Source organism: Dermacentor andersoni, chromosome 3 (genome assembly GCF_023375885.2).
Source record: "Dermacentor andersoni chromosome 3, qqDerAnde1_hic_scaffold, whole genome shotgun sequence".
Taxonomy (NCBI): Eukaryota; Metazoa; Arthropoda; class Arachnida; order Ixodida; family Ixodidae; genus Dermacentor; species Dermacentor andersoni.
The window spans coordinates 160,006,386-160,078,474 of record NC_092816.1 but is presented as its reverse complement, the minus strand read 5'-3'; the positions used below and the strand labels follow the sequence as shown (position 1 = coordinate 160,078,474).

The following is a 72,089-nucleotide window of genomic DNA, read 5'->3' as shown; positions in this document are numbered from 1 at the left end:
ACATCTGTCTTGCTTCGGTGCCCAGAAAAAAACACGCAGACTTAATGTTTGTGTGCTTCATTATTTCTCTAAGCTACAATTCGTCAATTCAAGCAAAAGATCACACAAATAACAGATGGTGCCTCGAATAATTATCCAAGTCGCATGTCACCAGGAACGACGTCACACTGCGCACTCGAGTACATCTTTATGCGCAGGGACGCGAGTACGTCATGCTCCGGCTTGGAGCGCGGCGGCCGCGAGGAGAAGGAAAACCAGCGTTCGGTTTGAAATTTCAGATCCTTTCCCGGCACGTAGCGGTGTAATACTTTGTAGACACGACCGTTATAACGCAATGCATGATCTGCGCTTGTCAGCTCAAAATACCCAGAACTGGTGAGGCGCCATTTAAAGTGAGCCGTCTTTTTATTTTTTATTTTTAGCGATGCACAAATTTTGCTATAATTGCACGTACGCATGTACGAAAACTTACTACCTTATACTCATACATAATTGCTGGGTTTTATGTGCAAACGCTTGAAAATCATTACAAGGCGCGCCGTCGTCAGCGACTGCGGATTAGCTTTGACCAGCTGGGGGGGGCTCTTTAGTGTCCACGTAAACCCAAGCACACGCTTTTTACTCCAAAGCAATCCTCAGTATGCTGTTGAATTGTACGTCACATTGAGCATAATTGCACCAGGTGGTGCTCACCATGATTAATGTTACTACCAGTAATGTATCAATCATGCGCAAGTACCTGTAGCAGGCGTCGCTGATGGGAAGCAGTGATTTACTGAAAAAAGATTTGTAGTTGTGGTCCTCACTTCCTGATTTGGAGGGACATTCGACGGCAACATGTTTTCCATCGATTGCGCCCACACAGTGGGGCATGTTCCACCGCTCCTCGAAATCACTTGCAATGTGAAGGATGAGAATTAATACATATCAGTTCAGTTCAGTTCAGTTCAGTTCAGTTTTATTTCCTTAAAGACCCCTGTGCTAGGGGTATTACATAAGGGGTGGGTACAGTTGATAATGCAAATATAAACACAGGTATACAGAAAAAATTGTACATGGAAGCTACATTTTCGCAAGTGCATAAAAACAAATAATAACACGTGAAAAAAGCAGGTTATTGATTAGCCAACAAGGACACATTTTCGAGAAACGATGTCGGGCAAGTGATAGCAGCTACGTGGTGGGGAAGGGCGTTCCAATCTGATGCTGTGCGGGAAAAAAAAGACGAGGAAAAAGTAGTTGTGTGGGAGCGTGGGCGTAAGACTTGTAATGGGTGCCTAGTTCGTAGCGATATGCGTGCGGGTGGTGTGATATAAGGCTCGTGAAATAAGGAACTGTAAAAAAACTTATGAAAGAGGCAAAGGCTAGCAGTAGCGCGGCGACGTGCAAGGGGCTGTAGATCAGATTTTGCTCTTAAGGATGATACGCTTACGTCGTATGAGTAGGATGAATGGATGTATCTGACGACGCGGTTTTGAAAGGACTCGAGCTCATTAACTAGATAGACTTGATATGGATTCCAGATGGGTGATGCGTATTCAACTTTCGGTCTGATAAGGGATTTGAAAGCTAGGAGTTTTACGTTCTGCGGGGCGTCACGCAGGTGCCGTCTCATGAAGCCAAAAGTTCGGTTAGCTGATGAAAGTATGTTAGAAATATGCGTACTCCAACTGAGATCACGAGAAAGTGTGACGCCCAAGTACTTAAACGATTCTACTGATTCTAAGGGAACGTTTACTATAGTATAAGAGGACAGGAAAGGGTTACGGCGACGGGTAAAAGATATATGTTTACATTTGTTGGGATTAAGAGTCATCAGCCAATTTTCACTCCAAGACTGCACGTTGTTAAGATTTTGTTGTAAGGTGTTTTCGTCAGTAGCATTAGAAACTGGATGGTAAATCACGCAGTCATCGGCGAAAATTCGTATCTTACAAGATACGTGTTGGGGTAAATCATTAATGTAAATTAAAAAAAGAAGAGGACCGAGAACTGATCCCTGAGGGACTCCAGAAGTTACAGGGAGAAGAGTGGATGATTTGTCATTTACAGAAACGAATTGGTAGCGATCAGTAAGGAATGCTTCGAGCCATTGGAGTACGTCACTGTGTAAGTTCAAAGAAGAAAGCTTTAGTAGTAAGTGGCGGTGAGAAACTTTGTCAAAAGCCTTTTCATAGTCCAGAAAAATAGCGTCAGTTTGTTGGTTAGAGTCAAGGTTTACATGTAAGTCGTGTAGAAACAGAGCTAGTTGCGTTTCGGTAGAGAAACCTTTGCGGAACCCGTGCTGTGCCGAATGAAAAAATTGATTTGCGTCCAAATGATTTATGATCAGGGAGTAGATGACGTGTTCCATGATTTTGCAAGGAAGACTAGTTAGAGAAATGGGTCGATAATTTAGCGGTGTGTTCTTATTACCAGACTTGTAGATGGGAATGACCTTCCCCACCTTCCAGTCGTGAGGCATGGAACCTGTAGAAAGTGACTGCGAGAATATAAGACACAAAAATGATGAAGAAATATATTTTGTATTTTTTAGCAGTTTAGAGTTTATACCATCTATACCTGCTGAGGATGAAAGTTTAAGGTTTTCAATTATGCGCAAAACACCATCAGGATAAAACACCACGCTCGGCATGCTAGAAACTATGTTGCAGGGGACATTAGTCAATGGAACGTTATTATCATTAGAAAATACTGACGAAAATGCGTTGTTAAATATGAGTGCGCACTCAGTTTCAGGCACGATTTCACCCATATCATCAACAAGAGTTACAGTGCGTGTGTTACTTGGGTTGATAACTTTCCAAAATTTCTTGGGGTTGTCTGTTAACATTTTAGGTAAGTCATTATTGAAAAAAGACCATTTGGCATTGAGGACAGCACGTAAGTATTCACTCTCAGCGGCGTAATATTTATCCCATGAAGTTGGGCTTGGTTTCAACTTGGCACTACGAAAAAGTCTTTTTTTCTTATTTTCCAACCTCTTTAAATTGTTATTGAACCAGGGATTCTGATGATTCGCACGGAATGTTAGTTTCGGAATATACTGGTTTGCTAGTTCATTCATTTTATTTCTAAACAGTTCCCAGTTGTCTTCAACAGACCGTTCATTGAATGAGGTTTCAAAGACTGCAAAAAAAGTGCATAATTCTTCATTTATAGCTTCAAAATTTGCTTTTTCATACAGGTTGATAGTTTTGCTGCAAAGAACACGCGGTGCTGGGGCAAAGTCAAATGTGGCATGAATTACACTGTGGTCGCTGATAGGGCGAAGGTAGGCAACCGATGATAATGTCTCTGGATGGTCAGTAAGTATAAGGTCCAAAATGTTTGCGCAGTCGCGCGTTACACGTGTCGGCTCTGAGATAAGCTGTGTTAAGTTGAAATTCAAACAGATGTCGATGAAATCCTTCGCCTCAGTGTTATTTATTGTGGAAGTTAGGTTATTCCAATCAATAATGGGAAAATTGAAATCACCGAACAGAAGGATATGGGCGTTAGGATGGCTTACTGTAATCTGGCATAAAGTACTGTTAAGTTCTGGTGAGAAGTTTGGATTACTGGTAGGTGGCCTGTAGCACACACCTAGAAGGACATATCGAGGGGAAGAGCGAATAAGAAGCCATAGTATTTCTAAGTTCGAAGAAATAATAATGGGTGTACAGGATAATTCACGACTACAAGCAATAAGAACGCCCCCCCCGCGTGCCTCTTGACGGTCGCAGCGATAAACATCGAAGTTTGGCAAGTCTTGGACTACTTCATCGTCCCTAATTTCACTTGTGAGCCACGTTTCTGTTATAACTAGCAAGTTGCTGTTAGATGACGTCACGAGATTTGATATTGCGTCACGTTTGGGAATGAAACTGCGGGCATTAGTGTAAACGATAGATAGGGAAAGGTTTTTCTTAGCGGCGGAAGGGCGGTTATTAACTGCATGAATTTTGTGCAATGACTGCTACTGAATATTTTTAACTGATTTCGTCGAATCGTCATATTCATAGCGCTGGGAACCTATAACGAGCGTTTTGAAACGCATGGAAAAAGGCAGAGATTGACTTTTGGCGTAGGCGATAAGATGTTTTCGGGCGTTCCGAACTGCGGGTGAAAAATCTTCGCTCACGCTATAATTTGTGCCTTTCAGTTTGCGGCCGTTAGACAGGACAGATTCTTTCGTTTTATATGACGCGAATTTGATAATGATGGGACGGTGCCGGTTAGGTGAATAGCGTCCAAGGCGATGAGCACGTTCAATATCTTTGGACTCAAGGTTTACATTCATGATATCCGTGATTTCATCAATGATCAGCTTTTCTGATTCTGCAAAGGTTTCTTTGGGGTTAGTATCAGGAAGGCCATAGAAAATTAGATTATTCCTTCGGGACCGGTTGTCTGCATCGTCTAGGCGATTTACGAGGCCGGATATTACGCTGGCAGTTTGAGCAGCGGCATATTTGACAGCTTCTAATTCATTTTGAAGTGGTATCATGGCCTGGTAATGATGTTCCAGTTCGGTCATTCGTTTGTTCAAGTCCATTAGAATCTTATCAGTATTTAAAATCTGACTTTTTAGGCCTTGAACTTCACTGATTAGTGTATTCTGACTGGCTGAAATCTTCTGCAATTCTTTCAACACAACGTTCGTGTCGGGTCCCGGGTTAGTTTCAACGTCGCCAGAGAGTATTAGTAAGCGGCGAATCCCTTCCACACATTCACCCATAAGAGCAAGGCAGCAATGGGGGCTCGGAAGCTGCACCAGACAATAGTCGCTACACCTCTTAGCAAAAAGGCTGTGCCTTGTACCAACCTGCATGGCGAAAACCAGTGGGTTAGACGACAGTGTCGTGGCGCAGCCACCGAGCCCACAGGGGGGCCGCAGTGGTAGGCTGTCTTTTATAGTAGACGAGCTGGAGAGCGTCGATGTCGATGCAGGAACCCACGATGAATCGAGCATCCATTGCTGCGCTGGCAGTACGTAGGTAACCGGAAAGGCGCAGTCATGTGCGGCGCCTCGCTGATCCAAAAACCGGTCACAAAATGGCGCATGCTCCGAGGGGGTCCGGGAACAAGCAGCCGCCAGTGCGGGCAGCAGCACGTGCGAAAGGGCAGCGGCGATCATCTGCATGGCGAAAACCAGTGGGTTAGACGACAGTGTCGTGGCGCAGCCACCGAGCCCACAGGGGGGCCGCAGTGGTAGGCTGTCTTTTATAGTAGACGAGCTGGAGAGCGTTGATGTCGATGCAGGAACCCACGATGAATCGAGCATCCATTGCTGCGCTGGCAGTACGTAGGTCCCTGTCCCTGTCCTGTGAGCAAAAGCCACATCAAGGAAAGCAACCATTGCAGAGATGACATATCAGTTATGTACGTGCTATTACATTTAAAGTACATGCATTGAAGACCATGCAGTAACACGGGGTTTACCCGTAGCCACTCATCTGCACTTGATGGACAGGCAACGTATAGAGGTCCAAGGACATCCCACAGCACCTGGCACACCGACCACACGGCTGTCGAGTGTTCGTTTAGGGAACTGAAACAAGATGGCCGGAGCGTGTCCCCTGGGGCCAAGGGTCTGAAGAAAAAAATTCAGAGTGTGCACAATTCCAGGTTGGTGCAAGGTTAACTAAATGGGAAAATCTGCATGTTTAAGGGAAGCCACTCAAATCTCTACAAGGACACTCTATTGCGCATTGTCTAGCCTGTTCTGTGGCTACGACAACGGTTGCATGTTTTTCAAAGCCACATAAAGTAAATGAGATGCGGTTTGACTTACGAAAGTAATTTATTGCGATATTTAGGACCACTTTTCAACGTTACAATTAATACTAACCTGGCGAGATAACAATTTATTCTCAGACGCCTGAAGCAGCAAAAGTGGCACATATATGCTGGCGAAACGCTGCTTATGGCAAGCGTGCTTTTAACAATAGCTGCTCAAAATATTCACATACCTAAAAGCCGTTCACTGCACCAAATGAAACACATTTAATTAACGCATTTCCAAACAGACGCTGAGCCAGGTTCACTGAAACCGCTCGAAAAATCGAGACTGCATGCTTTCTGTTTCTCATTTCACAGAGCACCAAAACGTCCTCAACAGTAGCATGTACATGTGTTTTCGACATCTTACCTGACAGTTTGCGCAAGCCGGTGCTCGGGACTGATTGCTTTTCGGAAATTCGTATCTTTCTTCAGAATTTGAGGTCCGACCAGCTGCACGAGCCTGTCGAAAGTATGTGGAGGCGTCCTTAGGTACCTAGGAATACAAAAACATATTGCGCACAGCACTACACGACATCGAAGCATTCAACTGCACGTGATTGAATCTTGTCACGAATAACAATAATCTCGACTTACTCTCTGTAGTACTCCACGTCGCGACCTCGCAGGAGGGGTTGCAGTTTCGTGGCGTGACCAAGCTGTACCCGCTCTTGCAGAGCTGGACGAACCCACCAACTCGGCTGCCGCCGTCTCTTCGGCGAATGCTTCTGCGCGTCATGAATCGCCAGAAAGATACTTGCCAACAGGCCTAGCAGTACTGCCTCTTCTTGTACAGGGTTCATCATTGCATTTCCAAGCAGCGGTGAAGACGCGCAAAATTAACACACGAACTTGGCGCGAGCGGAGATAACTGCGCAATTTAGAGCCGAGCGAACATCCGGGATATCCGCGCTTGTTTGGAGGTTAGCACTTTATGGAGCAGATGGTACTATACCTCGTTCTGGTGGTGCGGTGGCAAGCAGTGTGAGCGACGCGATTTTCGGCGACAGGAGTATTCCATTCGCTGTAGACGCCGCATTCCTCAGTGTGAACGCGCCATAAAGCAGGAAACGCACGTAAGCGCGACCGCAGCAGCGGCGCGCCGGCGGCACCGGTTCGGTGAAGCATCGCGTATTTTTAATGTTACTAGATTTCAACGTCACCGTGACGTTGCGCTGTCCCCGCTCTCATGGGCTGCTGCCGCTCGCCGGGGCGAAGCTTCGAATGCGGCATGCCAGTAATATGTACTCCGCTAGACGCATACGGCGGCCGACGGTCTGCCGTTGCGAACGATCAGGCACCGGCGCGCCGTTGCGAACTTCACAGCGCCCTCCGCCCATGTGTGCCTGCCTTAAGACAAACGCCGAGCTCGCCTAGTCAGTACGAGCTTGGCTATGGATGAGAGCAAGGCCGGGTCGTCTTCTCTGAGGTTGCGAGTGATGGGGAGGCTTTGAGCCGTCGTCACCTAGCGGCGTCTGACCAGCCCGCGGATAATCGCCCATCGAGATGCTTCAGTGGAGAAGGTCCTCAATGCAACAGGCGTCGCACCGTCGATGTCAGTGTAGCGACCGCGCTCGCGCCCTGTCCGTTTGTGCTTCGACGGTGCGCATGTTTGCGGCGTCTTTGTGCATGTCACGCGCTAGCGCTTTCGCTGTGGCGCAACAGGCGTCGCACCGTCGAACGATGCAGGTCTACCCAAGCCTAATCTAGCCACCGACCTAGGTACAGCCGTCATGCCTTGTTTAACGGTGATTGTATACCTAAGTATAATAATTACAGCAAAATCAAAGGTTAACCAAGTGAAACCAAGACCTATCAGGGCTAAACCAAGCTTTCGCTTTACATATGCAAGGCTAGCTGAGCTAAGCCGCAGCCAAATTTCATCCATGCGCATGAGCGTTTCGTGGAAGTCGTGACATCACTCAGACGCACTTACGTCATGCACACCACTTTTCCTGCGGTGCTTCTACACCTACAATAAAAAGTGAAACAGAAGCCCCTCAAAGGAGGCCAATGGCTTCCTTTGTCGGCATGTCATGACGTCGCGCTTAGTCCCGTTGCACCTGCTAATGCGACATCGCAGGTAGTTGATAGCGGCAAAGGGATTAAGCACAAATTAACCGGGTTGGTCGACATCATTTGTCCAAGGGGCACCGTGAGGCATTTGGCAGCGCACACTTCAGTTGCACTCGACTGCAAATGCCCGAGATAAAACAAATACACTCTATACAGGGTGTCCCACATAACTTGAGTCAACAATTCAAAAATGAAAGGCGCGTCGGAAGCGAATTGAACCGAACGCATTCTATTCGCAATAGACTATAGTAACTCAGACATCTTTTTTTTTTCCCATAAATGACTAATTAAGTTTAATTACTAAACTTTCTAATTATTGGCTGAGGACTCCAAGTATGATACGCAGATTTGTAGACCGCCTTCAGAAACTACCGATCGAGTTGTTTCCATTACGATATGTGTCCCGTAGTACTTTCTTTGCGGGTTGCAAACAGAGCCCGCGAAATATGCAAAACGCCACGTGACGGAGCGCTTGCGCAGTGGTATCGTGCTGCTTTCAAGCGTGCGTTCGCTGAGCAATGTCGGCTCCCGTCGGATGACGGCGAAAATGCATGCTGCTGGCCGAGCGCCGCCGATGAAATAAAGAACGCTGTGCCGCTCCCTCGTCGCCAAACCCGATGCAGCCGACCTTGTTTACCGAACGCACGCTTGAGAGAGTTCGTATTTTGCCTTGCGTGCGTACTTTGCTTCATCAAATTTGCTGATAGCCAGCTTTGCAGTTCCGGTTGCCAGAATTCTAAACCACTTAAAAACGCTTTAAAAAAACCAAGCTGTAGTCTGGGCACCCTCTGGCACGGCCTACCTTTGAACTAGAAGGCGTAATGCAGCTGCTGTATCATGGTTAAACAGCGATAACGCCAATGCAACTTTCATTTTTTTTTCATAATGGCCGGGTTCAAGAGAAGGAAACGTAAGGTGAGGCGCAATGTTGAGCTCCAGCTTAGAGTCGAGCTCGAGAAACGTTTTTACATTGCTTAGGTTTACTTCGTTTGATTACAAGCCGAATTTACTGATTACATCCTGAGGCAAAAATATTGACCTGCCTGGAGTAAGATGGATACGAAGCTTTTTTGACAGATGTCCCACGTACGCCATAAAGAAGAGCTGCTGACTGCTATTGCATGAATGGGTACAAGACACTTTGTTGCGGCTGTATAGTCTAAGAATTCCAAATTCTTTCGGAAGCGCTTGATTGCCGCCTCCCATGTGGCAAAGTATTGCATCTACTTTGATTCCAATGCCCTCGCATTTTTTTATAATGTCGATTTATTATAGCTTTCACGTTAGCACTGCAGAAGGAATTTGAAGTTAAATGGTACGCCACTCTTTGTCTTCACTGTGCGCTCCCTCCTGCGAGCATAAAAACCAGACCATGTGTTGCCATTGAATCCTCTGGGAGGGCCCCATCTCATAAGGGAATGGTTGGTTTCCTAATCACTGTTCCATTTCCTTGGTCGTAAGCCAGTCCCGACGCAAGTTGCATTTCGTCCAATATCAGGACTGCATGCCGCTCGTAGCCCTCCATGAAGTTTACCTGGCACATATAACATAACATATAAACTTTGTACGTCACATGGTAAAGAATACTATACTAGCACTAAAACAAAAATGTGCCCAGTAAGAAAAACGCAGTAGCCTATGAGGAAACAGGTACCACTGGATATATTCCCTCATTCCTCGAAACAAGTAACAGTGCTTGAAGTTAGTGTTCACACTGGCTGTGAGCCTTACTGCTGAAGCAAGTTAAATTACTAAGGAAAAAAAGAAGCCCTTCCATACCAAGCATACTCACTTTGACAGAAAGAGACGCTAAGATTCCATGGAGTACACCAGGCAAAAACTTGAAGTTTTCTAGGTGTCTCTGAAGCGTTCAGATGGCAGTGGTGTCCCAATCTCTCGAACGACGTTGTAACCGCTAAGTCCACAGGTGAGCGTGATCTTCAACCGCTTTTCGATAGTAGCAGTTGACCATGGTGTACCAAGCATAGTAGCAGTTACCATGCATTGCAGCAGGTCAGTTCCTAAAAGTGGCGACTCTATCTCTTCAGGAGGTTTTCTTTTGTTGGACTGCAGCATTCTTCTGTCGCTGACAAATAGACAGTCTTCGCTTCTGGCTTTGCAGCTCACCCTCTAGTTCCACGATACTCTTGCGCACAGCAGCCACATTTGTTGTCGAAAGAAGCTCATTTGATGAACTCCGTAGTAGAAACAAAGGTAAAAAACGAATGGTAAGACATGGTATGGTATGGTATGGTATGGTGAAACTTTAAAGAAGTCCTGCAGATCGTGAGTCTTCACGAAGCGGGCCGCTCCAACGTGGGAACCGGAGGTAAGACATGAGCAGTAAGATAATGCGTAATTTTTTAAGCAGTGGAAATCTCTTATGTTCAGTTTTGACAATCTGCTTTGAATTCAAACAAGAAAAGCCCACAGTCAAATTGAGCTGCAGATCCAGGGAGTAGCTTGTGCCTAGCAGATCTAGGAGGACTTTGGATGGGTGGCCATACTGCAGATGTGTCGCTGGGCAAGGAGGCAGCTAGGAATTTTGAGTGAAAAATATGGCAAGACAACACGGTATAGGAGATGACGTGACAAACCAGCTTTACAATAAAGATATGTAGTTGCATGAAGAATGTATCCCCCAATAACCTTCTATGTGTGCCCCCGATTCTTTGACACAAGCTGAAAGCTGCTCTGTAGTTGACCTTGAGGCTTCGTTTGCTGTACTCAGCTGCTTATGCAAACCTAGGTCAGCCTAAGGCAAACAGTGCACGCTCCTCTGACCCAACCCCTCACGCATTGACGCGAGCGGATTCACAGAAAGCGACAGCCATTTACGCAGGCAAGCATATCAAAAGACAACTGACCCATCCACTTTGTGCTAGCGTAATACTAGCTGTAAGTTATAATTGCGAAATTAGTCATATCATAAGAAGCCAACAAACACTGACACCAAGGGCAACATAGGGGAAATTACTTGTGCCTAATAAGTGAAATAAGGAAACGATAAATTCATGGAAATGAAGGTAGACGAAAAAACAACTTGTCGCAGGTGGGGAGCGATCCCACAACCTTCGCATTATGCGTGCGAAGTTCAATTATTCTGCGCGTTGTAAAGTGTACTCCATGTGCCATGCAAGGACTGGTTCTTGTTCTTTCGCAGTCGGCATATCTCTGTTCCGGTAATTGATTTTCCAAAGTTGACCCAGCTGCACCGTTACAAAAATTTGAAGAAATAATTATGTCGTTGACTTACCCGTCACGAGAGAAGCACACATTCATTTAATTTAGATAAGAATCTGAATTTCGTTTCGTTTTGTAGCACGGAAATTATAAGTGATAAGCGAACAAATTTAAACCTCTCGGCGCGGTATTATTAGTACTACCTATGCTTAAATTATTTCCACCGGCCACACAAGCCGGCAGAGCCAGCCATGCGCAAGTAGCGCGAACGTTCATCCTTCAAACACCAGTGTTCACGGCCTTCAGGCTACTCTACGTTCATTAGCGATTGAGGTTAATCCGAGTCAAACATTTATATCCTATTTGGGTTAAGGACAGACAAAATCAATTGCGATTGAAATATTGCCGTGTAGTAGCGCTCGTTCCGAATTTATTTCTGTTTAGATCGATGTAATTCGCGAACTAATTAAAGTGCCCCTTTGACAGCGGTATGAATCGCTTTCACCGATTGGGGCACTCGCCTGCCTTCATTGACGAACGAACCGCAAATTGCACGTTAGCCGCAGCCAGTGATCGTTCTAGCTGTTTCAACTCGTTTTCCGATTTTAAGTAGCTAGGTCAGATGTCATCGTCATGTTATAAGTAGTGCAAGTGCTTTCTAGGGATGAGTGCCTGAAGATCAACAGTATCGCTCATTCTTGACACGCGAGCGTCATTTGCACTAAGTTAATAAACAAAAAGAACGCACATGGAGCAATAAAAACGAGACAGCGTGGGAAGACGCGCCCGGGAAACACTGATCTCAAGCCAAATAAACGAAAAAAAGAAACGCTGCCACGCGCGTGATGTGTGACGTGGTGGCGGCGCAGAAGCCCCTCCCTAGACGAGTGAGTTGTGAAAACAGCTTCTCCCCCTTGCAAAGCAGAACGCTGGGTGTGTTTCACAGGAGTGAGTGCAACTTTCGTTAACCTTCCATATATTGACCATCTCAGCCACTTCTGAACACAAAAGGCTGCTGCAGTAGTAAGTTGATGCATCCATAACTGTTTCAAATCGCATTGATAATGATGATGATAATGATTTATTGGCTGTCCTTTTGAAGCGGAGCAATGACAAATATGCACCTAGCCTGCCTGAATTATACAGGTATGCTGCACATGTCTGTCATTGTAGCATTTTGCAGCCTGGTTATGGCTAGGCTTCCGTGCATTTTTGTTCTGCGTGGGCAAAAAACGTGGGCCGATCCCGGAGGGAGTGCTACAACTGACCGACCCGCGGAGGAGGTGAAGCAAGCTTCAAGCATTCCGCCAAGTTGCAAAAATAAGTTTAATATCTTGGGTCCCAATAGAACCCGTATCAGATATTAGGCAGGTAAGAACAGATACCACAATTTGACACACGTCGGCCATGTCTACGTTCGCACCGTCCTCTATTTGTCGGCGTTCCAAGCGCTTGCGTATCTACTTTCCTTCCGCTCTCGCGTAGTGGCGGTCCCGTCAAAACGTCGCGTGTGTCTAGATTCCTACAGCTACTCTGGATGGTGGTCCCGTCGTCCACGCCGATGCGTACAAAAAATCAGAGTTAATGAGTTCAGACCTTTGTTCAAAATTCTGTGTCACCTCTGTGTCGTGTGCCAAACAGCTTCGCTGGTAATCCACCTTCAAAGAGTTGAATGGCTAACAAGCGGATCCGGTCGTATCAATCTCTTCCCTTTTTTTTTCACCAATAATGCACATGTATCGTACTTATCTCGATTACTGACATGTTGTTACTTCCGTACACTTGAAGTTCAAGCGCTTCGGGAAGGGGTTCATTACCTACGGATATCACTGGGTGAATTCCTTCGGATTGAATTAGGATATGCTGAGTGGTCTCCGGAATTTTTCATGTGTATGCTGCCGCTGCAGCTGGCACATGTCTCATCTTCTTGCCAATATTTGCTACAGTATGTTTTTATCCTTAGGCAACCAGCTCGAGCCTCAAACAGCAAGTCACTGCCTTTGCGTTGTACAGATTTTTCCTTCTCATTTCTTTCTTCCCCATGTAAATCTCCGTTGTCTTATTACAACGAAGCTGCATACCTCTACCTTCCAAGGAAATTTTCGTGTCGTAAGCAAAAAAGCAAAAAATACGTGGGCCGATCCCGAAGATAATGCAATGCTGGCCCGACCAACGGCGGAGGTGAAGCAGGCGTCAAGCACTCCCCATACGTGGGCCAATCCCGAAGATTGTGCAGTACCGGCCTGACCCGTGGCGGAGATGCAGTTCGCCATTAAGGGGCCCGCATACACAGCTTCGCTGGTCACCCTTCTTCACAGAGTGGAAATGCACTGAGATTTTTGTTTCCATAGTGATAGTAGTGCTATCTGCTAGCAGTGATGATGAAGAAAATTATTTGTGGCTGATCCCATTGTAACGGGCGGGCTTCTTTAAGGCGCCCTGGCCGGATAAAATATATGCATGGCGATAAAAAATGGGGAAAATATAAGAGGGGAGGAGTGCCGATCCCCGTTGCTTTGTAAACACAGCCCGACCTGGTGCACAGACATTGACGTTTAGGCACTGAATTTGATCTGTGCCGCTCAGAGTTGGCTATTCTGTGCCGTTGCCAAATCACACGCCACCACTGTGCCAGTCTGGCCTTCGTTACGTGAATTGCGGTAGACACCATCGCACCCGGTTCCCGCACCCCGTTCTCGCTCCCAAATCCAAGGGCTGGCGGAAGTGCGGTGCCGTCGGTGTGTCGTGGGGACAAACCGGCACACTGGAGGGCTAGGTGTTCCAAGTATTCCTCCTCGAGGCCACATGTCCGACATATGAAGTCAGCGGAAAGGACGATATGGGGCTGGTATCACGGTGGAAGAACAGATAAGGTGTCTGAACGAGGCTGCCGTGCCGACGATTTTTTCTGTCGTGTGTTACGTCTCTTTCAGAATATGGCGGAGATCATTGAGGGGTCAAATACCATTTGCGTTGAATGGGAAGGCGTGAGAAGAGAAGAGAAAGTTAATATTACTAAAGGACTGAGACAGGGGTGACCAGTATCCCCGCCGCTGTTCATGGTGTACATGACATTGATAGAAAGGGCGCTAGAAGGAAGTGATATCGGCTTTAATGTCTCACACAAGCAGGCGGGCACCACAGTAGAGCAGCAGCATCCATGTTTGTTTCATGCGGACGATATAGTGTTGCTTGCTAACAAGCAAAATGATATGCAACGTGTAGCTGAAATCTCTGGACAGGAAGGTGAAAATTTAGGATTAACATTTACCGTTTAAAGTCAGGTTTTATGGTATTCAATGAAAACCGTGAACAGACAAGTGTCTGGGGATGGACGTATGCGCCGGCGCCATTGCGCATGCATTCACTTGTTCTGTCATTCCTACTGATTCCTATGCGCCTCCCCATTTCCACTCGCGACGGTTGTCGGCGGTAGCGCCCCACTCCAACGCCACCTAGACAAGAGAAGGCCTGAGCGCTCGACGTGTGACGTCACGGAGAAGAGGCCGGCGGCGTGCACGGGGATACGGGTTGAATGAAGGGATCGCGCCCTTATGGGCAACGTTAACGAGAGCGCAGTTACTATTTTTTAGGCATAGTTGAGAAGATAGTCCCTAGAGAACAGAGGGTGTTCCAAGGTTATATTATTTATGCAAAACTATTTACGCGCTCTATTATTAAAAAGCCCGTCCATAAAGAATAAAATGGTTCAAACGTGGGATTGAGAGCGAATTTCGGGTAAATGATGACAGGTAGCACGGCTTATATTGAAAAGTCACAGTGCTGCCCTCTACTTCAGAGTAGCATCTTTGCCTTGATTTATCGTCGGCGTCAAAGAGTTTGCCGTTCATGTGACCACAATAATTCAACAAAATGTTAGCACTGCGCCATAACACATATCTCTTGACAACTTCACTGGTGTGCCCTTCTCCACATTCGGGACACATGCATTTCTTCCAGTCTAGATAAAGCTTTCAACGACTAATTTCGCTTTCGAGGCATTCTTACATAAGGTACCGCAGTCCACATATTTACAACAGCTCAAATAAGTTTAGCTATGGAGATACAAAACTTTCCTCCAGCTAGTACACAAAGAAACAGCTGCCTTATTCCACTGAATTCCAGCCTTTCTCTTCTTTGCCTTCGCATTGGCACCCAATATTCTGTCATTGATCTTGCGGAAACATGAACGCGTGATATTTCGGCCCCGATTTGCGATTGCTCCAGCAATTGGGTACGCAAAACTTATTAAGCATATCCTGGCATGAACGTAATCCACATTCCGCTGCAATGAAGGCTTGCCTGACACACAACCTAATCGCAGCACAAGTGCAGAGAATACATGCACGGTTCACGTCCAGAAAAAAAAAAAAATTCTCGGAAGCATGTCGCAGCGTGCCAGGACTATTCTAACCCCAAAGCTATCCAAGGAGCAGCAGGGTTCCGGGAACTAATCGAATTGTTATCGCCGTGGTTGCCCACTCGGTCTTCCGCGACTGATTTTCAACACAGCTGCGCCACTTGTAGCTTCGTAGCACGCTGCACGGAACTCCAATGTGGGCCTCTTTTGCGTGACGTAGCTCAAGGGGAGAGGGTACAGCGAGAAGGCCTTAAGTTCTGTAAAAGGTGTTGCCCACTCGCGATGGTTTGCGGTGGGGGCGCTTACGTCTAGGCACAGCCGCACGAGATACTTAGACACTTTCGAATATCTGTGGCAATGCAGCGACAAACCTACGCCTGAAGTTTAGCGCAGAGAAATTGGGAGTCATAACGTGGCGTCAATTCAACAGCAAGTCGTACCCATAGTCAAGCAATATATATAGCTCGGCGTTTCTATTCGGCGGTCCCGCGTTGACTTGATAGGTCAAACCACATCAGGCATAAACCAATGGCGTAAATGGAACAAAAATGTGTTACAGTGGCCAGTGATTGAGCGAATCGGAATTGTTTAACTCTCGAACGAAAGCTCTGCAAAATGCACAAGTGGCGGTCCCTTGCAGGGAGCGCTTTGTTCTATTTTATGTATTGTGAGCAATAGAATAACTAAGCCAAGAGGATAATTAGCACAGAGCACTTCCCGCACCTATTCCTTTCCTTTATGAACGCCTTCACCGCCAAGTCCGCTTCTGCATGGGCAGGTACACAGTCCTCAGGAAGCTTTAGCTATGAAGCAGCAACATGTGCTTCATTACTTAATTTGAGCCATATGAGAAGCCGCGTCATCAACGATATATATTGTACAGTAAAAATGCAGCAGCAGCTAGCGTTTACAAAGCAAAAAAAAGGCGAGGGAGGTTAAAGGAGGCGGCAACGTTGTAAATTCCGAGAAATTACAATCACATCACGTTATAGATATCTTAAGTATGCAAAAAGTGCGTCAGCCTTCCATATCGCGACTTGCAAATAGACAAAGTTACGGTCAGGTGGCACCCATCTCGTCTAAAGTAAATTAATAAGATCTTCACACTGAATTTAGAGTGCAACGAAGCCTTACAACGAATATATCATAGGTATTTACTTTTAAATCCTCAGAGAGAGAGAGAGAGCTCGCGCTTTTTAACGTCAGTCCAGACACAAAATAATACAGTGCGCATGCAGTACATGGCTGGCGACGACATCGCTTTTGATGTTGCGCAAAAAACTATGTGCACAGGCCACATGAAGGTGTGTCGTTCGATGCCACGTGAACGTGGTATCGCAGTCCTTGGGAAGTGCCCGACTCTCACGCAAAGAATTTGCACTTCATCTTGGGGTTCATCTGGGACTCGGACGGGCAATGAAATGCCGTGGCGAAGGCCTCCGAACTGCGCACCGCCTTGTTGCAGTCCACTGTGTGCGGACCCACGGCATCGGGTCGCGTGCAAGTCATGTAGCAGAGTGTCATGAAGAACACTTGGTCTCCCGAAAAGCCCCTCACGATTCCCTGAAGAGCTTCGTCTCCCCTGTCGCTGACTGCGCGGCGGTACGCCGCGTAGGCAACCTCGAGAGCAGGGATCTCGGGAAAGATGCTGGCCCTCGCCCCGGTTATGCTCCGGGTGCTGTCTCCGCCACTGGCGGCGTGGCCTTCAAGCGCCTCTAGGCAGCCGTCTCTGTCCTCGAAGGCTTTGGCGGAAGAGCTGCAGAGGATTGAAGATATTGAAATGATACATCATCGCAGAAAAAAAAAATTATACTTTGGCGTTAACGGCATGTGTTGCAGTGGTTCCATGGCGTTCCGCTGCTGAGGAGGTGGTCACGTGCATGATTATCGCGCACGGCTACGGCATTCTGACGTAGGCGAAATGCAAAAACGCTCTCGCATATTTATACCCGGTGTGCTTTTCTTTAGATTATGCAGAATTCTTGTTTTAATTCACCTGGGGGCGGAAGCATATTTGTAGTCATTGAGCTGGATTACTCCAAGAAGTGGACATTGCTTGCACGAAAAATCGCATTGGACAATCGACTAATTAACAAACTCTCACTGATCGGGCTTCTCACTAAATACTTAGGTTTTACAGTACTTTCTGAAATTTACGAACTGTTGCCGGTACTCAAAAGTCGTATCACCCTGACAATTCAGAGCAAGTTGATACGTCTTTCCATTTAAACTGTAGCCGGTTAAGTGGCAAGACGTACCAACTTGGTCTGAATTTTCAGGGTGCTACGAGTTTTCAGTACTTAATTCCCGAAGTTGGCGACAAAATACATTGGCGTGGCAGTTACGTTTGTGCGTCAATGTATAAAACGTGGTTCTAATGAAAACAGAAGCGGAAGAATACATTTTCTGGCAAGTTTGACGGCCATATTACGGCGCCATCGTCAGCATTTGCTAGCAGTGTGGATATGAGTTGCAACGCCACCGACAACCATTTGTGAACTTCGCTACTTCGCACTACCTCCTAATTTGCAATATGTGTAGTAAATCAAATATTCTAAAAGTTACTTGGTCATGTTCTGTCAATCAAACTATTATGCACTTCAATTACTTGTCCGAGTAAATTGTGCCGCTTGGAGTAATCCAGCTCTAGGACTAAAATTTCTTTATCTTCCACAGGCGAATAAAAGAAATCTGCATGGTGCAATTAACCAGAACACACAAGAACGCCACATATACAAGGTGCTTTTTCTTGTAGCTGCACCGAATTATAAAATGTTGCCTGCAGCAGACGGCACAATTTTAATCATTAGTACCTGCCGTAGTTGCTTAGCAGCTTTAGCCTTACGCTGCTAAGCATCAGGATGAAATTCCAGCCGTGGCTGCCACATATTGGTGGGGGCGAAATACAAGAATACCCCTGTACCCAGCGTTGGGCGCAGTTTAAACAGCCACAGGTGGTCAAAATTATTGCAGAGTCCCACACTATGGCGTGCCTTATATTCAGATGCTGGTTTCGGTATTTAAAACACCCGAAAAGATGACTTTATAATGACACGTGTTCTTCTTTATCTTTATCGGGCGACCACTTCTCGCCGCCTAACAAATGTTATCGGACAGCGCAGGACGCGCCTGCATGTAAAAGAAGTTTCTGGAATGTTATCGATGGTTCCGTCCACTGTCTTTCACCGCAACTTGTGTTATCTGATTGCATGTGTGCGCGACCCGAATAATGTCCAACTTTGTGGAAGGCACGCGGGTCCCAGCGATTGCTCTGGAACATTCGACGACAGATGTATAAAAGCCGACGCGCTTGACCCGCTCATCAGATTTTCGACGACCGCCGATCGTGTTCGCAGCTGCCATCCTTCTTTGAGTGTAGCCTGCTTTTGAGGGCGCGAGTTCGCCCAATAAAACGCTCGTTTCGTAAATCACAGTTTTCCTGCCTTCTCAAACGTCACTACCACGTGACAATAATAACTTTTGACCTAAATCACACGATGAGGCGGTCCATTACTCCTACGAGAAATCAAAAAGATTAATTGAAAAATTACCCTAATTATTGTTGATTAATTTCTTTACGGCTCATATTTAAATCTACGAATTTTAGCTAGTGAGTGCATAAAAGGTGTGCCACGTAACTTGAGCTAAAAATTTAAAGATGGAAGGTGCGTCGGAAGCGGATGTAACCGAAAGCACACTATTCGTAATAGACCATAGTAACTCAGAGAAGCTTTTGTTTTTCCCATAACTCACAAATTGATGAGGTTTAATTAGCCAACTTTTTAGTTATTCGCCGAGGACCCCAAGTATACTAGGCAGATTTGTAGAGCGCCTTCAGAAACCGCCGATCGAGTTGTGTCCTTTACGATACATCTCATGTAGTCCTTTTTTACGGGTTGCAAAGAAAGCCCGTGAAATATAATAAAAGCACGTGACGGAGCGTTTGCTCAGTGATATTGCGCTGCTCTCGAGCCTGCGATCAGTGAACAAGGTCAGCTGCATCGTGACTGACGACGAGGAAGCGGCAGGGCGTTCCTTTCTCTCATCGGCAGCGCTCGGCCAGCAGCATGCATTTTCGCCTTCATCCGCCGGAGCCGACCTTGTTAACGGAACGCACACTCGAGAGCAGCGCGCTCCTACTGCGGAAGCGCTCCGTCACGTAGCTTTTTCCATATTTCGCGGGCTTTCTTTGAAATGCGGGTGAAAGGACTACGGGAGACGTATCGTAAAGGAAACAACTCTATCGGTAGTTTCTTAAGGTGCTCTACAAATTTAGGTATCATACTTGGGGTCCTCCGTCAATAATTAAAAAGTTGGCTGATCAAACTTAATTGGCTAGTGAGTTATGGGGCAAACAAGAAAACTGTCCGAATTACTATAGGCTATTGCGAATAGTATGCGTTCAGTTTAGTTCGGTTCCGACGTGCCTTTCATTTTTCAATTCTTGGCTCAAGTTATGTGGGACACCCTGTATATGCAAAGCATGCTGAGATAAAAGGAATGCTGAGGGTGGCACAAGTTCCGACATATGCACCGTCAAACTTGCGGTAAGAATTCACTGTTGCTGCTCCCTACTTTAAGGCAATGCTGCTTTATGCACTGAAGCACAGAAGTAACTGGAACGCCAATGCATTTCGTTGGACACCTTGAAAATTAATGTGTAGAAACTGGCTAAGTCCTGAGAATTCGTTAAAGTGCACATGCTTTGCGAACTCGGCGGCTACGATATGTTCCGATAACTATAAATAAAAGGTAATTATGCGCTGAGTCGCGTACCTCAGGACCTCTATTAAAGTTTTGCATCCATCCATATCGTAATTATGTTAATTGTTCAATCGGATGTATTGATTTCTTGTAGAAGTAATTAAAGTCTCACTGAGTAGTTCAGATTAAGGGTTACAGCTGTGCTGTTTCCCTATGTAAAATTTAAAGAATGGAGTGCTTTTTAAAAAAAACCCTGTATATATACGCGCCCATTAAAGAACCCCAGGAGCCCAAGATCGATCCGAAGCGCTCCAGAATGGTGTCTGTCATAGTCCTAGTGCTGCCATGGGGCTTTTAACCAAACCAATGACACAACACATCACTCCTTACATATGGAAGGTGTTCTTTAGGCCCAACGCGAATAAAGAAAAAGGAATACCAGAATACCTATTTCCGCATCAATAACGGAAAGCTTACCTGGACAAAAAGAAGTGGCCGAATGTGCCGTTCGGGTGCCACCGCAGTCCCTGTCGGTCTACGGACGCGACCAGATTCAGTGCCATGGAAAAGCCCAGACCCCCGTAGAACATGGCCTCGGTCCCGCCAGGGTAGTACAAGGGCGGACTAATGGCGCCCACGGCCACCTTGACGTCGCCGCTTGAGGCATCATAGAGCACGTACGGCAGTGCGTAGTTGACCGCGAAGCTGAAGACGTCGATGTCAGCGTGCGGGTCATGCACCTTAGCAGCGCAGCGGCTCGTCTTCACCAAGTATTCGGCAAACGAAGGTTCAGTGCTGGGAAAATCGCTGTACATGCGCTCGAGCACGTCGTTTTGGAGGAAACGCTCGGGGGGCCACAGCTTTAGTCGCGTCGAACGCAGCTTCTCGACCGCGAGCTTCCGGCTCTCAACGTCTAGCCATTGCGTTGCGTTGGCCACGTCTGCAGCCGCCAAAACCAAGCTGTCGAAGCCTGCTTTGACGGCGGCGCGCTGTGCTGGCGTGAAGCGCGACACGGAGCTGAGCGCAATCACCAGGAGCCGATATGCGGCCTCGACGAATTGCTCGCAGAAGTACGGCCGATATATGGTGATGCCCTGGTCGTACCGATTCTCAAGCAGCTGGATATCCGCTGCCGGAGCAAACAGCTGCACGCAAGACCAGGGGATCAGGAACAGCAGCTCGGTTTTTCTGTACGATGACATCACGGTCGCCATAGTCCGGAAGAACTCTACGTCGCCAATGAAAACCTGGTCGTTGGGCTTCACTTCAGGCTCAAGCTCGGTCTGCCTGAAGGCACGTAGCCACCGCTTTGAGGCCAGCGGTGGAGTGAGGAGTCCGATTCGAGCGATTCGCCCCAGAGCTGGTTCGGTTACCGGAATACGCCTAGCGTTCAGCAGTTTTCTGAAGACGTCACCTTCCATAACCATAGCCCTGTTGATAAACTTCGTGTCGACCCCATACTTACTGTAGTTTCGGCTAAGGATGTAGAAGAACGTGGCCGAGTATTTCGCGTATCCGCCGGTGCTTTTGACTGTGAGATGCTGCTGGTACAAAATCGGTATGAGGGAACCGGGCTCTAATATGAAACGCCAATTCGGTGGGGACAAGCGCATAGCGCGCACTTGGAAGAATAGCGGGACCTGCCACTTGAAAGCTAGCGTCATCAGTAATTCGAGGGCGCTGGTGTCACTTCGCGCGGATTTCTCTGGCCAGGACAGTCTACATTCGTTGAGGAAGTTCCAGAAGATGTCCAAGTTCGAGCCGTACTGTGATCGGTTGCCCATGCAGGACAAGTACATGGCCATTGGTTTGCGGCCCGCACCAATGGTTTTCGTCCCTTCGCTGAGTACGCTGTAGAATTGCGGAAACCACGACTTCCTTACGTCATCCATGGCCGAGTTAGAGTACTCTAGGTAGTCTTTTGGAGGCGACCAAGCGGAGCAGACGTAGGCGCGAAAGTTGTGACATGGATCGAGATGGCGGTTTAGTCCATTGGAGAGGCGCCACGAGTGGGCGAGGCCGTCCTCAGTCTTGCAGAACGGTGGCGATGGTGGTGATTTGGCGCCTCGTGCGAACAGAAACACAATGACTATTGTCACGGCCGTCACCATCAGCATGAGGACGACCATAAGGGTCACGTGCTGCACTTTGATTGACACACCTGTCGCAGTTAGGACAACCTGAGAGTGGCGTGGAGCCTGCAAGAAAATATAAAAATAAAGGGGCATTTAAGCAGATTTTGACTAAAAAAGTTATTCAAAATACATAGTGATCCGTCTACAGTTGCCGCGTCCACCATGTTCTCTGTGACATAGTTGCGCATCGCCTTTATGTTGTGTGGATCGGCGATCGTCGAGGTGTGGCTATTCAGAACTCTATAATCTATCGTTCACCTTCATCGTCCAGCGAATCGGGCAAAGGGAACTTCAGTGCGGTCCCACCAATTAACGAAGCTACGGCTGCTATTCTTGCAGCCTTAGATATTCGTTCAGACGGCCTTGGGTTGCATGGTGCTTTGCAACCAAAGCTTTAGTCGAGTCTGTTTTCACGGTGACGTGCGCTGTGGACACTGAGCTAATTACTCGGAAGAATTTCCTCTACGCTCCCGAATTTCAGACTAATGCTGTTGTTACAGCCATAGACGGAAAACTTCTATTTATCCAGAAGGGGGGGTGGGGGGTTCGTGAGAGTATTCGAGAAAAAGTTATCTCTCGGCTTTTTTAATTCAGACTACGTGTTTTGTGCCTATTAGGTCGCACAAATACACATCAATGGTAAAAGCCATGTAAAGTCTTCTAAAGGTTTAAATACATATAGATGTAATCAAGAAATATTTTCCTCAAGGAAGTTCATATGAGCAGATAAACCGCAACATTTATAAAACTTACACGATATATGAGAATTTCTGAACAGAATTTATAACTACAATTACTAGCACAAAGAAATTCGACTCCGCAACGCAACACTTTAATTAAAGCATGCCTTCTGCAATTGACTTAATTTATTTCCCGGCAGAGCAATAGTGATTATTGGATAATAGATTATCAGGCACACGAACAAACAATCATATAGCGCATCAATCAGTAAATACTGACACAGCGAGATCCGAAATGTGCGGAAGGACACGAGAGCTAGTCGGAACAGCGTGAAATAGGTTATTGAGCAGCTGATAAAGCATATCTGACGAATAAAAATTAATAACGGAAACGTACAGCATAGAATATCTAGTTTTAAATAGCGCAACGAAACGTTTTTTCGCGCCCAAAACGCCTCACCTTGTTTACGCTGTTATATACCCCATTTATGTTCCTCTTCATAACTTTTTTGCGTTCTTTTATAAGCGAGATGGTTTGCTTGAAACTTGCCTCTGTTCCCTGAAGCTCTCCTCACTGCGTCCTTGCCTCGTATTAGCGCCTGATAACTTTTTCCAACTGAATACCTGATGAATGCCTTGCTGTAGAAGAAGCACATTTAAAACTGGAGCCCTGGTACAGAACGGATCCGGTCTATGCGACAGTGCCCAACTTGTTTCTTTTATGAAGGCTTATCGCCACGTAACATTCATGAAGCCGCATTGCTCCATTAAAACTAGAGCGAACAATTGTCACAATTAGTCGGTTATGCCCAATCAGTCAGTAAGAGCGCGCGTCTTATTTTAGTGTTTAGTGACCGCGTTTGGCTGTCCGTGCGTTTGAGGAGTACTACATACGCGGGTGGCGCGCTTTATTTTCTGCGCCGCGTTGGAGCTTGCGATCCGAGATGGGTGGTCCTTTCGCGTGCGCTGTCTCCCCGCGCGCCTAGTGTGATGCTTCCGTTGGTGTTCATATACGACGGCAAATACGCTCCCTTCTCAATGCCAGACGGGTAATGGTCAAGTACCGACAAGCGACATGGCCACAGTTGGCTCTGTCGTTGGCGCCCACGCGTGTTTGTAGCCGTGCATACTGAGACGTCCGCAGCCGCGGTAGAAGCGAGCTGGACGCGTCTTTTCTATTTCTCGTTTTATTTCTCGACGTCGCTGTACCTTATAAAGTACAAAAAAACCTTTGAATGAGCTACTGTGGGTGCGAGAAGAAGCACTTAACACTGGGCCGAAAAGGATATCGGCTTGATGGGCTTAATCTTACCACGCGCTCAATGTTTTGGTTTGTTGGAGGTCACGTGATCAAACCCGCGCTTGGGAAGGAGAGGCGTAGCTGCGAATGACTATGCGCGGCTAACGCTTACGCGGCCCGCATGCCGTATCTAATTGTCGGTAATCATTGGCGGGTGCAGTGGTTAAGGCCAAGCAGGGATGGCTGCCAACTTCATGCGCTCTCTCTTCCTTGCCGGGCTGTCTTTCTGCGCCCTAGTGTTGCAGATTGCTCTGCGCCCCCGCCCGCGGGGAAACTTCGGCCAGGGCTCGGGCTCCGGAGCCCCACCCCCTCCCCGCAGTTGCACTTATGATAACATTACATTGCATTCCAACTCCCCTGATACATTGCGTCGGCAAGAAAACGCGTCTAGCGTGAAAAATCGAAGCTCCGGCAGTATAGTGCTGTTCTTCGGAGCTTATAAAACTCCATGCACAAAGCTCCATGCATGAACTCTGGATGCTCCGTTTGCGCTAGCGTTCTCGCTTGGAACGTGTGACCCGAAACTGTGCGAGTCAGGTCGCACATGCATGATGCCGTGAAAATGCAGGACAAGTGTGATCAGCAAGTTGAGCGTCGAGAGTTAACCTGTTCCGCGCACTGTTTTTTCTCATGTGTCAGTCCTTCGAGAGAAATGACTTTGCGCGTGTTGTCTTCCACTCGCGCTCCGTTACACTAGTTAGTAAAACTATGCAGAGCAGCGGCTCGGTACGAGAGGCGAAAAAGGAAGAGACGCGCACCAATTAAATGCCAAATTCAAGTACAGAATAGGAACACACATCCGATTCAGCAGCGTGCTCAGTGGTGAAGAAGCGACGGCTTGAGAATAGAGCGCGCGAGCCTTGTCTGTCTACGCCGTCGGTGAGCTGCTGGGAAGATGGGTTAAGCCATGTGCACCGAACGTGATGCCGGCTCTTCCATTTTTGTCTCTAGCGTGACCAAACATGCTTTGATGGACTTTGCTCAGCTGCCCAGATTTTTCCACGGAATAACTGGCTTTAATAAATGACCCACCTGCGCACTTGTGTTAATCTGTGAAAGCGATTTCCTTTTTTCTTTTTTTTTCGGTACGAGTAAAAATTACAAATTTCACAAAAGACGCGCTCTCTCACTTTTGTGTGGAAAATATTCAAAGCATAATGTGCCGCACTATCCCGTGAGGAGTTTTTCAGTTTTTTTAACAATTTTTTTCGAGCAGCCGAATTCTCCAAATACTTTAATATCACTACGTGCGTTGTATGTAGAACAGCACTGTTTGGCATAAAAATTACAAATATAGTTGCACGGAAGGATGCGTTGCCTTTCAGCGTTAATTTAAACGAAGCTGATGGGGTTAAAAGAAAAGGCACAGATTTAAAAAAACTGTTCCAGTGGGGGTCTCTTTTATACATGGCGCATTATACAAATGGGCACGCTGGAACAAAATGGAAAATGCCGTGCGCGTAGGTAACTGATCAGCAAGCGGATTATATTTTATGCGGTCATTTTATTATGGCAATTACCCTCCTCCCGTCAGTAATAACCACACACAAAAAAAAAAAAAACAAGCCTGGTTTGTTCCATGCGTTAGGAAAAGCCGCTTGCTTCGCATGCAACGGCGAACGGCAGGGTGAGGACACCACAGAACAGGGGTAAAAGAAGTAGCTATGCGTGAAATTAGGCTGTCGAACGAGCAGTGTCGTTTTGCCGCGTCTTAGACAAGGTGACGTCTAGCGCGTTGCTGCAAAGATGGCACATCACACTTAACATTTCGAATGCCCTTAATTAAGTTAGCAATAACCAATGAGGAAAAATGTAACTGGTTTGATTAGCATGCCTGTTCTGGTGGACATTTTCTCGCTCTCCAAGAAATTGTTCATGCGAGTCATTCTTGCAACAATGCAACAGCGAGCTTCTAGAGCGCAAGGGAACGACCACTTTGGGAAAGTTTCTTTTTTCATTCAAACTAGCTACGTTTTTAAATATTTCTCTACTGCTCATAAAAACCTTCGGAATATTCTTCTTTGGAAATTTGGTTGCTTTGATGTCGCATTTACTTCGCTACTGATGGGATCATTTGTGGACACCGTATGTGTATTGCTTCCACCATCTACGCGCACAGAGAAAATATCCATTTAATATGACTGTATAAGACGCAGACTGCTTGGATATTGAATATCGGTATTGACGCCACAACCTGAGTACGCAATCCTTAGCTGTTGAAATACTTTTTCGTGACCTTAAAGTGAAGAAATGCATGGGCAGTTCCAAGGTGCGGATACGACCCCACAATGATACGGACGGCATCGGCATCACACAAACGATGGGGAAGCCCAAACGAGATGACGAGCCGTATTTTTACAAATGCGAAGGATGGAGAAACGGTAAGCCCGTACTATTACAAGATCGGCAAGACGACGACTCAGCGTGAACTTCAAAAATAACATTGGCACCGACCAAGGGATGGAAACAACGCGATGGACGAACTCGGTCTGCGAACGTTGGTCACCGACAACAAAACGGAAGTGTTCGAAAAGAGTGACGATCAACCGCGCGGGAAACCACTCGGCATTGATAGAAGTTGGAAGCAGCACAACTGCAAGCGTTCGCGCGGACATACCGAGGCCACCGTTATGGAGACCATATTTACTGCTGAAACAGATACCACGATCCCGAAAGAGCGTTGTCCGCACGAGGCGAGTCCTCCGCCGGGGGCACTACATAACCACTAGAAAGGCACGTAGCTGAAGGACTATCAGAAAGGCCATTAGCACCTGATTCAGCAAACAAACACTCCATTAAATGTTATTCTTCATTCCTGCTTCCTCCCTGCGTCCGTGTCTCTTCTCGGGGCGCACCGCGCGTTGTTTGTTCGCCTGTCGGCGACTATGCCGACCGCATCGTCAATACGAGAAAAATATTTCGCTTATGCACACGCATTTTAACCGGGAAGGCCTATGCAAAACTGTTGTCGTCTCTTTACCACTCCAATATTATTCTCGAAAATGTTGGACACAGAACTGTGAGGAACGGCATGAAGGGGGGTAGGAGAGTGAAAAGGTGACAAGTAGTTTGAAACTCACGTGATCCGAATCATAGTACGAGGTCCTCCGAGCGGCTGACTTGATTCGCTGGGCTTCGAGGTGTTCTTTGCTGATGCTGTTAAGTTCTTGAAGGACAGAGGAGAACGAAGCGTGCTGGTGAGATAAACTCGCTTGGCGACTTGACTGGCTCACTTTGCGTCCATCTTGTGGCTCCGGCTGTCTTTGAGAGGGCGTCGGAGAGCCCGCAGCCCTTTCTTTGATCGAGGTCGCGGACAGAGTCTGGAGTGTATTGGCGCCGCTGGCGGCGCACTCCGGAGACTGAGCTGGCAGTGTGATTTCACATTCTTGTTGGGACGCCTGTTGGTACTGCTAGATTGCTTCCTTCTGCTCTGGGAGCCCGTTGCTCTCTCTGGGCTTCTCCGTCGTCGGAGCAGTGGGAGCAGCAACGTGAGGTTCTACCAGACCAAAGTCGGCGGAAGCGCGTTGCTGCTGAGGTGCGCTGGTGTCCGAGGACTTGCGCTGGACATCGGCGTCGAAAGACTGCCTCCGTTTGAGGGGGCTCTTGTCGCGTGAGGCAATTACTTCGTCCAGTTGAAGGGCGGTGGTCATGGTTACCGGCAAGTTCGATTCCAGCGCGGCAATCGCGGAGCCTTTCGGATGTTTTTCTTGATCGGTATGGCTGGGACGCCTGCGTGTCGCTTCAGATTTGCTCGAGGACGACGAGCTGCGAGACGACACACTTGCACTGGAACTCACGCTACGTTTTCGAGAGCGACGTCGCTTCTTGCTTTTCTTCTCGTCGGGAGCATCATTGTTTGGGACCATATCGCTTGTGTTTGCACGGCGAACCCCAGAGACGTGACGTTTCAATCTTGCAAAACGCAAGAAATAGGGGTGCGCGCCCTGGAACCCTCTTCTTCTTCTAGTGCTACCTCGTGGCGAAAGCAAATGGCGCGAGACCTCGCAGGCCATTTCTCACTGATTTCAGCACTATATAAATTCGAAGCCCTACAGAAAGCAAACTGTTAACAGAGGAAGCTTTATTTTTATTAAAACAATGGTTAATTCCTGTCAAAATGATCTCTATCGGAGATGCATACTTGCCCAAGGTTTTGTTCCATTAGTCGAAGCGAATTTTGAACTCCTAAATTTTCATGGTTTGAGTGGTCCTTTCAAAGATGCATTTGTGCGAAGTGGCAAATCTGCTTCCTTTATCACATTTTATTTCTTGTCGGCAGCAAATTAAAAAAGGAAAGGATGACGAAATTGTCGACGTAAAAGAAGACAACGTCGACGCACGTAGATCGATGCTTATGATTTCTTATGCATTATATTACTAAATTCCCATTTCAATCGAATAAAACGTATAACCTTCTAGTTTGCTTTCCTTTCAAATAGCGCAACTTTACATCAAAAGGAAATGTCCTTAATCTAAGTAGGTCTACTTTAATTCATTGTTTAACTTCAAATGTTGCCTCACATATACTTGACGCTCAAATTTTCTCTCCCCGCCTCACCCGTTTAACCACCGATTCCTTGGCCAATCACCCGTAGTGGTCTTGCGCCATAATATAGGAAGAAAGCAAGCAAGTCATTCGATTTAAATATTCAAACGCCCGCCCCCTGCGCATTTTGGGCACGTTAAACATGCCCCGGTGGTCACAATTAATCCGGCGTCCCCTACTACTGCGTGCCTCAAATGAAATCTTGGTTTGGCACGTAAAACCGCAGAATTTTTTTCATTTAAACGTTCATTATATGCCTATGATCTTTCTCTTTCATTCTCTCTTAAAGCGCTGCGCTTAAGTGCCCGTTCCCGCGGGGAGCATCGGCGTAACCGAGCGAACGAGCACATGGAAGGATGAAAGAATGACCGCAGCGGCGGATGGAAGATGCCGAAAGAAGCAGGGTGCAGCGGAACTTTCGTGCCAAAGGGGAGGAGAAGCGTATGGCCAAGGTGTGAGAAAAAAATCGTAGTAATGTACAAGACGCGCTCTGCGGCGATGATCACTACATGATGGCGCCAGAGTAGCACGCGTCGTCTGGGAGGTCCGTGTGCGGCGGCTGCTGTGAATCGCGCCCACGCGTCACCCGCACGCTGCCTCTGAAGACTTATATACGCCTCGTGCACCGCCTATTGAGGAGCCACTGATAGCCACCTAGCGGGCGCTCCCAACAGTACGCGCGGGAGCAGTAGCAGACGACAACCATTTGCAGCAAGGGTGGCTGCAGTTCGCGGCTGCCATTTGTCCTTTGTTCGGGTGCCACACTACTTCTTCTGCGGTGGGAGCTGTAGGGAAGACGCTGACCTCTGTGGGAGCGGGTATGAACACGATGTTACCGGTGTTTGGGACGACATGGTCCACATACATACCAGGTGCGTCCCGCAGACAAACGCCATGAACCCCATTTACATGAAGTGGAGGTCATGGTGACTAGCCGATAAATTTTCTTGAATAATGCGATGTCGCGATCGTTCTTTTAAATTCTACCCTTGCCGTAATGCTGCTTCTTTACGTCAATAATGAGCATCCGTCGTTAGTGCATGTTTATATCAAACAAATCCGCACGGTGCGATGTCTGCATACGCCGTTGTGATTTTTCTGCCGATGAATACACGTGACATCGCCGAATGAGTGCAGTCGAAGTCGCCTCAAGAAGAGTAATTGTGAATTTATTGATGGAAACGCGTACACTAGTCAAAGAAGTTACCAAACGCACGTGTTAGCGCCGTACCACCGATTGGAATTCTTCATACGCCGGTGAACTGCCCTTCCCTCTGCAGTTCTTGCAATTTTAAATTCCCCAAGGGGACTGCTTGGAAACGTACAAATATAAAGTTTGACTAATTTTTCAGCACCTTTTTTAAGATCTTACTAGAGAGAGGTGCCTCATAAAATATTTAAAGGCAGAGCAGCACCAGTCAAAGTAAATGACCGAGCGCTGGCGGCAAGGCCGGGTTTAGTCCTCTGCGGCGTAAGCATAATAAGAAAGAATTCAGCTGAGTAAAAAATCCACAAGCAAGAAAGACTACGTTGTCAAACGAACAAATCACTCTGTTCAGACAGCATCGAGGAGTCATGACTTCCCAAACGTGACGCCAGCTTATCAGCGAAAAATGGAACAAAAATACCATATACAGCAACTATTAGCAATTCTCGCCCTGAACGACCTATATTCCAAACACCCTTCCCAAAAAACCACAATGTCTAAGATTCACTCAGGCGAAAAGAATAAAGGTGTTAAAGAAGCACTTGCTTGGTATCATTCCCCTAAGACACAGCGTGATTTATACCCTTTAGAAACGAGGCAGGGTGAAAACTTCGCAGCTCAAAAGAATCAGCAAGAGTTATGCGTGAAGAAACTGGCAACAGTTAAACTTGTGCGAATCCATGCATAAGATAGATGTAAAAACATGAAGTGTGCGACGGCTGGTGCGAAGATTTACCGGGCCACATAAAACAAACAATTTCAATTCTTGCACACATCAGTAGCTTTAACATACAACACAATGCGCTAGTGCAGTCGTGCTGCCTAGCTAGCCCAACGCGGTAGAGAAGCGGAAAACAATATAAGCAGCAAACGGGATTCCGAACTTTAGCCAAATACCATTAAACCGCATGCTGCACTGCAGACGAACTTCGTCGCTTACGCGTCTAACTACGATTGAGTGGAAAAACCGAAGAGAGAAAGGAAAGGATGAGAACAAGGTATTTCCCGCCGAAGCGACGATCCATTGCTACCGTTGCTCCCGCTGATGAGGCTTGGCGGGGAGTGATTAGAACCGTATCGCCGGCACGTCTTCGCCGACAAAAGGACCGTGGTTCAAATCCCGGTGCCGGGCAATTTTCCACCGAAAAAAAAAAAGATCCTCGTGTTGATAGAATGGCCTAAACAGGCCTGGATTCGCCATCCTGGTGCAGTGCTTTGCCACAACCTCCTGTATGAATACAACCATCGAATCCCGAACTGAGTACACCAGCAGCTGCGAAGCAACTGACTACGGCGGCGGTCAGACCTGTGACGCAGCAGAGGGTGCTAAGAATCTGTGGATGCGGACAGGTCGCCATTGTAATCTGAACCTGTTAACGTTTAACGCCTGAACGTTATCTAGCGAGGCGAGTCCAGCAGTGCTATTGGAGGAATTAGAGGGTGGTGAAGGGGATATAATAGGGCTCAGTGATGTTAGGAGGATAAATGAAGCATATACAGGGCAAAAAAGTGGGCACGCCTTGTGCTACCGGGGCTTAGCGGAGAGACGAGGACTAGGAGTTGGATTCCTGATTAATAAGGATATATCTGGTAACATACACGAACTCGAAGCATTAACAACAGGGTTGCAGGCCTTGTTGTGAAACTTCAGAAGAGGTACAAATTGAACGTCGTACAGGTCTACGCGCCTACATCCAGTCATGATGAGCAGCTAGTCGAAAGCTTCCATGAAGACGTGGAATCGGCAATGCGGAAAGTCAAAACAAAATACACCACACTGATGGGCGACTTCAATGCCAGGGTAGGCAAGAAGCAGGCTGGAGAGAAGTCAGTGGGGGAATATAGCATAGGCCATAGGAATAGCAGGGAGAGTTATTAGTAGAGTTTGCAGAACGGAATAAATTGCGGATAATGAATACCTTCTTCCGCAAGCGGGATAACCGAAAGTGGACGTGGAGAGCCCGAATGGCGAGACTAGAAATGAAATAGACCTCATTAGCTGCGCTAACCCTCGCTCCAGGCAAGATGTGGACGTGCTCGGCAAGGTGCACTGCAGTGACCATAAGATATCGAATAACCCTAGACTTGAAGAGGGAACTGATGAAACTGGCACATAAAAAGCCAATCAATGAGTTAGCGGTAAGAGGGAAAATATAGGAATTCCGCATGGAGCTACAGAACAGGTATTGGGATTTAACTCTGGAAGAGGACCTTAGTATGAAGCAATGAATAGAAGTCAGGGGTACCTTCGTTAGACACGATACCGGTAAGCTATCGCAGGAGACGAAAGATCTGATTAAGAAACGCCAATGTATGAAAGCCTCTAATCCTACACCTACAATAGAGCTGGCGGAATTTCGAAATTAATCAACAAGCGTAGGATAGCTGACATAAGGAAGTATAACATGGATAGAATTCAGCATGCTCTAGGGAACGGAGGAAGCCTAAAAGCAGTGAAAAAGAAACTAGGAATAGGCAAAAATCAAACGCATGCGTTACGAGACAAAGCCGGCAATATCATCACTAATATGGATGAGATTGTTCAAGTGGCTGAGGAGGTCTATAGATATTTATACAGTACCAGTGGCACCCACGACGATAATGGAAAAGTGAATAGTCTAGAGGAATTTGATATCGCACAAGCAACGCCGGAAGAAGTAAGGAAAGCCTTGGGAGCTATGCACAGAGGGAAGGCAGCTGCGGAGGATCAGGTAACAGCAGATTTGTTGAAGGATGGTGGGCAGATTGTTCTAGAAAAACTGGCCACCCTGTATGAGCAATGCCTCGTTACCTCAAGCCTACCGGAATTTCGGAAGAACGCCAACATAATCTAAATTGATAAGAAAGGGGGCGCCCATGACTTGAAAAATTGTAGACCGATCAGCTTACTGTCCGTCGCCTAGAAAGAATTTACTAAGGTAATCGCAAGTAGAATCAGGAGCAACTTAGACTTCTGTCAACCAACGGACCAGGCAGGATTTCGTATAGGATACTCAACAATAGGCCACATTCACTCTATCAATCTGGTGATAGAGAAATGTGCGGAATATAACACACCCTTATATATAGAGTTCATTGATTACGAGAAAGCGTTTTATTCTGTCGAAACCTGAGCAGTCATGCAGGCATTACGGAATCAGGGCGTAGACGAGCCGTATGTAAAAATACTTAAAGACATCTATAGCGGCTCCACAGCCACCGTAGTCCTCCATAAAGAAAGCAACAAAATCCCAATAGAGATAGGCGTCAGGCAGGGAGATACGATCTCTCCAATGCTATTCAGAGCGTGGGAATAGCATTGGGAAGCTTGGCAAGAATTGGGGATAAGAGGTAATGAGAATACCTTAGTAACTTGCAATTCGCTGATGATACTGCCTTCCTTGGCAACTCAGAGGACCAATCGCAATGCATGCTCACTGCCCTGGACAGGCAAAGCAGAAGGGTAGGTCTAAAGGTTTATCTGCAGGAAACTAAAGTAATGTTCTGCAGGCTCGGAAGAGAACAGCAGTTTATGATAGGTAGCTTGGCACTCGAAGTGGTAAGGGAATTGTATAGTGACCGGGGATCCGGATCACGAGACTGAAATAATCAGAATAACAATGGGCGGGGGTGCTTCTGGCATGCTTTCTCAGGTCATGAACAGCAGGTTGCCATTATCCCTCAACAGAAAAGTGTATAACACCTGTGTCTCACCAGTCCTCTCCTACTAGGCAGAAACCTGGAGGCGTACGAAAAGGGTTCTACCTAAATTGAGGCCGACACAACGAGCTATGGAAAGAAGAATGGTCAGCGTAACGTTAAGGGATAAGAAAAGAGCAGATTGGGTAAGGGAACCAACGCGAGTAAATGACATCTTAGTTGAAATCAAGAAAAAGAAATGGGAATGGGCAGGATACGTTGTGAGGAGGGAAGATAACCGATGGTCATTATGGGTTACGGACTGGATTCCAAGGGAAGGGAAACGCAACAGGGGCGGCAGAAAGTTAGGTGGGTGGATGAGATTTATAAGTTCGCAGGGACAACATGGTCACAATTAGCAGATGACCGGGGTAGTTGGAGAAGTATGGGAGAGGCCTTTGCCCTGCAGTGGGTGTAGTCAGGCTGATGGTGATGACGATGATGCTGATGATGACATTGAGTCCACAGCGCCACATACACTAACCACTACACCACGCCACGCTACGTCCGAGAATGGAAAAGAACGGGGTTATGTAGGCACCGTGGGGAAGCTGGAAGTTCTAGCACATTACTGAGGAATGATTAATTATATTGCACTGCAGCCTTTGCTGATATACCAGCAAGGAGTTACTGCTGGAAGCGTGCTTCGCGCGAATTCGCGCGCCTGGTTAAAAATGCAACGTTGATACATACACTCTGCACGGGCACATCAGCAAAATATCAAGAATATTTACTTTGGCATTCTGAGTGTTTTATAAGTCTGATATTTACTCATCTAATCTACATGTTGCCGGCAATGTTATTGATATATAGAGATTCAAACCTTCGTATGAACGCATCAGACTTCACGTCGCCCGAGAATCTAACGAAAACTACTGCTGACAGAGTGCCAGAATTCTGTACACGCTATCCGTGGGCTATTTGCAGTTCGTGTGCCGCCGTGCGACGATGGTTTTGATAGCGAACGGCAAGATTCGCTAGCCGTATAGGATGGGCTTGGCAGCAATTTTTGCGGGCAGCCTCAGAAGAGGGAGGCCAGTTAACGACGCACATGTGGCCAAGTTCTATGTAGCGACGCTGGTAGCGCTTCACCACCGATAGTCGTCGGGCCGGGCGTGGACATCGTCACTATAACCTTTAGGAATATATCGAAGCAGTAGCCGACAGCGCTGCAGAACTGATTGCTGAAGCTCGCAAGCCACAATATTCTGTTACCGTTGTTGGCATTTGACCCTCTCCTGGAAACAATTTTACAATTAGAAGAAAATACGATCATATTCGTAGTGTTGTCAGCTGCGATCCGAGTACGGCCGAGCAGCTGTGCCGTTTGTCGTGCACTGCAGCTGAACTTCGTTTATGTGGGAACTCTATTTCGTGCATGCTTGGCAGTAGGCGTCGCTTCTCTTGAAATGTGCAGCTCGCGGATTCCATGATGCATTCGTTTGCCTTGAATAGAAAGTGTAGCCGACGTTTGCGTCACCGGTGACAGCTATGCGCTGACGCAGACTGCATGCAATCTTCGCGGTCACCTTGGCAAGCAGGCAGCTTCGCCTTGCGTCACTCTGACGTGGAAACGAGCAGCAGTTTCACTATATGTTTCTTGAATGTACTTGTCCGGCCTAGCACTTTCTCCACAGTCTGAAGAGCAAATCATTTAAAAGAATGTTATGGGTACATTGAAGAGCATGTGACAAATTTTAACCCTTCAATAGGAGGAAACGAAACCTAAAATTCTCAAAATTCTTGTAGCTGTGCTTTCATTCAACAACGCATGATTGACATAATCATCCACTACACACTGCAAACGCAAATACTCGCGAGAAGTTTTCCATGCTTCTTTCTATTTGCAACAGTATCGCATATGGGTACATTGCTCTACTATCCCTTCCATATATGCCGCTGGATATGTGCCCATTCTTGACTGAAACAACAGGATCGGTATCTGTCACTGTTTCATAATTTGTATAGACTCATTACATACATATAGGTATGCATCGTAGTTGTCTGTGTATACACATGTCGCCACCGTTCTTCTCTCGACAAGCATCATACATCGCCTTCGTTCTTGCGCGCTCGTTGCGTCGACGTCTCAGATTGCTCATACCTCTGATTTGGTGTTTACATTCCGGCGTAGGTTGTGAAGGGCGCAGAGCAGATAGATAGACTGTCTATGAGATGGAAGCTGTTACTTATACAGTACATAAACAGGAACACTGCATGTGACTAGAAGTTGCATGGGACTAAAATTTTATACTCGGCTTTATTTAGAGCTGAGATACAGGCTAACGTAAACGATAAGGAGATGGAAACAACTTCATTCATTGTTTCTGAGAGCACGCTCTATAATGTCTCAAACGAAACTGACGTCTTAAAAGGAATATTTAACATTTCGCATAATGAAACCTAACCAATCAACTAAGCGCACTTCAAAAAAATCTGAATTTGTGCAAACAATGTCAAAGAATGTGCCTCGGTCTCGTTTGTCTAAAGTGTACCTTTGGGTATCTTATGCAACATACGATATATATATATATATATATATATATATATATATATATATATATATATATATATATATATATATATATATATATATATATATATATATATATATATGTGTGTGTGTGTGTGTGTGTGTGTGTGTGTGTGTGTGTGTGTGTGTGATCGCGCACAAAGGTATATGAGGGGCCGTTTATTGTTATTCCGCTGATAGATATATTGAGCAGCAACGGTTTTTGATGCTCTTATTCCAAAAGCAGGAGCTAGCGCGCCAGCAATGAAGATGCGAAGCGATGGTGATGGTTCTGTACAACTGAGAAAGATGACGTCCATAATATAAATGATCGCACTAATTGCCCCATTGGACGGAAGCGACTAGCCTGGCCGCAAGATAAGCTCCCGTAGAGCGCCGATGGAATGGCTTGAGGCGGGAAACATGTTCGATAGCGGTCCCGCGGCAGTGTCGGTCAGTAGGTGCGTCAACAGGTGTGTGTGTGTGTGTGTGTGTGTGTGTGTGTGTGTGTGTGTGTGTGTGTGTGTGTGTGTGTGTGTGTGTGTGTGTGTGTGTGTGTGTGTGTGTGCGTACGCGCAGACGAGCGGCAAAGCGTGTTCAAGAGTAAGGGCAGGCACGACGGATACGAGAGACTGTGGCAATGCTTTCCAATGAAAAAAAATCATTATTGGGTGTTACGTGCCAAAACCAGTTTCTCATTATGAGGCACGGCGTAGAGGGGTACTCCGGAAATTTCGACCCCCTGGGGTTATTTAACGTGCACCTAAATCTAAGTACACGGGTGTCTTTCCCATTTCGTGTTTTCCAAAGAAAGCAGTTGTGGTACTAGTTAACGATATACTTCTACAGATCGCTGTTTGAGGTGCTTCATTGGAAAATGAGACGACGTTTTCAGCCTCGCCTAGAAATGCACACAGTTTTACAGAGCGTGAGCGCAAGTTTATAAATAGGATACCTACAGCTCGGCGTTCAACTAGTTTCGAGCAATGCACAAATTTAGAGAGGAACCGCTGCAAGAAACATATTACTCGACTCTTTTTAAGAAACATTGGAAAACTTGTCTCTCTGCTCAATCTGAACTCGCCCTCCTTAATTGACCTTTTCATGCTCCCTTCCTTACCACGTAGTAAGCAAGAAGAAGACGAAGAATGACAAAAACTACGACAGCGCTCGTCTAACGATTACTGTCGACGCTTCTGCGACTAGCATTCCAGCAAAGTCGCGAGAAAATATTCGTCTGGTAACTTTTATTTAATATGTGTCGATGTCATGCTCAGAGTTTCGTTGGTTCGGCTACGCTCGCCATATTCCGGCATCGTCTGACTTTGTTATGGCGCTCGCGCGCCTAGGTCGACCATTAGCATGGTGCCATGACGACAACTCCATTACGCCGTCGCAGTGAAGATGATGAAATGACGACAAAAGACTGACGTCGACGGAACGACAAAAGCGGTATCAAGACAATGGCATGACAACAATGAGCTGTGAATTCCTAAATCATGACGCTTGTAGAACGACGACAGCCTGACGACAACGGTATGACAACACATGCAGGAGGGTCTGTCCGACGATGACGCAATGAAAAAGGTGTCATGGCGATGGCGGCATAATCATGATTGACTGACGGCAGTGTACCGAAGTGAGGCAGCTGCTAACATTAGGACGCATCAGCTCAGCAGGCAGACCACGACGAAAGCGGGGCGAGCTCCAGCAGAGGCAAGTGCAGATCGGCAGGCATGACGACGACGCAAAGTGGTATTCGAAAAACTAGGATTATTAACTCGGTAATAATTTAATGTTATAGTGTATGCATAATATTGCAGAGAAGCAATGTCATACCCGTCGGCGGCGGCCTGCCTTACCGGCGTGGTCTCCCGTGGTAAAGTGGCGCCGTGGCCCGCTATCTCTTTGCTCAACCCGTAAATGCTGAGACCTCTGCTGAAATCGGTTTTTGCAGTGTCCAAGGCAAGCGGACCGTTCGAAGACGCAAGCCTATCCATGAATCGCCTGCTCACACCAATCAGGCTTGAAAACATGGTCCAATAAGGGCCAGAGTTTAGGCGACCAGACATGGCCTCGAAAATATGCAGGGGAAAATGCGCAACCGAAATAAATCGTGACTGATGGGCAGAGCCCAGCGTGAACCGACCGAGAGACGTGCACACACTCGTTCGCATCCGTTTCGGGATCTGCTCAAGGTCTGCTGCATGCGGAAGAGTTGCTTGTATGGAGCGCACAGAAAGTGACTGTCAGTTAACACTGTGTCGGCCGGGCGAGACTACATTCGCGAGCGCTGTGGGCGTCATTGCCACGCAATCACTCCAGTCAGCCCGGGCGCTCGTTTTTGTATTTCCACTTCTCGGACAGCCCTCTTTGCCTGTCTTATCTGCATCCAAGACCCAACAGTCACAAAAACAGAAGAGAGAGCCACGGCCTGCTTTCTTCGTGAACCTCCTCCCCACCTCTCCACATGAGGAAGGGTCCCCCTCATGTTTACAAAGGACTTCGAATGTTAGAACAAGAGAGCACTCATAAAAATGGGTATGTTAGGGCTTCATGTAAGAAAAATAAAGTAGCGGTAAAGAAAAAATTTTAATTGAAATAAAAATATACTAGTAAAAAGCATGTTTAAACAGAACAGAAAAAAGATTTATAGGAATCACGAACCACATTGAAATTAAACAGTAAACTTAATTCACTTGCGCTTTAATACAGATCAGTGTCTCTGTCGTATGCAGCGACGCTACCGAGAAAGTACTCGTTGGGAAATGTCCTCCAGTCGAAGCAAACTTTGGTCTCGTCCGAGCTTTCGGCTTGGCGCACTGAATGACGCGTCTCAAACTCACAGACACGATTACATGTGGCAAGCCTCCCGTCAGAACGCGAACCGCACTTGCGCACATCACGATGACTATCGCGCTCTTTCTTTCTTTTTTTGATATTCGTTAACAGACTCGTCTTGCGTCAAAGTGTGCAATTTTCTTTCGATTTGGTCCACTAGATTGGGATCAGGTTGGAGTCGGTGGGTTACTTTTCTGACGTCTTTGATTCCCGGCTGCGCGCCTAGGCCTTTATTCACATGAAGTATGGGCTCAATCTAGAATGCTACAAAGCGGGCGACACTGGCTAGCTTTCCAGTTGCAAGCTCTCGATTGTGGCAGTCAGAGCAGGAGAGCAAGCGCTTTTTATCATGCGAGAACATCTTTGGCCAAAGACAACGGCGGCGAACTATCCCGCATGTGAGCTTGACGTCGTGGTTGCCGGCCGTAGTGTCGACATGACACTGCTTCAAAAGCTCGGACTTCAAACACTCCCGGACAACGAGTTCCGTGCAACCTTCCGGAAAGCCTTTTGCCCTGCTGTGCAAAACACCGTCGAATAGCCGAAAGCTCCATGGCGTCCTTTTAACTTTTTCTGAAATTTGTAGTTACATATAAAACGAGTTCATACCGTGGTCGGCGGCCTGCCTTACTGGCCTGGTTTCCTACGGTGAGGTGGCACCGATGGCTGCTGTCTCCTTGCTCACCGTGAAAAGACTGGGACCTTCTCCTTAAATTGCTTTGTGCAGCATCAAAAGGACACGCGGACCGCTGGGACAAACAGGCCTCTTCGTTAATCGACTACTCAGAACAATCAGGCAAGCCAACTTGATCCAATAGGCGCCAGAGTTTAAGCGCGCAGACATGGTCTCGAAAAGACGCAGAGAACAAATCAATGAAAACTAAATCAATCAGAACTAGCATGACCGATGGACAGAATCGAGCGTGAACCGATCGCCACAAGCACACACGCTCGTACCCACCAGTTTCCTGATCCCTCAAGTTTGCTGCGGGCAAAAGAATTCCCTGGACGTCGCGCACTCATAGTGACTGTCAGTTAGGACTGCTTCGGCAGGCCGAGAGCACATGCTCGAGGTGCGATCGCGGTCATTCGCACGCAAAGGCTCCAGTCGCCAGCGCCGCTCGTCTGCGTGTTTCCACGTCTCCGACACAGCTCTCGGCCCGGTTCCTTCGCTTCGATAGAACGCCAATAGACACAAAAGAAAAAAAAGCACACCCGGTATACTTTCTTCGGAACAAAACATGATTGCTGCAGAATGACAAGGAAGAAATGACGTCGATGGACCGACGACGGCGATTTGACAACTACGGCATGACCATAGTAAAATGAAGTTACGGAAGCGATGACGATGGTAAAAGGCTGCGTGACGATGACTGTCTGATGACGATGGCTAATAACGACGACAGGACCAAACTGGGATGTCAAAGTTAGAATTACCGTGGTGAAACGATCACGACTGTATAACAACGGCACACTGACGACGATGACAGGAGAAAAATGTGAACACAGTGAGATGACGACGGGCCTATGCGGATGACGGCGCGACAACAAACTGTATGAAACCTGCATGACGACGAAGACGCCACGATGATGACGTGACGACGATATGATAACGGGCGCGGGATAGCGACTGCCTTACGAGGGATGCCTGAGTGACTGTCTGAAGATGACTACGTGGCAATGGCGGCGTAATCGCGATTGATTCACGACAGTATGATTACAATAGAATGACAATGAAATATCGACGTCAGTGGAACGATGGAGGCGTTATGACGAGGACGGCATGATGACAATGGGAGGACGTTACTGAAGCGATTGCGATGGCACAGCGACCGCGTGACGACGACGGCAGGACACTGGCATGACGACGACTACGTGATGACGATGACGTGACGACGACATCATGACGCCTGCATGATGAGAATTAGATGAATAAACTGCAATGACGACAATGGAACGACCTTTACGGCATCAGGGCGGCGCTGTGACAGCGAATACACGCCGACTGTATGACGACGACGGCGTGAAAACGACGGCATGACAGGGGCCGGCTGACAAAGCAGGTCTGACCGCAATGTAACGACCTGGACGGCATCACAACCACGACCACATATTTGGACATAGAAGTTGTGACAACGGCGGCATGACGAGAGTGAGATCACGAATGTGGAATGACGGCGATAGACCGATCACGACGGAGAAAGATAGATATATAGATAGGCTGAAAACGACTGAAGTAAGAAAAGAAAGCTAATCGCGAGTAATATATATAATAAGGTGCGCCAAACGTTGTGCTTTTATATTGGTTTTACTCCCTTTCCACCTTATTTACCATCAACACCATCAGTAAATGGCACGAAGGCATCAAATTATCCTCTGCTTTGAAATTTGGTCTTCACCCGGGCACGAATTCCACTTCAATGTTAAACGGTATAACACGGCGTAGACGGTGTGACGACGACAGTATGAGAACAGTAAGGCCACGAAGCTTGAATTAAGACGATGGACCGACCACGGTGGCATTAACCACCAGCATTTACCTAGCGGTTCAAGCAGGTAGGCACCGTAGGGCACTGGGTCGACAAAAAAGGCTAGCTAGCTGGATAGATAGATAGATAGATAGATAGATAGATAGATAGATAGATAGATAGATAGATAGATAGATAGACAGATAGATAGATAGATAGATAGATAGATAGATAGATAGATAGATAGATAGATAGATAGATAGATAGATAGATAGATAGATAGATAGATAGATAGATAGATAGATAGGCTAACACGACCAAAGTAGGCAAAGAAAGCTAATCACATTATAATATATAACGTGCGGTACACGGTGCGCTTTTCACGTGGTTTTACTCACGTTCCACCTTGCTGACCATCAACACGGTCGGTAACTGGCATGAATGTAAGAAATAATCCTCAGCTTTGAAATTTATTCATCACTCGGGCGCGAACTCTACATCAATGCGCAACGTGCTAACTATCGAACGTTTAATACATTGGATAAGTTGGAACAACAGAACGCTGCGCTTTCTGTAGAGTTTGTTTTCATTCGTCTCGAGAACCGCTAACGAGCGCTGCCAGAACAGCAGTCGAGGTGCCAGAGAATTCGCCAAAAACAAGGTTTTATTCACTGAACTCTGTGCGCGGCAGTTACAAGAGAAATGATAGGAATTATTTGGCTGGGGAAGCAGTTCAAACCTGTCAAATATTAGCTTGTTTCAAGCCTTCCGTAAGTGTGCACCAGGTGCCCTTCAGCCAACTGCAGAATATGCAATGGTGCAGGCCAGACGGGCATAGAAAACACACGCTAGGCAGCCGCGAATTACCAAGAAAATCTTGATGAAATAAAAAAATTTCCTTTTAAGCACAGCCCAGAAATACATTGGTCATTGTCTTCAAAAACTTCATGAATCCGGCTTCGCAAACAAAAATTAAACAAAAGTACAAACAGCCCGCAAACGCGGTACATGACGTCAATGATTTTCGACGTCTGAGACACCCAGATGGGCACATTGTTGCTAAGTAAACGTAAAATGTTTAAGTACAAGAGAAGTCAGAGAGCTGAAGAACTGGCAATAAGAAGAAAGTAAAAACAAAAAAAGCGCCAGAAACGTACAAAAGACGCGTCTTGTATTGCGCGCCCGCCATGAAACGTCCAAACAAAACACGTCAGTATTTTAGAGTGCGTCGTACGCCAGAACAAGGCACGTAGCCGAAGTGCCCGTTGCACTACTGACGCCCTCATGCAAAGAGCGCCATCGCTTTGCAAAAGACGGCGACCACATTTCAAGGCATTGCAAGGTCCAGGCAAGAGGCATGTTGTCTGACGCTGATAAACATATTGTGTACGTTCACACTTGTGGCGTGGTAAACATCGCGCATGATTTGGGTCCTTTCCAGCCCCCACTTATCGGGTGAAGAATGTGCACTTCTTCTTGGGATTCATTTTTGATCCGTACGGGCATTGAAAAGCCTGCGCGAATGCCTCCGAATTGCTCACAGCCTTGTTGCAGTCGACCGTCTGCGGACCCACGGCTCCGGGAAGGCTGCAGGTCATGTAGCACAAACTCATGAAGAACACCTGATCGCCCGAGAGATTCCGGGAAATACCCTGCGGACTGTCGTCGTCGCTTTCGCTGATGGAACGCCTGTACGCTGCGTAGGCCACTTCGAGCGCGGGAATCTCGGGAAAGACGCTGGTCCTGGAGCCGGGTCGGGTCTGGTAGGTGGGGGAGTCGGCGACGGGAGCCTCCTCTGCAGTCACCAGACAGCCGTCCCGGTCTTCGAAGGCTCGGGAAGCGGCGCTGTAAAGAAGAGCACTGTAATCTTTGATAGTTATAACAAAACGGAGGTGCGGCGTTAACAACGCGCTAAGTAAGGCAGGACATTTTAGGTTGCCATTGTGATTATTAAGTAAGCACTTTCGCATCCGTTTAGCGGAAAAAATTCTGGTAGAAATCATCCAGTTCTGAATATTGTGGACGCAGCGATGCGCTTTCAGATAACTTCTACAACGTGAAGTTCGTATAGTGTTTGAGTGGCTTCACTCTGTAAACATATCCTAGCTATTTCAAAATGCAGTCGGGCGTACTTGAGAGCATATCGCGATATGAAAGTTCTTCAGTCATATATCAGTTCAGAAACTAGCTCTTCCAGTTCGATTATCAATATACGCGAACATCCGTCTATTATTACAGGCAAAAGGATCTCCTGACTCATTCTAGAAATTTCTTCGCACAATTACCTACAAAGGCTAGTTTAGTTCAAACAACCGTGTCATGGCCAACGATGGCGCATCACCATAAGCTGTAACTTGGCGAAGTAGCAAAAATAATGGGTTGATTATGTATATCATATTAGGAAAGTAGTCTATCTGTGTTGTTCTGGAATAACCTGCCATGTAAAAGTGAAAATCATTACGTTCACAAAACTAGGCTAAAGAAGCTTACTGGGACAAAAAGGAGTCGCCGAAAGTGCCGTTTGGGTGCCAGCGCAGTCCATGTTTGTCCATGGATGCGACGAGATTCAGCGCCATGGAGAATCCGAGTCCTCCGTAGAACATAGCTTTGGTTCCGTCAGAGTAGTACAGGGGCGGAGTAATTGCACCCACAGCTACCTTCACTGCGCCACTTGCAGCATCGTATAAGAGGTACGGTAGTTCGTAGTTGACCGCGTAGCTCAAGACGTCGATATTGGCACTCGTATGGTACGTATCAGCGGCAGACCGACTCGACTGGATCCAATATTCTGCAAATGGCAATACGGCGCTCGGAAAAGCCGCGTACATGCGGTCGAGTGCCTCGTTCTGCAGAAAATGCTCTGGGGGCCACAGCTGCAGGCGTGTCGAAGCCAGCTTCGCGGCGGCAAGTTGTCGGTTCTCGGCATCCAGCCAGTCTGTTGCGTTGACCAAAGCGCTGGCGGTTGCAACCAGGTGGTCGAAGTTTGCAGAGATGACGGCGCGTTCCTGTCTTGAGAAACCTGACACTGAGGTGAGAGCAACCACCAGGAGTCGGTAGGCGGTCTCTACAAAACGTTCGCAGAAGTATGGCCGGTAAAGTATGACGCCTTGGTCGTACCGGTACTTCAGCAGCTGCAAATCCACTGCCGGTGCCAGGAGCTGCACGCAAGACCACGCAATCAGGGACAGCAGCTGGGTGTCCGTGTACGAGACCATCACGGCCGCCATGGTCTGGAAGAAGTTTTTGTCGGCTATGAGAACGTGGTCGTATGATTGCATCTCAGGCTGAAGCTCTAATTGCTTTAATGCCCGTAGCCACTGCTTCGAGTCCAGAGGCGGAGTGTAGAATCTAATCTTGGCGATTGGCACCAGTAGTTGTTGAACTGCAAGTGGACGCATGGCGAATAGGAGTCTTCTAAAGACGTCGCCTTCCAACACCATGGTTGTCTCTATGAGCGTCTGGTTTATCGTCGCGTCCTTGTCATAGCTTCCCTTGAGGATGTAGAAGAACGCAGCCCAGTACTTGGCGTATCCGCCGGTATTTTTGATCGTGAGATGATGCTGGTACATTAGCGGTATAAGTGGGCCTGGATCTAATGTCAAACGCCAATTCGGTGCGGGTCCCAAGCGCAGTAGTCTCAATTGAAAGAAGAGTGAAACCTGCCACTTGAACGCGAGTGTTATCAGTACATCGAGGGCGCTGGTGTCACTTGACTGTGGCTCTTCCGGCCACGATAGTCTACACTCGTTTAGGAACTTCCAGAAGATATCCACGTTCGAGCCGTATTGTTTACTGTCGCCCATGCACGTTGCGTACATGACTAGCGGCTTTTGGCCACTCCGAATTACCTTGGCGCCTTCTCTAAGAATATTTTGGAACCGTGGGAACCAAGATTTCCGTACGTCATCCATGGGTGAGTTAGAGTGCTCAAGGTACCCCTTTGGTGGGGACCAAGCGGAACAGACGTAAGCCCCGAAGTTTTGGCATGGATCGAGGCTGCTGTTTAGTTTATCGGAAAGTTGCCAGGCGTGATCGAGGCAATCCTTGGTTTTGCAGTAGGGCTTTGTCGAAGCAGTTTCTTGCTCTCGTCTGAACAGGATGACGACGGCGGCTGTCACGGTTGTCACTATGAAAATTAACATGGCCATGAGGAGGATTTCCTGCTTTGTGATAGGTACCCCTGCTACTCTGACCACTATCCGTGAACCACGCTGCCCCTGTAAAATGAAGCACGAAAGAAATATCTGACTCAATCCCGATACCAAAATTTCGTGCTGAGAAAAGGTGAGGGCGCGTTATGTTACCAGAAAGAAGGCACATGCGCTTTTCAATTTATTTTTGCTTTCTTTACGTGAATATTCCGCAGCTGCCTTTGGGGCATGAACGTAATCCGAGAAACATTGATAATGGCGCAGGCCAGTGATTGATCTCACCTGTCATTATGTACATTTTCATGCTTTTTCTGAGGAACCAAAGCATGTGTTATAGTGTAAAATACACTGGCGAGGTTACTAATGAAAACCAGGCATAAGCGTTCACACTACTTGCCATTTTTATCTCGCTATACGGCTCCCCTGTGGCAGAATTGAGTGCGCTATGGTAAAGCGGATAGAGCTTGTCGTGCAAGGATCTATAGGCAGGAATTTCAGTCCTTGCATGCGGCAGCGGTATTTCGCCAGCGATTTCTGGTACGAGCCAGCGAACCGCGGTCTTAGCGCTGAGCCTCTGCTTGTCGTATGCTTACAGCCAGTGTTTGCTCGACTCAGCTGTCGCATCAGTAAACCAGAAGTAGCTGTGCTGTTCGCGGTGACATAATGGAGACTGGGGTTGAGATTGAAGTGTAGTAGCACCAAAGCTGTGGTTTCAGCCGTTATAGTTTGGCACGACGTGCTTGATTATGCACTCCCAACTTCGAGCACTTCCAGGCAGTGCGTCGCACGCGCTGTGGTGCTATTCACAGAAGCATCCTCACTCGGAGGTATTTTTAGGCACCGGATTGAGAAAAAAAGAACGACATTTCTTTACAGCGAGCCCCGCTGGAGCAGTCGGTATACTAGTCCACGCAATTATGACAGCGGCCGCTGAAGTTCCGCAGTATGGAGCAAAGTCCCAATAAAATTAGGCTGTCTCGCGATTGCCATGCTCGAAAACATTTTCGGTCGTCCTTCCGTGCATACGTGCCTCAAAGAAAGAACATCGACGTATCCCGTACAGTGTGGTAATCGATGTAAGCAAAGCATTGTATGGCATTTATTTATTTATTTATTTATTTATTTATTTATTTATTTATTTATTTATTTATTTATTTCATTACCCTTAGAGCCCGAGGGCATTACACGGCATTGCTTTGAGTGCGTAAGCTCTTCAGTACCAGAGTGGTGAGTTGATGTTGCACGTTACCCTGCGTGCACCGCTGCTGTTTGTCTGCGTATTCCACAAAATACACAGGGAGACGTGTTTGCTTGATACGTTGTTGCGCGTCATTGTATATTCCTTGTATATTCATTGTATATTCATTGTATTGATCAGTCCTGAGAGGACTGATCATTATCATTGTTTCACATGGCACATCGCATCGTGGCAGAAGTGTCAAATGGTATTATAGAGCTGCGCCTAATTGAAACAATATAATTGCATGTATGCATTCTATGCATAGATTCAGTGTCTGCACCACGTTTCGCTGCGTAGCGAAGACGCTCCTGATACGCGCGACCATTCTTTCGGGCATGGGTGTCCTCGAAGCTGAGTGCATGCTTTGGAGCCATTTTGCTGGCGCATGTTTACTTGCTCCTTCTGCATTATTGGCGAGCATGCTGTCGAGACGCTTCAGACGCCAGCTCCGAGGGCTCTCTTCAGGCTATGGACGATTGTAATGTTTACACTATCAGAGCACAGCACGCGACCTCCACAGCTCAAGACCTGCATTTCTGTCGCACAGGAAAGCAAGCACAGCGCGTGCCATACGCACAAACTGTTCAACGCTGCCGCAGCGGTGCCACTCGGGATTCGCGGAGGCGAGGGCCATTTGGTAGTGTTGCAAGAAACCCAGCGGCACATACGGCAAGACCATCACAGCAACGCCCGGAAAATCGCGAGAAGAGGCAAAGAAAGCTTCGCTTTATAAAGAAGAAAAACGAACGTGACGGCGAGACAAGGCGTCAGGTTATGTAGGGAGCTGTAGCAATACCGACATACATCGTTGATTCTTAATGTCTGAGCCTTCTCCGCCGCGGGTCGGCCCAGCATTGCCGAATTGTGATGCTTCTTTTTTCTACGCGCGGACACGGTAGTGGTGAAAGTAGCCCTTCACAGCTTCACTGGAATAGATAATTAATTCACGTTCCGAAGGTTGCAGCAAACGTCCTCTCTGGAGCTTCTTTTTCGCGACTTTGCTTCCCACATCTTATAAGTCGTCGGAAAGCTTAACCCCCTAATCTAGTTGGTGGTGGAAAGCACCTTTACAAAGGCTGTCACCAATCTTAAACAGAGCTTGCACGTAGGTTCCCTAGACATGTGCGGAGGCTAGTGCCATCTGGTAGCGTTGCATGAAACCCAGCGGCACGCGCGGCAAGACGATCACAGCAGCAGCGCACGAGAGGTCGTGAGAAGAGGCAGAAAAAAGCTCCGCTTTGAAAAATACAGCCCAGGATACGTAAATCAGCGACTCCCATTATATGTCGCACATTGCAACGACTATATGTGACACCTTTTCGATTGCCAGAGGTCGCACGCTGACAGCTGAGCCTGTGCACTACGGCGTGAACGCGGAAAAGAAACAGCTCGCTCGCCTGTTCCGAGTCCCAGATCGAAGATTTGCTTCCTCGTCGCCTGGCCCGCTGCTCTGCAATGCGTTCTCTGGTCAATTTCTTGAGACCTTGAATCAAGGGCGAGAACGAAGGTTCGCGCTGGGACCCCGAGTCTTGCGTCGAAGACTTTCCTGAGTGTCCGCTTCTCGAGGACGCGTCGATGGGCTCCGCCAGAGTGACGGTAGAGCCGGAGCGTGTCCTCGCCTTGACCGTACCAGGCGGTAACCTTGCACTGCGGGTTTCGGCCGTCAGGGTTGTCTCGGCTGCTTCCTTCTTCGATGTGGAAGATGCCGCATCGGCTGTGATCGACCGAGCGCCGGCAGTAGACTCTAGTGCCTGTGTCGGCTGCGAGGTGTGGCGTTCTCTCGGAGGAGGCTGGGCTTCGGCGACTGCTTGAGCTTTTGTTGGACGCCCATCGGTGCTTCCTGGTTCTACCGAAAAAGGTGCTTCCGTCGTAGAAACGATGCCCCCTTTGCGCGTGCCATGTTCAGTGCTACCGTCCTGTTGTTCCTGAGGTGCGGCGATGTTGGGTGTAGTGGTTTGGACTGCGTCGTAAAACGACAGTCTTCGCTTAGTTTTAGGCAGTTCGTTTGCGGGAATTTCAGCGACCGATCCGGTGGCGCTGGTCGCGCCTCTCGGTAGAGCTGAATCCAACGGGGCGTCCGTGGGAGCTCTTTGATTGGGATAGCTCGGACAGTGGCGGGTCCCTTCAAGCTTGCCAGAGGAATTGGAGCTCCGAGAAGATTCGCGTCCATTGGAGCTCGCGCAGTTTCTTCGAGCACGACGCCTCCTCTTGCTTTCATCTGCTTGATGCTGAGAGCTCGGAAGCATCTCTGATTTGCTTGCTGTGTTCGCAAATGGCAGAGCCCAGGATGTGCAATCCGAAATGCCGTTACCCTGCTTCTTCTTCTTCTGGTATAGTTCGAAACAAGCTCGTGAGATTCGCAAGGAACCAATGGGGTCGGTTCTCGCAGGCGACGCTAGCGCCGCCTGTATTCTAGTGGTAACTCCACTGATAATAAAAAATGTTCACTTACTAATGTTACATGATCCTTTCAATATTACTCACTTATTTTGTAAATTTAGAAACTCAAAGCGACGTCTCATTATTTTTAGTTGTTTGAAAAGTGAAATGTGTGTATCCATGGTGGCGCCAAACCAACGCTTGGACGCGAAACACACCACATGCCACTGGCTTGCTCGTAGCTTGAATGACGCATGGCCTGAACAGAAATATTGTGATAGTTATGTTCCGCTGTTGCGGCCCATACCCGTATGTCTTTCGAATGGGGTGACGGAAAGGCGCGTAGACTGAATAAATATTGAAAATTGTCAAAAAAAATGTTCAACCGAAAAGAAGCAGGAACGAGGAATATATTGCACAATTAAGCCGTTAAAAAAGTCAGTGCTCTAAGTGTTGTAGTGGCGAACAATTCTGGACATTTCTCTTCACAACTTCGCGCAATGAGCATATGTGACTGAACGGGGAAAATTATAAGAAAACGTATATTTCAAAATATCGGCCGACGATCAAAAAGCTTCAACTTACTACAGCGAGCGGGTATTTCCTTCTAGCATCAGTGGTGCGTTCAAGCAGTGTTTTAGTCAGGTATGGGCGGTCAAGTCACAGGACTGGTGGAAAGATTTCCGCACCCTCCCGCCAGAGTGCACATTGATTTGAAGAAGCGCTTAATTTAAAGCGTAGAGCGATTCATTACAGATGCCGTTGGAACAACAATGGTAGGGGGAGTGTATGCAGCCTATCTGCACGCGCCGGTCTTTTAGAGGCAGCCAGGAGAGATACATCGATCTATATATATTATGCGTGCGCACGTCTGAAGCGTGCATGTGTATGGTTGTGTATGTGTGTGTGTATATGTTGTGTGTATGTGCGCAGGCGCGAGTGCCTCGGTATTTTGTATTCCCATGTGCGCGAACCACGGTATGCGTGTGCGCATGCGTGAATTTGCGTGTGCGTGTGCACGCGCATTATTCCATGTGCGCGTGCTCTTGCGTGCTTGAGGTGCGCGCGTGGACGCGTGTCAATGTGTAAGTGTGCGAACGTGTGCGTTCGTGCTTCAGCATGCATGCGTGCGATCAAATCGGTGCTTGTTTGTGTGCGCATGGATTTCTGTGCGTGCGTACTATATGTGTGTGCGTGCGAGAGAGAAAGATAGAGAAAGGGCGCGTGCGTATGTTCCGGCCAAATTGTAACTCCTCGGCGGTACCGCCAGCTTTGAAACCTCCCGAAGGAAGTGATTTGTTTCTTTGATGTACGAGGAGAATGAACATGGAATGTCCTTGATGAGAATGTCAATAAAACTGGATATTTTCTCGATCGCTGTTCCATTGTTGGAAACGACAGGGCGGCCGCGATTGTTTGTTTTGGGTATTTGGGGTAGTAAGTGCAAACGGCCGGGGTCAGAGTTTCGCGTTATAAAGGCTTTGAACGTCGCATCGGTTATCTTCTCTGCCTTGAGCAGAGTGGTGAGGGCGCCCTTTATGTCTCTTTCAAATTACTTTGTGAGGTTACTTGGGAGTTCTGTGTCCAAATTGGAGTTGGCCAACTGACAGAAACTTTCGGCTATGTAAAGACTCCGGTCAAGTAGCACCACTGCGCCACCTTTGTCCGCTGGCTTAAAATGACAATTGTTTTATCCTCACTCAGAGTTCGCAGCGCCTTCTAGTTCTCTATTGAGCGGTTACTGTGGACAAGACGGTGCCTCTGGCATCATTTTATAATTTCTTTTTGAACCATGCAAATGTATATATCCAAGTATTTATCGCGTACCTCACCAAGTGTCCATGATTTATCGGATAGACCAGGCGCCGCAGGGGCGTCGGCGCAAGCATGCGCTTGGTGTGCTGCGACACCACGCACCAGAACACATGAGGGTTTGACCCTCCCGCGTGTAGCCGTGCGCGGCCTAGCCGTGTCTGGGGAAGGGGGGATCCTGGTGGTTGAGCCGATGCTGGGCGTTTGGACCTTTAAGGGCCCCGTCAGAGGACACAAACGTCTTTGGCCTCTGCTTTACATAGATGGCACCTACAGTCTTCCTGTCTGTCTCCCACTTTCTGGCCTTTCGTGTCTTCTTCTCTTTTCCATTTACTTCCTTTCTTCTTGGCGGCAAGGCTTAACCTTGCTGGCAATCCTGCCTAGGGTACACCATATTTGGTTATAGCGACAACGTACCTCTGACGTTATGCAGACTTGCATGGAAGCTCTCCCGCGTCTCCCCGTTGGGTTCCGTGGTGGGCGGTCGGCGCTGCTGCCAAATATTTATGTGTTTTCGTGGAAACTTCTTTCTCCCAAACTTCCTGATCCCCCTCAGAAACGAGTGCGCACCAAAGATGCGCACTCTTGGCAATCGTACTCTTGGCTCTTGGCAAGCTCTTGGCAATCGTACACTCAAGCTCTTGGCAATCGTACACAGAACTTTCCCCGCTTTCATGTAATCCATTCTGATTAGCCTGAGAAGACGGTAAGAATGATCTCACCCTTCGTTGTCTTGAAATCTCCAGCGGAAGTTTTCGGTCCGGGATACATGAATGAATAGAATTTATTGATAGGAAAGACATAGAGGTCGACCTAAGCATCAAAATTGCTAATGGTGATCTTCTCCTAGAGCACCGCGAATAGAAACAACATGAAAAACTGTCCAAACTTGTATCTTTTGGGGGTGTTGCACTAAAAGTGACGCCCCACCGCACAATGAATACTACCCACGGCGTTGCCTCCGATGCTGATCTGTTAGAATTCTCTGAAGGCGAACTTCTATACGGTTGGAATGATCAGAACGTGATCAATGTCAAAACGATTAGGATAAGGCGTGACGGAAAAGAAGTTGGTACCAAGCGCCTAATATTTACATTTGGCTGACGCAACCTATCCGACACTATCGAGACAGGGTTTGTGAAAATCAGAGAGAGACATTTACTCCTTTACCGTAAAGAATCCTTTACGACGGTTCAAGTGCTAGCGATTCCGCGACAGTTCACAGAAGTGCCGAGGGCGTCAGACTTGTGCGAAATGCAGCGCTAACGAGCACCTCTATGAAGCATATGAAAGCTTTCACCACTGTTTGACTGTGATGGGGAGCACGCTGCATACTCACGGTAATGTCCGCCTTGGAAAAAAGTGACAATCAAATTAAAAGAGAACATATCATTGAAGGAGGCACGCAAGCGGGTTCGATACCTGCCAAAGAACACCTTTGCCGATGTAACGCGTGAGGGGGCAGCGACACAACGGCTTCAGACGGTTGCCAACCCCGACGCAGTGAGTAGGCAAAGATGGGCTGCTTGGGAATCGAACCAGGGTCTCCGGAGTCTGAGACGCTACCACTGAGCCACGTGTTCTTTTTTTTTCTTTATTCTACTGAGCCACGAGTTCGATGAATTAAAGCGGGAAAAAAGCGCCTCTAGTGAATGCGGTGTTGCCTTAGAAACGGTCCGTAGAAACTTATACTGCGGTGTATATCGGTAATTATGAGCATGTAACTTAAAGAAGTCGCAGTTACACGAGTAGCGAAGTACGTTTCCGCTACATTTCTTCTGCGCTCTGCGCACACCCAGAGCCATCTTGCGGCAAACACAGAAGACGTCCTCCTCGTAATGTGCGGTGCTGCTCCGACACGTGGCGCGCCACTCGCCCGCTTCTGCCTTTCGGGCCGTGCGGAGACCGGTGCGAGGATTCCCCAATACCCTTGCGTTTTGTAAGTTTTCTCGCTCTCTCTCCTTCTAACTTCCAGCGTGCATCACTCGAACCCTCCTGTTTAGGCAACGCGGCTCCTCTTTCCGCTCTCAGCGCGATTCCTAGGTGTAGCGACCGATGCGGGACGCCTCTGACGGGATCGCTGCGCCGTAGCGCGTCTGATGAGAAAGCGTCCCCTGCGATGTGTGCCGAGCTGCTTCCGAGGAGTCATGCGTCTGCGCGGTGCTCCCAAGCGAGATAGAGGACGATTCCATCGAGGCGTCAGCCCCATGATCGCGTCCGCCTTCATGGCGCGTCGCGGCCCAGCTCTCCGTGCCGATCACAACGTTTGGCTCGCATAGATCGTTTCTCCCTCCAAGACAACGAGTTCTTTGGTACGTTCCGCTTGTTCAGGTGCACGTTTCGATGCCGTGCCGAACGCTGCGTGTGGCTCAAGAGCATGCCGAGCGAATGAGCGGGCGCTGTAACGGGGTACTCCAAGCGTCCTCCAAGTTTTTAATAAGTTGGTCAGTGTATGTATCATTTATATACCCCTGGGCCATCATCTCGAAAAGACAGCCTTTTATAATCTCATTGATCAGCTTCCTGAGCCTTATACTCGTGGGAGGTTTTAACACTCATAACACGTTGTGGGGAGACTCACGATACGACGCGAGAGGTCGACTCATTGAAAATAACCTTTTAACCTCGGGTGCGTACCTCTTTATTAAGAAAGAACCAACGTATTATAATCCACATCATACCTCATACTCGTCAATAGACCTGCGATCGGCTTCGCTCCTAGCTTCCCTGAGTTTAAATTTTGTGTAATTAAAAATCCATTCGCAAGTGATCACTTCCCAGTAACGCTGAACTTCGTAAACAAACATGACTTCCCTCCACACTTCCCTCGTTGGAAACAGGCGTCAGCTGACTGGAAACGCTTTTGGGAATCCACCCACATGTCACGGGATTTTATAGATAGATAATCTTAGTATAGATCCGGCTGTTTCATACTTTGCCGCTTTTATCATTGACGCCGCTGAAAAGTTCCTTCCTCAAACAAGAAGCACTTCATTCAAAAGACGGGTCGCCTGGTGGAATGACGATTGTAGAAAGGTAGGGAAGAGGGAAAATAAAGCTTGGGGCAAACTACATGAAAGTGGTACAGCGGAAATTCTAATAGAATTTAAACAGTTTAAATCACAGGGAACAAGGACGCGACGACAGGCAAAGACGACGAGCTGAAAGAGGTTTGTCTCAGGTGTAAAGTCGTATACTCAAAAAGCTAAAGTATGGGGCAGGCTGAAAAGTATAAAGAGACAAGAAATTCATCCATTGCCCCTAGTGAATGATAAAGCGAACCGCTTGGAAAATAGAGCTGGCGCCCTTGGCGAACACTTTCACTGCGTTTCCAGTTGATCATTATACCAATGCATTCCTGAAACACAAACAAGTAGCAGAACACAAGGCTTTCGACCGTAAATGTAGACTTTAACGCGCATTTTAACATTGCCGAGTTGAGAGCCTCCCTGACTCCATGTCAGAGCTCTGCACCTGGACATGATATCATCATGTACGACATGATTAAACGCCTCCCCAGTGATACTCAAATTACTCTGCTAGCGCTTTCTATGCTATATGGGCGGCGGGGTACCTCCCTACCGCATGGAGAGAAGCCCTTGTCATTCCGATTCCGAAACATGGCAAAGACGCCACATTAGTAACAAGTTACCGCCCAATGGCTCTCACAAGATGTATATGCAAGCTTTCTGAAGAAATGATAAACCATCGACATTTACAGTTCCATAAATTAAATAAATTTCTTGATCCATATGAGGGCGGTTTTAGAGTAGGACGATCTAGAAGCGACCATCTACTTCGCATCGAAGCAAACATTACCGAAGCCGTCGTGCATAAACAATCCTTCTTATCCGTGTTTCTAGACATGGAAAAGGCGTACGATACAACATGGTGCTACTGAATCCTGCGCGACCTATCGTCGCTGGACATCAGCGGCACAGTGTTAAAGATTACAGAGAGCTACCTACATCACCGTACATTCCGGATGAAAATAGGTAATGCACAGTCGCGTGCATATATACAGGAAACTGGGGTACCTCGTGGAGGCGTACTGAGTTGCACGCTCTTTGTCATTAAAACGAACACGCTTTGTAAAGGATCGCCAGAATCTATTTTTTTTTGCTTCTTCATAGACGACATAGAAGTAGGTTTCAAAGCCTGCAACATAACAGTCTGTGAGAGACAAGCGCAACAGTGCTTGAACAACGTTTCTAATCGGGCAGACGAAAACGGGTTCGAATGGAGCTCCAACCAAACTTCTTGCGTTCAATTCACCAGGAAGAAATGGCCTGCTGCAGATCCCGCTGCCGAAATATGTGGACAACAAATACCGGTGAACAAAGTACACAAATTCCTAGGTGTTATACTTGACTGTAGGTTTACTTTCATTCCGCACACAAAATATTTTGAAGAAAAATGTCTAAAAACAATTAACCTAAAATCCTATGCCACACAACATGGGGTAGCGACAGAAAGTGTTTATTGAATCTCTAGAGGAGCTTCATTTGATGAGGATTAGACCACGGTGGCGCGTTATATCACACTGCCACCACGAGCGCGCTAAAGATTCTAGATCCAGCCCACCATCTGGGTATCCATCTGGCTAGTGGCGCATTTAGAACAAGCCCTGTTGAAAGCCAATACGTAGAGTCAGATGAGTGGTCACTACATCTTCAGGAACATACATAAGCTCCACCTATTTTCTCGAAGTACGCTCTAATACGGAACATTCGTGTTTCACAATAGTTAATGATTTGACGTGGGGAACACTTTTTCGTAATAGACCCTCCATGAAACTACTTTTGTCACTGCGTGTAAGAGACCTTAGCGAAGAAATGGGCGTCCCAATTCCCGAACATCGCTTAATGCCTCCAGCTAAGCTACTACCGCCCTAGGAGTGGCAGGTAATAGAATGTGATGTATTCTTTGTAAAAGTCATAAAGCACGCGCCTGATTTCGAAATGGGTATGCATTTTCATGAAGATCAATCGAAGTACAGCTGCTCTGAATTCTACATAGACGCGTCAAAATCACATTCTGGCGTATCTTATGCAGTTGTTGGTCCCTCTTTTCCTAAATATGTGGTATTGAACCGCCTAGCAAGTATCTTCAGTGCAGAAGCCTATGCGGTACTGGCTGCAGTAAAACATACAATGAAATGAAAAGTTGATAGAGCAATAATATTCACAGACTCGTTAAGTCTTGTAAACGCGTTCATTTCTTTACAAAAGCCTACAAATCCTGCTTTATTTAGCTTTACTCACTCTTATCCACCATTTATTTGTCACATAGACATGTAATATGCTGGGTACCTGGCCAAAGAGGCATCGAGGGTAATGAAATAGCTGGCAAAATGGCCGCATCGTTCACATCACTAGCTGATATTCCTACAGCTGCTGTCCCTGTCACAGATCTGAAGCCTTTTTTACGAAAGAAACTGCGAAACTACTGGCAATGCATGTGGGACGCAGAAATAAATAATAAACTGCACTTTATAAAGCCACAGTTAGGTTTTTGGCCCTCCGTAACAAAATCACGGCGAACAGATGTCCTATTCTGTCGTCTCAGAATAGGACACACATTTGGGACCCATAATTTTCTACTTACTGGAAATGAACCTCGAAGCTATGATGGATGCGGAGAGAGACCGACCGTCCTCTACGTCGTACTGGAGTCTCGGGAAGCCGAAGCTGAGAGAAAGAAAAATTTTTTTCTGGCATACCGCTATTGTATCCCACTTCGCGCAGCAATGTATAGGGCTTAAAGAACCGCTTTTTACCAGCAATCGAGTCCTCGGTGTCTTGGATTCTGTTGCCCTACATGTTATTAATTCCATATATTCGTAGTGGTTCCTCTCTTCAGCCCATGCCGCTGCGATAGTACTATTGTATAGCACATGCCTCCAGGCCCTTTTGTCTCAAGGGCTCTAACGAGGCAGTATTGCTCTAGCCAATTTATCATCTGAAAATTTTTCGATATAGTCTCATTCTTTCGCAATGCATCTTATTGCTGATAATACACGTCATTTCTCACAGCCATAAATATTATTACACATCCATTTTTAAGGCCCCTTTACAGCCACTTCACATCAGCTTCACATAACTCATAACTACACTACGAACTTATTATTATGGGCATGGCGCTTTTTGGCCATACCTGGCCCTTCCGCCATTAAACAGCAAGCATTCTATACAATTGAGAGTCCAGGTGGCTCATCAGGGCTCCCGTCTACAGTAGTACAATCACAGAAGTACTCCCTTGGGCTTAAGTTTCTCGTGAAGTCATCCAATTCTTGGAAGAATTGTAACTCATTCATTATTGAGGACGGCGTACAAGTTAGACCTCTCGAAAGGAGATTTAATTGTGCACTGGACAATCGGTTACTCGCCATGTTGGGCGACATTTGAGGCGTTGTCCCATGTGCTCTTTTCGTTCTTTGCATCAGGAGAATTGGTCGGTTTGGATTCAAGATTATGACTTGCAGAATCATTGCTGGTGGCCGTTGGGATATTGTCACGCTCGCGTATCTTTATTTGCTGTTCTTGTATGTTGAAATTTTTCTTTCCCTCGTATTTTACAAGTTCTAAAATTTTTAATTCTGGGAGCTTTGAGTGACCCAACAACATTTGCTCCTCACATTTAAGCTGCGATGCTCTACGCACGCTGTTTTGTGCCACCAGCCAAATGAGCCCAAGCGAGGCCTCCCGTACACTCTAAGAACAGTTTACACCTTTGGAGCAGCGTTACTAGACTAGTCTAGTAACGTTGCTTTGGCGTGCCCTTTCTGCCACACTACGATAATCGGCATCTGCCTTGATGCGTTTCCTTACTTTGACGCTGCGAGCCCGGTACTTTCCAGTAACGAACGGCACGCGCGTTACCAGCATGATAGCATTGCCGACAGGAAATGCTATCATGCTATCGTGGTATCATGTAGTATAGCCTTCCACTGTTTTATTTAGTTTTCACCAAATGTATCCAATGCTGGCTTCTGTTTCACCTGTAGGCCCTTCGGTGCCACGACTGAGGCTAAATATTTATTTACGAAGAGATGAAATTAGAATTTTTTTTCAAGCGCTTTCTTGGCATATTGTGAGTGTATAATGCGTTAATTCGCAGCTCTCTTATCTGAAAAGATTAGACGCAGCTCTCAAGTCAAGTTTTCTTGCAGGAAACTACACAGAGCATGTATGAACGAATAATAAATGGGTTCCCGTTTTGATTCCAATAATTTAGGGCAGGAGAGTATCCGCATAGCGTGAAGGTTTGCGCGCTCACCAAAGTCGAGCTGCGAATAGATCACTGCTCCGCAAATATGTAAAAAAATGAACTACATATACTTTATGGGCGTTTACACAAAGGCCTATGAAATCGACACTGAATTTCTTAGCAGAATGTACAACTTTAGAAAATTAAAAAGAACAAGAAATTGCCACGTCGATAATGACGGCTTCTTCAACAAAATATATAATGTTGGTGCTTATTCTGTAGGATTACGATAAGCATTTCATATTGTATGTTGTTACCATCTGGCAAACCACACTACCATACAGTGACATGGAGGATGGCCAGTGGTCTCGTTGGTTCATCAGTTACAAAAGTTACAGTGCTAAAAGATACCTTAAACAAAAGGCACACATTAGTAAACTAAGGTCATCTTCAGACTGTCGACCCCAAGTTAACGACAAAGACAGTTAAAAGCTTTTTGTACGTCGATCTTATTAACAAAATACTGGATAAAACTATAGACATGCACAGAAGGGAATACCACAAGCGCCCGGCAAAAAGTTTCGTCAGAGTACGTTCGTTAAGGACATTTCTTTAAGCAAAACATAAAAACAGACTTGCTGAAAAAAACATGAAAAACATATATTTCACTGCCTCATGTTTTGATAAGCAAAATACAATGTAATAGAAGAACGAACCAGAATACAGTCTTCCCTACTAGGCAAACATATCTGTGACGTAGAAGTAGGCCTCGCAGCTCGTACGGAGTACACAACTTTTCCGTGCACATAAATTGCAACATGCATCACATGATTGAACAGACCTCAATAAAATCGAACACTTGCAACGAACCAAACAATCTACAATAGCTTTTGATACAGATAACGTACAATAGAGATTTTAGCGTACTTCTAAGCGCACAACCAACCGCCTTGGCGAACAAAAAGCACAATATTACGGAAGGGTAACCCCTAACATGGCAAGGCCGAGTGATAAAAATCTGTTTGCGAACTTGAAAAAAGCAAGGCAATTATACCATATGAGTACAATATATACAGCAAAATAAACAGCAAGCTTACAATACGCACTATTATCATTTTCAACAAACATAGCAATGACCCAGATTGGAAATGCTTAAGTACGCAGCAGCACAGGCCGTACAAGTATCAGAAAGCTGTGAATAATTTGTTTAGCGCAAAAAGGACAGAGACAAGAAAGACGACAGGACAAGGCGCTACTCTCAACTGACATCATTTTATTGCGTCACTCCTTTATAGACCGCTCAAACCAGAGGAACATGCGCAGTGAGCACCATGCGGTGGAGCCACCAACATCCGATCCCAAGAGCGCACTCATGCGACAGAATCCAAAAAACCAAATTCAGCGCTGTACAAGGTTAAGGAAGGCACACTAATGCACTGTGACCCCAATGACTGAATGAAAAAAGCTTCCGATAACTCTCGGGCGGTGGTGTCACGGCTCTTTTTCAAAATCGTGGTATCACGAAACATGGGTTTGCACTTGCATGTTTTACAATGCTGAGCCAAATGGGAACCTGTGCCTGTTGGTATGGATCGCTCATGTTCTCTAAGGCGCTCGTTAACACAGCGGCCTGACTGCCCTACATACACTTTGCCACATGACAAGGGAATCTTATAAACCACACCGACTCTGCAATCTACAAACTTCACGTGGTTCTTTTCACAATCAGGTTTTTTACTTGTTTTAGAAATACGGCTGCACAACATTGACAGTTTCTGAGGAGCGGAAAACACTACCGGAATTTGATATCTAGCGGCGACATTCTTTAGATTGTGAGCCACTCTGTGGCAATACGGCACAACTTCAGGCCTCTTCTTTTGTATGATGCGGTTACTTTTGTGCCGCTTCCCTTTCAGTTTCTGAAGCAATACCTCCGAGACTGACGTCACCAGCACACTTGGGTAACCAGCAGCCTGCAGCCTATTTAACTGAGCAATGAAACTCATTTTCGCAGAGTGATGACAAGATTTCATTAAGGAAGATTCTAAACACATCAAAGCAATGGCGCGTTTCACAGTCTTTGAGTGCGCAGACGCGTAAGGTAAAAGTTCCTTACGTGCACGTGGCGAATACATCCAACAGGCGTGGCCTGTTTGTAAGGAAAGCTGCAAATCTAAAAACTGGAGTTTTCCGTCCCTAGATAGCTCATGTGTGAAAGTTAATCCTTTGCCATTGTCATTGAACAGAGTTAAAATATCAGCTACCGTCACGGAGCAGTCATTGTTAGTCTGTTTCATCACAACAAGAAAATCGTCAACATATCTAAAAATTTGAACTGAGTCATTGTTTAAGGCACTCTTAAGAGCGCGGTCGACAAACGATAAAAAGATATTACAAAGAGCAGGCGCCACACATGAACCAATACACACACCATTTTTCTGGATAAAAAGGTTGTTTTCGAACCGGATAAAAGTCGCACTTAAATAAAATTCAAGAAGGGACATGAAACTTTCCGAAGACAACCCGGTCACATTGCGAAAATCTACCTCGCCACTTTCTTCGATGCACGTCATCACACTGCGAAATAGCTCATCATGCGGTATTGAATAGTAAAGATCTTCGACGTCAACAGAAAAAATGTCAGCTACTGAATGGTTGCCTTCCAGAAAGGAAACAACATCGAAAGAATCCTTTATGGCATAAGGATCCTTATAAGGATCCTTATTAAATCCTTATGCCATAAAGGATTCTTTCGATGTTGTTTCCTTTCTGGAAGGCAACCATTCAGTAGCTGACATTTTTTCTGTTGACGTCGAAGATCTTTACTATTCAATACCGCATGATGAGCTATTTCGCAGTGTGATGACGTGCATCGAAGAAAGTGGCGAGGTAGATTTTCGCAATGTGACCGGGTTGTCTTCGGAAAGTTTCATGTCCCTTCTTGAATTTTATTTAAGTGCGACTTTTATCCGGTTCGAAAACAACCTTTTTATCCAGAAAAATGGTGTGTGTATTGGTTCATGTGTGGCGCCTGCTCTTTGTAATATCTTTTTATCGTTTGTCGACCGCGCTCTTAAGAGTGCCTTAAACAATGACTCAGTTCAAATTTTTAGATATGTTGACGATTTTCTTGTTGTGATGAAACAGACTAACAATGACTGCTCCGTGACGGTAGCTGATATTTTAACTCTGTTCAATGACAATGGCAAAGGATTAACTTTCACACATGAGCTATCTAGGGACGGAAAACTCCAGTTTTTAGATTTGCAGCTTTCCTTACAAACAGGCCACACCTGTTGGATGTATTCGCCACGTGCACGTAAGGAACTTTTACCTTACGCGTCTGCGCACTCAAAGACTGTGAAACGCGCCATTGCTTTGATGTGTTTAGAATCTTCCTTAATGAAATCTTGTCATCACTCTGCGAAAATGAGTTTCATTGCTCAGTTAAATAGGCTGCAGGCTGCTGGTTACCCAAGTGTGCTGGTGACGTCAGTCTCGGAGGTATTGCTTCAGAAACTGAAAGGGAAGCGGCACAAAAGTAACCGCATCATACAAAAGAAGAGGCCTGAAGTTGTGCCGTATTGCCACAGAGTGGCTCACAATCTAAAGAATGTCGCCACTAGATATCAAATTCCGGTAGTGTTTTCCGCTCCTCAGAAACTGTCAATGTTGTGCAGCCGTATTTCTAAAACAAGTAAAAAATCTGATTGTGAAAAGAACCACGTGAAGTTTGTAGATTGCAGAGTCGGTGTGGTTTATAAGATTCCCTTGTCATGTGGCAAAGTGTATGTAGGGCAGTCAGGCCGCTGTGTTAACGAGCGCCTTAGAGAACATGAGCGATCCATACCAACAGGCACAGGTTCCCATTTGGCTCAGCATTGTAAAACATGCAAGTGCAAACCCATGTTTCGTGATACCACGATTTTGAAAAAGAGCCGTGACACCACCGCCCGAGAGTTATCGGAAGCTTTTTTCATTCAGTCATTGGGGTCACAGTGCATTAGTGTGCCTTCCTTAACCTTGTACAGCGCTGAATTTGGTTTTTTGGATTCTGTCGCATGAGTGCGCTCTAGGGATCGGATGTTGGTGGCTCCACCGCATGGTGCTCACTGCGCATGTTCCTCTGGTTTGAGCGGTCTATAAAGGAGTGACGCAATAAAATGATGTCAGTTGAGAGTAGCGCCTTGTCCTGTCGTCTTTCTTGTCTCTGTCGTTTTGCGCTAAACAAATTATTCATGGATTCGCACCAACTAGCCCGCCAACGCATTGTGCTGAACTATCAGAAAGCTAATGCAGTACTTAAAGACAATCAGTCCTGCTATACACACAATTATTGGATAATATCTACAGCTTGCGTAATGATTCTCTACCGTTGTGTACGATGCCATCATGCTCAGTTTTCCTACCACGTCACTTGGCAAGCTATATTCATGAAATTTTTTTCGTGCCTCCGAAGCCAGTCCCGCACGCTTTGTAGCGCATTTCATGTGTCATTGTCCGAGAATTACGACGCTTGCGCTTCGCAATGCTCATGTTGCTAAAGCATGTTTTACTCCAACGTTTAAGAGAGGCAACAGCAGCACTGTCATGGCGAGCCTGGCCAGCTTAGCGAAGGTATTTTCAACCTGCGCGTCCCTGTAGGGACCGACTTCTGACCAGAAACCATCGAGTTTATTCATCCACGGCGTTTTCGCAAGCGGACACGAAATGAAAATGTGACGCCAATTACGTAATTGGCTCTTCTGTTGATTTCAGTGCGTGCTCTAGAGAGAGGAGACTGAAGAGGGGAGCACTGAATGTTTTCTGTAAGCCGCTGACGCAACTGGTTGAAAGAGCTCCACAATGAAACGTCGAGAGCGAAGGCTTTTCCTTCCAAAGGCTGTTCCTCTCTTCCTTCTCGTCGTGGCGTGGCAATCATGGGTCTCGGAGTCATGTTACAAAACGTTAACCAATGTACCGATTTGGGTCGAGATGCTCGTTGATATTGACCGTTAACACGTTGTATCGGGTAGTTGGCAAAGATGCTTTTGCGGCTGTCGACTTCACACGATTCATCAGATCTTCGAAAAATTCCATCGGGTCTTGCTTTCTCCGCTTGATAGGATTGGCTTACACGCTGAAGTTCCGCTAAAACCCAGTCCAGCACCGACCCCCGGTGACCCCCAAAACATATGTTTTGGGGGTCACCGTACATTTGCTGAAGTATCGTTATTGTGGAACAATTCTTGTTTCTCTGTGCTTTTTGAAAAACTCCCATGATCTTATTCTAGTGGAGAAGTATACTATTCACTGACATGTATTTTGACAACCAGCTTGTGTCACAGGCCAGCTGTAGAGTAATCGGAGGGTCTCCCTCATCTGTTTTGCGGTATAAGCTTTGGCATTTCAGCTTCCTTGTTTAGGATTGAGGAAACCATCGGTATGGCTCACTCACCAGAAGTTCTATATTTCGCGCCAAGGTATACGCATGTGAAACTGTAAGCTTAAGAGAATGGCAGACGCCTATCGCCATAACAGGAAGAGAAATTTCATTTCTTAGTCGAGTACAGACGCCACTATTTACGTTCATACTGACGCTTGCATTGTCTACTCTAATGCCAACAAGGTTTTTGGGATTAAAACTTTTAGTCTGCTATCTTTATAAAAGCATTGATGCCATGCCTTGAGCATAGCGCTGTTCGACTTTGTGCATGGTAAGGAAAGTCGAAATGAGTTCACCGTTTTACGGGGAAGAATATGCGATGACGATGCCGAGGACCTTGACGACATTCAGATTGGTCGACTCAGCGATTAGAATGCTGTACTTTTGCTCGTCAATACCTTCCCTCTGCAATATTTTGAAAATGCGATCCAATATGTTCTTTATGAGATTAGGGCAAATACGCGGAAGACGGGAGATGGAAATTCAAGAGAAACGAGAAGACAAAGAAGCGGGAGCCAACGTTTCGACAAGTGGACTTCTCTTTTTCAAGGCCTTGGAAAAAGACAAGTCCACCTGTCGAAACGTTGGCCCACGCTTTCATCTTGTTCTCGTTTTGCTCTTTATCAGATTAGTAGAAATTGTGCGGTGAGCCTTGATGTTAGACCTGGCTATCTTGAAAACTCCGCTTGCAAGCTTCTCCCAAGTGGTCGGCGGTATTTATTGCGCAATGTTCAGCAACAAAAAGAGCAAGGATGACTTCGGATTGGTGCACATGACTTGGTGTTACACGTGACATGACGTCAATTATAGGTCCTTTGCGTGGCACACATGCCAGGTGTTTTGTGAACGTGCGTGCTTATCGGTGCTCACTTTCTGCGCCTCGATAGGACATAAGCAAAATTTGCAGATAGCCTTGTAGGGGTCCTGGGATATCGCCATGAGCCACTCCTTGTACTTGTCCTCTTTAAGCCAGCATTCTTTGAAGCACTGTTTGTACATTTTGCTCTTGTCTGCCATGTTCTGCTTGTCTCTAGTAATCCTAAAACTACATGTACGTTGCGCTCTGAAATTACTTTTCAGAATAAGAATAATGATAAACAGGAATTACCAAGCACACTTAAAAACGGTAACTGTTCGACAAAGAACTGTAACACATGCAAAGCAGTATCTGAAATAAGTGCGGCCACAGACACAGTCCCATGACCTCAGGATGACGATGTGGCCGTCGTTATGAATGGAGCACGGTCGATCCTCCGCGCTGACTCGGCGTCAATAGCGTCGAAATGCCGAATGTCGCACGGTAGCGCTTTTCCAACGCAATCTCGAAGAACGGAACAAGGAGCACCACTGGCTGGCCATCAGTAGATTTGAGACCCCGGTGGTCGCACGGTAGCGCTTTTCGAAAACAGGACTAAGGCATGGGTTGGTAACCAGCGATAACCGCTTCTAATTTATAGGACATGCTGTCTTTGTTAGTTCGTTCGCACCGAGGCATGCAGGCGCACAAACGTCTACCTCGGCGGTACTAGCGCCCTCGCACTCTCTCGCCGGCGCGCATGTCCCCATTGGTCTGGATGCAAGGGACCCTCCGGAAAACACGTAGAGCTTCTTAATCGGGAGGGCGACGCGTGTCATTCATGAGGAGAGGGAGAATTTTGCAGGAGCTGGGCTACGCTATCTGCGGCTGTCATCAGTGGATATTTCTCACGTGTTCTGGTACATTCCATGGCGTAATCCAGTCAGTGTTCGTTTGCATGTCTGTAGCTTCTTATATAGACACTGATTTCTTTGACACAGGCGAAAAATTCTCAGTTCACATGGAATTAAAAACGGTAGCAACATCAACGCAGTGCAGCGCAGAGGGAATAACAAACCAGGTGCATTAGGGCGTGTAAATGAACGCGAAATGCCCCAACCTACCCTCGATATCTGTTGCAACAGAGTGCCCACTCATTCATTCAAACTGTGCCATTAATTTTTGTCACGTGCCTACTGTGTGCACACGACCGGCCGTGATAGCGACGCACCTGGAGCAGCTGTGATTTGGAAGGAACGTGAAATGAGTACAAACGCCAGCTCCCGCCCGTGAAAGTGGCCTCAGCACGCCGCACTTTCGCTACCCATAACGGCGCCTTTTGTGGGTTTGAAATGATCACAACGGATGGACACCGGATCAAAGCAGATGCTGCTGCTTGCAGTTGGAAGCGTCCGACATTCCGAAGACCGGCGGTCACTCTTCCAACCACTCAGAGAAACCGATGCGGGGGTGCGGGCGCCTCGTGGTCGCCGCGCAGAAACGTTAAGTGTCTGAGGCTCTTCTTGTGTCCAGGTGCCGTGTCAGTAACAGGAATGCTGAGACATGCGTACGCACATGTACGATATTGTACCGCGAGCATTGGATTGGATGCTCATGGGACCACCGCGCGATAAGCGAGATCCGTTAGTAAGCGAGCCGCCGCATCGCCTCTCGTTTGTTTATGTGCGCTTGTCCTCAGTGCGGCGCTGAGGCACACACGCTCGCGGTCTTCCGTGCATTGCCTCTTGTTCTCTTTACAACGGTTTCCTTCTTTCTCTCGAAACGCACCCTGGAAGCCTATTAAAGTAAACCAAATCCTTCCGGTCGACGAAATAAAGTTGTTACCACCACCACCTCGAAACGCTCCATATCTTGGTCTCGTTTGTACCGTATTGAAAATCCGCTAAATAGCTATATATGCCCTGCGCCAGTTGCATAACGGGTAACATATATGTAACAAGTATTTTTTCGCACTAGAATAGTGATTCAGGAATTTCGCTAGACTAAAGCTAGACTTAGCTAAATAAGCGAGATTTTGAAAAAAAAAAGAGCTAGAACAGCTACTCGTATCTAAATGAAGTTTTAGGTAGCCTGTTGAACCCAAAAGTAGCTAGATTTTGCTATAATACAGCTAAATAGGTAACACTGTGTGACGTGTGTCTCAGAGAGCTCAGTCGGCGCCCGCCGATGAACGCGCACCGCTACTCGTTTGTAGACAGCACGCACCCATTGCATTATCGTCTGCGCCTCGGCGTTGATAGCCCAATTGACGATCGCGAAGGAGGAAAGCGGGCGAAATGGATGGATGGATGCAAAACATTAATGAAGGTCCTGAGGTAGGCGACTCAGCGCGCTACGGTCCGCTCCTATGTTGGGACAGTCAGGCCATGCCCGAACGCCGCATAGTGGGCCCTCTGGACAGCCCATAGTTGCGCTCTGGCACCTGGGCTCTAGATAGCGGAGAGCCACTTGTCCTCATTGATTTCTTCTGTTCCCCGTAACGAGGCGCAATGCCAGAGCATGTGGTCTAGGTGACCTAAGTCATTGCAGTGCCTACAAGAACTGGTGGCATAGGTGTTGGGATAAAGCTTGTGGAATAAAGCCGGGCTGGGATACGAGCCTGTTTGCAATAATCTGAGGGTCAATGCCTGTGCTCTATTTAACTTCTTGTGTTGAAGGGGAAAGGCTCTCCTGCCGAGATAGAAGTGCTGCGTAATTTCATTGTGTGTGGTCGGTAGATCTCTGTTCTCCACCACTGCGGGCCGGCGTTAGAGTTCTCCATGGTCGCGTGAAGCGATAACTCGCGCCTTTGAGTGGGCCAGCTCGTTGAAGTGTGTGGGGCATCCCATGATGCATCCCATGTGAACGGGGAACCGCGTGAGAGTGTGGATGCCGCTGCTTTTGCCGTCGAGGATGCGACAGGCTTCCTTACACACGGCGCCAAAGCTGAAGGCGCGGATGGCTGCCCTGAAGTAGCCGAAGATATTGGCATGTTTGTCGTGCAGGAGGGCCAAGGCAATGGCCACTTGCTCGGCCGCACGCGACGACGTGCTTCGTACCGAAGCGGCGTTAACGGTCGAACCCCTGTGGTTGATCGACACTACCGTGAAATTGTTGCTGTCGCCATACTGGGTCGCGTGAACGAAGCAGCTGCCGCCAGGGAATTCTGTCGCGCGGCATAGGAGCTCCTCCGCCCAGGCCTTCCTTCCTGCTACGTTGTCTCTGAAGCGTATAGATGGCAGCGGTGTCCGAATCTCTCGAACGACGTTGTAACCGCTAGGTCCACACGTGAGCCTGATCTTCAACCGCTTTTCGATAGTAGCAGTTGACCATGGTGTACCAAGCATCGTAGCCCTTCCCATGCATTGCAGCTGGCCACTCCATAAAAGTGCGCCGCAGGGGCGTCTGCCTCAGAAGGCGTTTGGTGTGTTGCGACACCACGTACCCGAGCACATGAGGGTTGGATCCTCCCGCGTGTAGCCGTGCGTGGCTTAGCCGTGTCCGGGGAAAAGGGGATTCTGGAGCTTGAACCAATGCCGGGTGCTTGGACATTTACGGCCCCTTGGCGGAGGCAACACACCTCTTTGGCCTCGGCTTCACGGAGACGGCACCTCCGGACTGACCCACCCGGGAGAAATCGGAAGTTGCCTTTACCTGTCTCTCTATCTCCCATCAGCCTTTGTGTTTCTCTCACTTTCCATCTTTCCCGTCTTCCTTTTACTTCCAATTTTTCTAGGCAGTAAGGGTTAACCTTGTGTGATTAGCCAACCTAGCGTATTTGATATTTGGTTATAGTGGTAATGTACACCTGGCGTTTGCAGGCCGTGTTTCACAGGTCTTGGAGCGTCCACTTGTAGGACTCGACGGTGGGTGGCTGGCGTTACTGCCGAAATTATACTCCCTCGTGGCTTCTTCCTTCCCCCCATTACCTGATTGTTCCCTCAAGAGGGGGCGCATCGATAATGTCTTCGAGTTTTTTGCCCGTCAAAAAGAAACATTCCCTCGCTTCCATGTAGTCCACTCCGAAACACCAGACAAACCCGTGCGAACAATCTCACCATTCCTCGTGTCCATGTCTCTTACCCAAGTTTTTGTTACAGGTTATAAAGCATCCAGGATGGCAAACGGAGATCTCTTGGAGCTCCGTAACCAGAAACAATATGAAAAGCTACCCAATTTAGTTTCATTTGGTGACGCCAAAGTAAGAGTAACTCCCCATCGTACCATGAATACCACCCGTGGCGTAGCCTCCGATGATGATCTCTTGGAGTTGACTGAGGCTGAGCTCTTGGAGGGCTTCTGTGAGCAGGACGTCATCAACGTTAAGCGAATTAAGATGAGGCGTTATAATAAGGAAATACAGAACAAACACCTGATACCTACTTTTGGCACAAGTGTTCTGCCCGAGTCCATCGAGGCCGGGTATACCAAGCTTTGTTCTCGCCCATGTGTTCCTAATCCACTGCGTTATTTCAAATGCCAGCGTTTAGGTCAAAGTTCACAGAGCTGCCGAGGCCGCCAAACCTGCGCGAAATGCAGTGCTCATGAGCACACCTCTGAATCTTGTGAAAACTCTCTTCATTGGGTAAACTGTGAAAGAGAGCATGCTGCATACTCGCGGTCGTGCCCATCCTGGAAAATAGAATGGAATGAAATGGAAAAACTTTATTTCTCTATATCTCAGAGAGATTGGCGGGGGGCCGGTGTCTTCATGTCTTGAGTCCTGGCCGCTTCACAAGGTCGGCGCCCCTATTCCAGGGCACCGCTGAGTTTTGCTGCTCGCAGGCGTGCTGCACAATTGCCCGTTGGGCTGCGAGCTCGCTGCTGGTGAGCAGACCCTCCCAATGTTCTGCACTTGGGTTATTTACTTTATGGAATGCGAAATTACGCTTGCATTCCCACGTGATGTGGTATAACGTGGGGGTTGTTCCGCACCACGGAGATGTATCCCTGTACTGGGTAGGGAACATTTTGTGTGATGTGTGCAGGTTGAAGAACGTACCTGCTTGCAGTCTTCGCCAGCTTACTGCCTCATGTTGTGTGAGCGATGTGTGGGATGAGGGGTATTTAAGTCTCCTTCCTCTGTAGTGGTTAAGTATTTCTGCATACGTCGGCTCCACCGTTAAGGGGGCCTCTAGGGTTTCCGACTGCCTTGCTCGGTGCGTGAGTTCGCGAACTAGGCCGTCCACCCTTGAGTTGCCCTGTATCCCGGTGTGCGCCGGAATCCAGAAGATCCTATGTTTTATTTTTTTGTTAGGAGGCTCTATTTTGAGGAGGATTCTCAGTGCTTCCTTTCTAGCTCTGCCTTGCATGTAGTTCCTGCATGTTGCTTTGGAGTCCGTTAGAATTATCAGAGATTTTTTCCTGCGGTAAGCTTCAGCCGCCGCTAGAGCTACGGCGACTTCCTCCCCCTCCGTTACCGTGCAGTTTCTCAGGGTCGCGCAGCTAATTGGTTCTCCCGTGTGGTTTACCACTGTTGCCGCGACTCCAAACATTCTAGTGTTGCGGTCCCATGGGCATACGGCCACGTCTGTGTATGCTGTGTTTCCTAGTGCAGCTAGGTTTCGTTCCACGAAATCTGCTCGTGCCTGCCTTCTGGCGGCATGCAGATTCGGGTCCATGTTTCTCGGTAGGGGGCTGATCTCCAGTGTCTGGCGAACGCTGTCTGGGATGCTAGCTGCCCGATCCTCTATTCCGTCCGTGTTATGCCCTATTCTTTTTAGGAGCTTGCGGTCGGTGGCAGTCTGCAGGAGCCTGCCGATCTGTGCAATGAGCTGCGCTTCCGCGAGTTCTTCGAAGGTGCTGCTTAGGCCCATTTGTAACAGTTTATCGTTGGGCGTGTTTCTAGGCAGATGTAGCGCCGTCTTATACGCTTTCCTTTGTAGCGTTTCCGTCTGTTCTTTTTCGTGCTTGGTCATGTTGTTGTACGGGAGCGAGTACGTGACTCTGGTGACCACTAGGCTTCTGACCTGCTTGATTGTGTCTTCTTCTCTCATTCCGCTTCTTCTTTGAGATGCCCTCGTTATCATTCGGCTTACTTGTTCTGTCGATTTTTTTAGTAAGCTGATGGTGTGGCTGCATTTCTTGCTTGCTTGAATCCACATGCCTAAGATGCGTATCATGCTCCTTTCAGGTATGTTTTGTCCCTCTAGTTTTACTATTAGTTATTCCTTTGTGGGGTTTCTTCCCACTCTCAGGATTTCTGATTTTTCGGTGGAGCACGCCAGGCCCCTTTCTCTGACGTATTATTTCACGCACTCGGCCGCTTCCTGCAATTTTTCTTGCTTCTGTCCCAGGGAGCCTCGATTGACCCACACCGTGATGTCGTCGGCATATATTGCATGCTGGATGCCATCAATCTTGCTGAGTCTTCGAGCCAGTCCGATCATTGCGATGTTGAAGAGTATTGGTGAGATCAGGGAGCCCTCCGGCGTGCCTTTGCTTGGGGTGGTAAAGACGTCACTTCGCAGATCCCCCAATCCCAACGTTGCCGTGCGTTTGGTCAGAAAGGCCCTCACGTAGTGGTGGATTCTCTTGCCGCAGTTGGCGTTGTTCAGTCCTTCCATGATGGCTTCGTGGCTAAAGTTGTCGAAGGCCCCTTTGATATCTAGGGCCATGATAACGTTTTCGCCTGCTCTGGGTGACATGTTTATGATTTCTTCTTTTATCTGTAGCAGGACGTCCTGTGTTGACAGGTTCGCCCGGAAGCCAAACATGCAGTGCGGATATAGCTCCTTGTCCTCCAGGTGGTGTTCGATTCTTCTGGTGACTATTCTTTCGTATAGTTTACCGAGGCACGAGGTGAGGGAGATGGGCCTCAGGTTTTCAATCTGAAGCTTTTTGCCGGGTTTAGGTATCATCACCACGACAGCGCGCTTCCATTCCTTCGGTATCGTGCCCTTTGCCCACAGTGTGTTGAGGTATGCTGTGAGCTGATCTATCGCCTCGTCGCTGAGGTTGCGTATTAGGGAGTTTCTGTTCTTGTCAGCACCCGCGGCTGTGTTTTTGGTTGTCGCTCTAATTGCCGCGTAAACTTCCTCTCTTGTAATCGGTCTGTCCATGTGGGGGTTCTCTGTCCCCAGATACTCCCCGTCGTAGCCTTTGGGATTGTCTTTGCCGTAACATTTTACGCGCACTGCCTCCAGTAGTTCCTCGTCGGAGCCTTCGTTCTGGTGGACCAGTTTCTGGATTGCTTTGCCGCTTTCTGTTTTTGTTTTGGTTGGGTTCATGAGGGCTTTTAGTATGCGCCACGTCTTGGCTGTGCTGAGGATGCCGTTCAGTGAGCTGTAACACTGCTGCCACCCTTGCCTGGCCAGCTGTGTTGCGTACCCTTCTGCCTTCTTTGTGATCTCTGCTATCTTCTTCTTGAGTTTCCTGTTTAGCTTTTGTCTTTTCCAGCGTGTTGTTAGCCCTCGTCTTGCCTCCCATAGCCCGAGTAGCCACCGGTCCACCTCCGGTGTTTGTTCTGTTCTATCTATTTCCTGTGTGTAGAGTTCTTGTATCTGTTTTAGTTGTTGGCTCCATTCCTCTGTCGAGGTAATTTCCCTTTTTAGTTGTTCGCTGTGCTTACGGAAGGCGTCCCAATCTGTGATATGGGCTGTGCCGATTTTTCTTGTTACGTTCT

General features: G+C 47.3%; 2 protein-coding genes and 1 pseudogene across 2 annotated transcripts; all 3 read right to left on the bottom strand.

Moving 5' to 3' along the window:
* Window positions 1–12,251: 12,251 nt before the first annotated feature.
* On the bottom strand, window positions 12,252–12,431 carry LOC126524769 (U2 spliceosomal RNA; annotated as a pseudogene).
* Window positions 12,432–16,522: 4,091 nt separating this feature from the next.
* On the bottom strand, window positions 16,523–27,851 carry LOC126524211 (neprilysin-11-like). Its single transcript, XM_050172548.3, has 4 exons — window positions 27,707–27,851; window positions 27,282–27,367; window positions 20,564–22,284; window positions 16,523–17,138 (listed from the first exon to the last, which is right to left on the bottom strand). Exons 1-4 carry the CDS (start codon window positions 27,849–27,851, stop codon window positions 16,745–16,747), a joined length of 2,346 nt encoding a protein of 781 aa, XP_050028505.1. The 3' UTR covers window positions 16,523–16,744.
* A 15,050-nt stretch (window positions 27,852–42,901) lies between these two features.
* On the bottom strand, window positions 42,902–45,022 carry LOC126524212 (neprilysin-4-like). Its single transcript, XM_050172549.1, has 2 exons — window positions 43,944–45,022; window positions 42,902–43,298 (listed from the first exon to the last, which is right to left on the bottom strand). The coding sequence occupies exons 1-2, from the start codon at window positions 45,020–45,022 to the stop codon at window positions 42,902–42,904; spliced, it is 1,476 nt and encodes a 491-aa protein (XP_050028506.1).
* Between the last annotated feature and the right edge of the window lie 27,067 nt (window positions 45,023–72,089).

Bases quoted from the DNA above. Each gene is read 5' to 3' on its own strand.
- LOC126524211 (XM_050172548.3), bottom strand. From the start codon at position 27,851: ATGACCACCGCCCTTCAACTGGACGAAGTAATTGCCTCACGCGACAAG. The intron at 27,368-27,706 runs GTCTGGTAGAAC...CTGTCCTTCAAG, and splicing joins ACGCGCTTCCGCCGACTTTG to AACTTAACAGCATCAGCAAA. The intron at 17,139-20,563 runs GTAAGCTTTCCG...AATCCTCTGCAG, and splicing joins GGCCACTTCTTTTTGTCCAG to CTCTTCCGCCAAAGCCTTCG.
- LOC126524212 (XM_050172549.1), bottom strand. From the start codon at position 45,022: ATGTACCAGCATCATCTCACGATCAAAAATACCGGCGGATACGCCAAG. The intron at 43,299-43,943 runs GTAAGCTTCTTT...TCTTCTTTACAG, and splicing joins GGCGACTCCTTTTTGTCCCA to CGCCGCTTCCCGAGCCTTCG.